The 52,133-nt window shown below is 47.2% G+C and overlaps 1 protein-coding gene and 2 long non-coding RNA genes across 5 annotated transcripts; 2 read left to right on the top strand and 1 right to left on the bottom strand.

The window, feature by feature from the left end:
* Window positions 1–6,012: 6,012 nt before the first annotated feature.
* LOC139597428 (uncharacterized) lies at window positions 6,013–16,771 on the top strand. The gene is made up of 3 exons (XR_011681599.1): window positions 6,013–6,254; window positions 13,419–13,463; window positions 14,852–16,771. It is a non-coding gene; the product is annotated as an uncharacterized lncRNA (long non-coding RNA).
* A 4,240-nt stretch (window positions 16,772–21,011) lies between these two features.
* On the bottom strand, window positions 21,012–36,492 carry CUNH8orf48 (chromosome unknown C8orf48 homolog). Of its 2 annotated transcripts, XM_071442775.1 has the most exons (7): window positions 36,413–36,485; window positions 35,678–35,755; window positions 35,103–35,340; window positions 34,447–34,590; window positions 26,649–26,866; window positions 24,019–24,171; window positions 21,012–21,475 (listed from the first exon to the last, which is right to left on the bottom strand). In XM_071442775.1, exons 3-7 carry the CDS (start codon window positions 35,329–35,331, stop codon window positions 21,371–21,373), a joined length of 849 nt encoding a protein of 282 aa, XP_071298876.1. In that variant the 5' UTR covers window positions 35,332–35,340; window positions 35,678–35,755; window positions 36,413–36,485; the 3' UTR covers window positions 21,012–21,370. The 2 variants fall into 2 exon arrangements, with proteins under 2 accessions (XP_071298876.1, XP_071298877.1); XM_071442776.1 differs by lacking the exon at window positions 35,678–35,755 and having other exon boundaries at window positions 36,413–36,492.
* LOC139597429 (uncharacterized) lies at window positions 36,442–43,870 on the top strand. 2 transcript variants are annotated; one of them, XR_011681601.1, is made up of 3 exons: window positions 36,445–36,543; window positions 37,001–37,110; window positions 41,414–43,870. It is a non-coding gene; the product is annotated as an uncharacterized lncRNA (long non-coding RNA). The 2 variants fall into 2 exon arrangements; XR_011681600.1 differs by having other exon boundaries at window positions 36,442–36,543; window positions 37,001–43,870.
* The last annotated feature ends 8,263 nt before the right edge of the window (window positions 43,871–52,133 follow it).

Genomic DNA, 52,133 nt, shown 5'->3' with positions numbered 1-52,133 from the left:
TCCAGAACATTCATCCTTTGATCCAAGCTTTTTCCAGGAGGGTTTTGATCCAGCAAAGAAAGGGAACTCAGCTTTCCAGTCAGCAGCACTGGGGATCTGTGTGCACAGAAGGACCTCGGGGGAAATCCAGATTTATCTCCCTGTTGTGAAGCTGAATTTCCTCCTCCTGCAGCAGCCAGGAGTAGAGGGAGCAGAAGTGTCTGCAAGGATGGATCCAAGGCTGTTTGTTGGATGGATCCAAGGCTGTTTGTTGGATGGATCCAAGGCTGTTTGTTGGATGGATCCAGGGCTGTTGGATGGATCCAAGGCTGTTGGATGGATCCGGGGCTGTTTGTTGGATGGATCCAAGGCTGTTTGTTGGATCGATCCAGGGCTGTTTGTTGGATGGATCCAGGGCTGTTTGTTGGATGGATCCAGGGCTGTTTGTTGGATGGATCCAAGGCTGTTTGTTGGATGGATCCAGGGCTGTTTGTTGGATGGATCCAAGGCTGTTTGTTGGATGGATCCAGGGCTGTTTGTTGGATGGATCCAGGGCTGTTGGATGGATCCAAGGCTGTTTGCTGGATGGACCCAGGGCTGTTGGATGGATCCAGGGCTGTTTGTTGGATCGATCCAGGGCTGTTTGTTGGATGGATCCAGGGCTGTTTGTTGGATGGACCCAAGGCTGTTTGTTGGAGGGATCCAGGGCTGTTGGATGGATCCAGGGCTGTTGGATGGATCCAGGGCTGTTTGTTGGATGGATCCAGGGCTGTTGGATGGATCCAGGGCTGTTTGTTGGATGGATCCAGGGCTGTTTGTTGGATGGATCCAGGGCTGTTTGTTGGATGGACCCAAGGCTGTTTGTTGGATGGATCCAGGGCTGTTTGTTGGATGGATCCAGGGCTGTTTGTGCAGCCCCAGCTCCTCACCCTGGGCTGCTCTGAAGCTGCTTATACACACCCAGAGCTAAAGGGATGCAGGAACTGTGCCCCAAAAGGGAATTTCCTCCTTGTATGTGCTGAGTTACAGCCACAGGCACTGCTGACATTCTGGGTGCTCCCACCCCCACAAGGCACCTTCCCAGGAATCCTTCAAGGCTTCCAGCCCCAGAGCACACCTGCAGCAAGGAATTCCATGGGGGAACTCTGTGCCCTGTACAGCAGCATTCCTGTCCATTCCTATCCTCTGTAATGCCTTTCAATTCCTCTCAATCATTCCTGTCCATTAATATCATCTTTCCTTTCATTTCCTTGCAATCATCAATACCTTTCAGTTCCTCTGGATTCCTCCTTACTCTCCCCAAATGGCAGATTAATTAGGAATTGCTGACTTCCTGCCCCATGTTTCTGTATTTTCACACCCCCTTTCTGCCTCCTCCCTGGAATAAAGGATTCAGGAGCTCTCAGTTTTCCTCAGGAGCCATTTCAGAGGTGAGGGAGCAGCCTGAGAATTCCAACAATGCCTCAGAAATCCCAGACCTTATTCCACATTTCATGATCAGGCTGAATGCAATTAAAATTAGTGAGACTGAGAGATCAGCAGTGCTGGCTAAGCCACTTTTACATTATGAGCTTTTAACTGTTTTTTTTTTTTTTTTATTAAGTCAATTTTATCTCTCCTAATAAAGCCAAACCTTCCACTAGGATGGAAGGGAACAACAACCCTGCTCAAACTTTCTGCATGATGAGCTTTCATTTCACTCTGTTTGCCTCTAAATTTTGCTCTTCCCCTGCAGTCAATATTTATAACTTCATCCAGTGAGGAGGAATTTGATGGTCTGGTGTTGATGGGAAACTTTGCTTTGAATAATTCTGGTTTTAGTGCCTCCCTGCTCTGTTGAGAATAGGAAAAGCCACATTCCTGACTCTGCTCCAAGAGGAGGTGGGGACCATCAAAGGTGAGGAACCTGCTCCAGTCTCTGCATGAGAAGAGCACCTTGACAGCAGCATGGACATGGAGAAAACAACATTTCCCTGGGTGTGCAAACCCAGGGCACCACAGGGAATATTTCTCTGTCTGCTTTGGGGTGCCCTGACTCCCTGCAGAACACTGACTTTGACCTTCATTCATGGAGAAAGTTTCCTAGACTTCAAGATAGACTGGAATCCACAAAAGTGTGGAATAGATTATAGAGAGCAGTGTAGATGTAGCACTTGGTGAGAAATCGAGGATTTGGGATTCTTAGTATGTTGTGGATGGAAGCAAGATGGAGGGCACAGGGTGTCATCCTGGGTTTCTTCTTCATGCTTCTTCTTCCTCCTTCTTCATGGGTTTGGGTGGCATTTTGTAATTGGGCAGAAAAGTCCGCATTGCAGCTCTTTGGGATCAGTTATTGGGTTAAAAGGGGAAATAATCCAGGTGTCAGTTCTTAATTGGAGAGTTTATTCTTAAAAGACCTTGTAACAAGAGATTGTTGGCCATTTTGTGCCTTCTAATGGAAAGCTGTTGAGCTCATGGTTGTGAGGCTGTTTCACTGATAAGAAATAACCAACACCTGAATCTGAACATGAACTACCTCCTCAAGTGCCTTCAGTCCAGACCCAGAGAAACCCCACAACTGGGAATCCTCTCCTGGGGTCACCCACCTGTACCCAGGGACACTTGCACTGTCCCAGGCTGCTCCAGCCTGGCCTTGGACATTCCAGGGATCCAGGGCAGCCACAGCTCCTCTGGGAATTCCATTCCAGGGCCTCCCCACCCTCAGAGACCAGAATTCCATCCTGAAGTCTTACTGAAATCAAGGTTTTCCTGTTTTTCTGGGAATTGTAAGTTTTTCTGGGGGCAGCAGAGCTGTGCCACATCAACACTGTCCCTGTCCCTGGCCAAGAGCTCCCTGAGAGCCACAATCTCCAGATTATTGATGCAATTCCTGACCTGTGGCAAGCCTTAAATAGAGGAGATTCAGGAAGTGGAAATCTGATAGTGTGAGGAATTTGAGTGGATTAGTCATAGAGGATTAAGAGCAAGCATTTGAAGAAAAGCTAAAATGTGGCATAAAAATATATTAGAATCTTTTCAGACATTCCTTATGGGCTTAGCTCATTGGCAAAGTGTTGGGGAGGGTGAAATGTAATAAAACCAGAGGAAAAACTCCCCTTGCACCAATGCAAACAGGGAGGAATTTGCATTCCCAGGTCTTTGCATATGTATTTGGGTGAATTTATATAAATATGCATTTAGACACAGATTATGTATAGATTTTCACTTGACATCAGACACTTCAGCAAGCAGCAGGGTATAAAAATATAAAAGGAAAGTTTCATGAAGTGCAGGAGACAGAAAACTTCAGTTGGTGAGGAAGAAAGAACTTGGGGATGAGATGTAAATAAGGGGTGACCAGGGCTGGGAGAGCCTTTGGCAGGTCCCATCCTGCCTGGCAATGCAGGGAGATTGTCACCAAATAACCCCAAACACCTGGAGCTGCTGTGCACAGGGATGGATCCTTGCTGGGCTGAAATCCAGGCCAAAGGAAGCTGCACACCAAGCTCAGTGCCCAGGTCCAACCCCAGATTCACCTGGGGAAATCTCCCTGTTTGAACAGCCAGGTGTGTGCTGAGGAGGGCAGGAGCCTCCCATGGAATGGGAAATATAAACTGTACACCCCCTGCTCTGAATTATTATAATTTTGAAATTAAGGGGCTCTCAGGCAAAGATATGGGAGTAGGAATAACAGTTCTTTATTAGGGAAATTAAAAAATACAAATCACAGAGAATCACAGAATCACAGAAGCACAGAATGATGAGGTTGGCAGAGACCTCTGAGATCATCGAGTCCAACCTGTGCCCTCACACCTCACCCAGACTGCAGCACCCAGTGCCATGTCCAGTCTTTTTCTAAACCCATCCAGAGATGGTGATTCCACCACCTCCCTGGGAAGAGCATTCCAGTGCTTTATTATTCTTTTGGTGAAAGATTTCTTCCTAATATTCAACCTATCCCTTCCCCGACATAGCCTGAGTACTAGCAATAGTACAAACCAAAAAATAAATAAAAAACCCTGCCAGAGTCAGACCATGCCCTGTCCCCTGTGTGTCAGGGGGTGGCACAGCCCCATCCCATGGGGGCTCAGCCCTCCTGCAGTGCCAGCTGTGGCTCTGCTGGAGCAGGGATCCTGCACAAGGGGGGAGTTTTCCTCTGCAGCTCCAGGGCTGCTGCAGATGGGCCTGGGCTCCCTCTGGCCATGCAGGGCAGCAGAAAGCGGCTCCTCTGGCAATGCACTGGGCAAAGGCTGCTGGGCTGTCCCAAAGCTCAGATTGGATCCAGGTAGGAATGCTTGGCTCCTGCCCTGGGCAATGCAGCATCTCCCCATGGGATGCTGGAATTGGATCAGCCCTGCAGGGACACTCAGTGGCCATGGACAGCAGAGATCTCCTGCAGGGAGGAGTGGCTGGGGGAGAGATAAAGAAAAAACTGCCCCAAGAACAGCAGAGAACTGCCCCAGCTCTGACAGATTAAACAGAGCTCACATCCCCATTTCCAAGCCAAGGCACTCCCATGTCCCTGTGCCAGGCCCAGGCCGGGGCTGTGCAGGAGCAAAGCTGCAGAGAGCTCCCTGCACTCTTTATTTGCCCTCCAAAGAACCAGCTGGGGCTGAATCCTCCCTCCAGCAGGAGCAGCTGCACTCCCTGGAGCCTCTGGAGCCATGGGAAGCAGGAGCCTGGGACAGCTTCTCCCTTTTCTGGGAGAGGAAAGCAGGGAATGGGAAGTTCTGCTCCAGCCAGGACTGCAGTGCCCACCGAGGGACTCAGCTTTGCCTTTGGGTGCTCTCTGATGTGAGGAATGTTTTCCTGGTGTGATATCCTCATTTATATCCTCATTTACATCCTCTCTAATCCAGAGGCTTCATTAAGAAGTTGCCAAGAATCAACATTTTGACTGTTCCAGCCTTTAAGTGCCAAGGCTGGATAATTTTCTGCAAGCTGGAGGAAGGAAAGTCCCTCTGTAGGCAGCTGCCACTTGTTCCATGGCTCCTTGAGCCGTTTTTGGCTGCAGCATTCACCCTCCCCTGGGTTCTTACCCTCCCTGGACACATCAGTGGCAATTCCCCTGGTTCCCAACTCCCTCCCCTGGGTGTCCTGCTCCAGGATGGATTTTCTGTGGGGCAGGATGGAGTTTCCTTTGGGCAGAAAGCTCCTGGCAGCAGAGGAAGGAGCCAGCCTACTTTGCACAGCTCATTTCTGTCTCAAAGTGTGGACATGAGGAAGGTGGAGAGGGTGGGATGTGACTTCAAGGCAGATGGAAATGCAGAAGAACAGTTGCTTAGCACCTATAAAAGTCAGGCCCACTCCTTCACAAGATCCGTGTGTATTTAGGGATCCACACTTGAATTCTGGCCTCTGAATAACCCAAACCCATGGCAGCTCTTTGGGAGTGTGTGCTGATGAAATAAACAATGGTATTAAAAGTCACACAGATCCTGGCAGCCAGCAGGGCTCAAATTTGGTGTTACCCGTGCTTGGGGGCTTTGCTGGCCATTAATGAGTGAGAAAGAGCAGGAAAAGGGGCTGGAGGAGCCCAGCTCCACAAGGATTCCTCAGCCCGTGGGGCAGCAGGGACCAGCAGCAGCTCCAGCCTTTGTCTGAGCAGGAGATGCAAATTAAAGACAGAGAGATGCAGGTTTGAGGCAGAGGTGGATATTCCACCTGGGCTGATGCATGTGGTGCTTGGGAATGGGTCCAGCATCCATTTCTCTGGGGCTGGATCAATGCAGCCAGAAACGGGCAAAGAAAAGGCTGAGAAACGCTCGACAGGATGGATGGATGTGCTCGAAAGCGCTCGGGAGCTGAAAACATTCCTTTCACATCGCTCCCTATTTCGTACTTGGTTAGGAAACCGCACCTGCTGAAAGGAGCGCGAAATTTACCCTGTTCCATGGCCAGAGAAGGGGAGAAAGGAGCCGAATTCCCGGCTGCTCCCCTGCCTTTGTCTCGGCTCTCTGTGCCGGTGGCCGTGGCTGGCTCGGCTCTCTGTCGGTGACCTGATTCCGCACCGCACGCTCCTCCCAGCTCGGTGAGGCTCCCATGTGATCCATTCTTCCCTCTAAATAAAGTTGACAAATTCGGCTGGGCTCAGATGGTGCTGCCGAGGGGGTGTGCGGCGCTCCAGCCTCGCTGCGGCTGCGGCAGCGCCGGCTCGGGGCCACCGCGGGTCCCGGGGCTCCCTGCCCTGGCTCGGGGCTCCCTGCCCGGCTCGGGGCTCCCTGCCCGGTCCCGGGGCTCCCTGCCCGGGCTGCAGCCGCGCACAGCCCCGCAGCCGGAGGACGTGGCCGGAGCAGGTGAGTGAGCGGCTGCCGCGGCTCCTTTGTGCTGGAGGGACGGAGGGACAGAGGGACGGACGGAGGGAGGGAGGGAGGGAAGGGGCCGCGGGGCGATGCCCAAACAGCCCCAGCCCCGTGCCCTGCCCGGAGGGATGCGGGGATTCCCGGAGCAGCGGCGATCGCCGGGCGCGGGCAGCGCCTGCGGCACAGCCCGGGGATGCTCCGCTGCATCCCGGCCCCGCAGCCCGCGGGGACACGGCACGGCCGGCACGGCATGGCACGGCTGGCATGGCATGGCACCGCATGGCATTGCACGGCACGGCTGGCATGGCATGGCACAGCACGGCTGGCACGGCACGGCTGGCACCGGCGGGCACGGCACGGCTGGCACGGCTCGGCTGGCACCGGCGGGCACGGCTGGCACGGCATGGCACAGCACGGCATGGCTGGCACCGGCGGGCACGGCACCGTGATCCCGCGTGCAAGGCTGGCACTGGGTTGGCACGGCACAGCCCCGGGCAGCGTGGGACCGGCTGAATGGCACGGCAAGGTACCGGGGCAGGCACGGCACTGGGCAGTGCAGTACCTGCCTGGCACGGCACTGAGATACCTGCGTGCAAGGCTGGCACGGCTCGGCACGGCCATACCCGGGCTGTGAGGCTGGCACGGCACGGTCCCAGTGACTGGCACGGTCCCTGGCAGGCTCCAGGGCTGCCCTGCCCACCCCGCTGCCCCCGGCCCAGCCCAGGCCGCTCGTGGTGCCCACCGGGCTCCTGCTCCTGCCCAGGTGTGCCAGGGGTGCCCCTCCTGCCCCAGGTGTGCCCCTCTGGGGTGGGTGCCCCTCCGCTCCCAGGGCTGTGCCGGGCCCCTCTGGGCACCCCTGCCCTGCTCTCCGTGCCGGGCTCCAGCCCTCCCTGAGCCTCCCATCCCTCCTCCCGCACCCGAGTGTGCCCCTGCGGGTGCCCGTGCCCTCCCAGCCCGGCAGCGCTGCCACCTCTCCCAGCATTCCCGAGCCCACATCGGGGCTTTTCCCGGCTGGAATGGGCTTGGCAGCCCAGAGGAGGGGCAGTGCTGGCAGCACGGGATGCTCCGGTCTCCATTCCCTCCTGCAGCTGGGACCATTCCCTGCTCACCAGCCCAGCTCCCCGGGCTGCAGCTGGGCACAGCTGGGAAGCAGCTCCCAAATCCCACAGAAACTGTCCCCAGTCTGTGCCATGGGAAAAGAAATGTGATTTTATTCCAGAAACGTACAGACAAAGTAGCTGCCTCTAAACTGACACTCATCACTCCCCCTCCCAGCCCCTGCTCCCTCCCACCCTTTAACTTCTTCTTTCCCTGCACAATTTAAAGGTGAAATTCCCTGAGCACTGAATTTATGGCAGTCCCAGACTGGGCCTGTTCATCAAGAGCAGGAGAGTTTTCTTTTGAAAGGAGATGGATGAAAACTGGAATGTTCAAACAATCTCTTGCTCTTTTGCAATATTTTTTAAAAGAAATCTATCCCTGCAGGAGTTTCAGTCAGATTTTAGATCCAAGAGAAAGGCTGCAGTGTCTCAGCTGTAATAGATTTCCTTGCTCCTGGTAGGGCAGGAGAAAATGGGAAAAGAGAGATTAAATAGGGAGGGGGATACAAACCCAGATCTAATTTATTCATCCCTTCACAATTAGGCCAGAATTAAATCCCTCCTTCACCTGCACACAAAATGAGAATTGAACAAAAAGGCCATTGGTTGGCCCTGGTTGTATTTTATGGGGGTTCTTAGGTTTGGGGTTTTCATTTGAGTTCAGCTCTAAACAGCTTTTAGTTTCCATTTCTCTTCTGACTCAACCATTAATCATCCACCTCTACCTGCACTACTTGTCCTGGCTCCAAAATCCTGGAACTTTGGGGCAAACTGAGCTTAAAAACAGCAAATGGGGAAAAAAACAATCACTGAGTGCAGGTTTGGGGACTGCTCACCCCAGGGTTTGTGTTTGCACAGAATAACTTCTAAATTATGGACCAAGGGGAAATTCCCAGGCTGCCTCTGTCATCAAAGGATGGAGCTGCCCCTGATTTGGGAGGGAAGAGCAGCATAAAAATGAGTCTGAAGCAAATCAGCAGTGAGTGAACCACAAAACATCATTTCAAAGGGACAAAGAATCCCCATTTTGCAGGGTGTGCTCTTGGGCTGCTGATGGAAGCTCCTGTGGCAGGAATGGCTGAGCAGGAAAATCCACCCTCCAAAAGCAGGAATTGTGCTGCTTGGAGAAAAACAACTACAGAGCTTTTAAAAGGAGTGAAGCCTCTTTGGAAGGGAACACCTGGAAGGATCATGCTCAGGGAGAAGCTGGATACAGCACTGTCCTCCAAGCTTAAAAGGGGAAAAAACAGACCCTTTCCTAGAGAAAAATTATTATTGTTGTTGTTATTATTATCATTATTAATGAAAATAATAAACCCCAGTGTCTCCTCCTCACATGTTTGTGCCAGCTCAGTCCTCACACCTCTGGGAGCATTTCATGGAGATTCAAAGCCACCCTAAAAATGGCATTTGAGCATTCCAGTGCTCAGGATAATAAACTTTCCTCACATTCCCTGGACAAGAAGGTTCAAATATCTGTCCAGGTGCTTTCCAGAGGCTGCTTTAGGGAGGGAATCCATCCAGTGTTCAGTCTGCCCATGGCTGAGGTGCAGTTTGCTCCTGGGAACAGGAACCATTCCAGAGGGATTTGGACTTTGCACAGAGCAAAGCTGAGATTTGCCAAAGCAGGCAGTGAGAAGGAGGCTGTGATCACACCCTCAAAGCTGCTGCTGTTTATCAAATCACACTTAGGCTAAATTAACACATTAAACTATCAGAGGTCACCAATAAAATCAGTGGGATGGAGATCAGCTTGAGAGAGAGCCTAAAGCCAGGCACACCTGTGGCTTTAATTAATCTCCACTTCAAGGATTACTGAACTAAAATTAAAACCAGAATTGGTCTCACATGGGTCCTCTGTCAAACAAATGCCAGGAAAGCAGCACCTTACATCCATGGCCCTGCTGAGCACAGCCATAAATTACATTTATGGCCCTGTTGAGCACAGCCCCTGCCCACAGCAGCTCCCAAAAATGGATCCCAAAAGTCTCCAGGGGTGGTTTTGCTCAGGATCCTCCAAGCAGAGGGAAGATGGGATCAGGTTCTGCTCTGAAATTTCCTGGTCTTGTTGTGCACAGAGTTCTCCAAGCCCAGGGAGAATCAGGATCCCACCAGACACTGATCCTTTTATAGGAGCACAACTCTGCCCTGGTTCGTGGATCTGGTCAGGGCTGGAATGAGAGATCCCAAAACTCCCAGCCTTTTCCTCTTCTTCAGGAATAACAAAGGCAGAACACCTGAACAGCAATGGAGAGCAGAAATTTCCTCTTCTCTGGGGTAAAAGCAGGGCTGGAGTTTTGTGCACTTAATTAAAAGGTTAATTTGCCTGCTCCAGCCTTTCCCTAAGGTGCCACTTCTGGCACTGGGGCAATCCCAAGGGAATTATGCAAATGTTGTTCCTAGGGGTGACCACATGGAAAAACCCAACCCAGACCATGGTTCCTATTAGGAGATTAACTCTACAGAAGAAAGAGGCACAAAGAGGTTTAGTGTGGGGACTTTGCAGGGAAATCTGTGGTGCTGAACACCCACAAACCTGGTGACCCTACAAATACAGTGCCTGGGAGCAGCACACACCCCAAAGGCCACAGAACCCCCAGGAATTAAACTCAGCAGCACTTTGGAGACTTGAAACCTGCAGATTTCCAAAAGAATGTAGTCATCCCAAATTAAATACATATATATTTATGGGCCTATTTTAAACACTCTCAAAGCCTGGCCTTCTGTTCCTATGAGTTTATAGAAGATGCAGCAAGGCTAAAACATCTCACTGTGCTTTTCCAAGCGTTTTCTGCCTTCTCCCATCCCTTCCTCCTCCTCGTCCCCCTCCCACTGCTCCCACTCCCTTTTATCTGAGCACAAGTGCTGGAGTTGATGTCTCCAGCTCAGGGGGAGGAGGAAAAAGGGCCCTTTCCACCCAGGTTGAAGCATGAGGGACACCTTTCATCCCAATGTTTTCACATCAAAAAGATGCAAATGCAGAGAGAGGAGCTGCGTTCTTCCCTAATGCAATTAAAATGGAAGAGGCAATTTGAAAGGCTGTGGGGACATTTACAAGAAAGCTGAAGGCAAAAGGGAAGAAAGCAAGCCTGAAACCATGTTAAAAAATCAATATATATTTAGAGTTACATAAATGAAGGGAGTAACTCAACAGTGGGAAGAGCACAGTGAGGGGAGGATGAGGAGATGAGACACAAAGACAGAACCCAAGGCTCTCCTGCTGTCAAAGAGATTTTTTCTCTCAGCTCCCAAGGAGGGTTTGTGGTTTCAGGGCACTCACCTTTCCTTTGGAAGCTGCTTTTGTGTTCCTCTGAGAGCAGGGCTGTTCCTTTTCCCCAGGTCTGATGTCCTGATCAGCCCCATCAGGAAGTGTGAGTTATCCTGGGCTCAGGGATGTGCCCTCAGCTGCAGCTGCTCACTGGGACTCCTGCCCTTCATCCCTCCAAGAAACCTGAAATTCCCAGACATTCACTGAACTCAGCCACTCAGACTGAAATCAAAACCAGGCTTCTCCAACTACATAAAAGCCTCAAACCATATCCAGTAAAACTTAAGTCTCCTCTTCCACACGTTATTTGGATTTTAAAATTTATTTCTTTTTAGGAACACAGTGCAAATTGTCATTTCTGTCTTGACTGCAAGACTGATAACATCATTATTGCCATGTCTGGCAAACAGAGGCAAGGTTTGCCCTGATGAAAGGGAGGACTCCCAGGGAAATCAAAAAGCTGTTGATGAACATTCTTATCTCTTTTGAGTAATTCAGTATTTGACAGATGCCAATAACCTGAATTCATCTGGAGACACTGCCTTTTTTTACTGTCATTTCCTTTGTTCCTCTCATACAAATCGCTTCCAACCCTCTCTTACTTTCCACCTTCAAAAACTGTAAAAAACCCTCAAAAATTTATTTCTCTCTGAGGTTCTCAAAGGTCAGACTTGGAGAACAAAGGGAAGACAATGCCTGTCCTAAGGATATTGCAAATCAAGGAGCAGATTTTGTCTTCCCCATCTTGTACTGAGTTGTACTTTACTTTATAACTTGCTAAAAAAGACAAGGGAACATGAGCCAGGGCAGGAAGGTCCATCCCAAGGCAAGGACGTGCAACATCAAGAGCCTGAGCTTGTGTAAGTCCCAGAGTAAAACAAGATTATTTCATTAAAAGCTTTCAAAATGAATTCAACTTTCAGATATTCTAATGTGCTTGCACAAGAAGTTGATTCTAACCAATTTCCAGATTGAAAAAAATCACATTATTTTTGTCAATATTTGAATCTTTCTAATATATTTTAATGGGAATTCAATGTGCCCAGCCCTGAGCTCCTGATTGCAATGTTTGCAGTGCTCAGGCCAAAGCCACTGAAGGCTTATGACTCACACAAAGCCAAGCAAACAATCTCAGCTTTATTTATTCTCTGCTGCTGGAATTCAGCTAAAGCCTGGAACAGGAAGAGGTTTGGGGGATTTTAATGGGAAATGCCTCCTCAGGATGTGCTGCCCCTTGTATTTGTGGGGTTCCCAGATGGAGGAAGGAATGATGAGTCTGACTCCATGTTCTTAGAAGGCTTAATTTATTATTTTATGATATTATATTATATTAAAGAATGCTATACTAAACTGTACTAAAGAATAGAGAAAGGATACAGACAGAAGGCCAGAAAATAATAATGAAAAACTCCTGACTCCTTCCAGGGTCCTGACACAGCCTGACCATGATTGGTCATTGAGTCAAAACAATTCACATGAAATTAATGAAGCAATCACCAGTTGGATAAACAATCTCCAAACACATTCCACATGTGAGCACAGCACAGGAGAAGCAAATGAGATAAGAATTGTTTTCCTTTTTCTCTGAGCCCTTTCAGCTTCCCAGGTGAAAATCCTGGGCCAAGAGATTTTTCAGAGGATGTGACTGCCCATGGTGCCAGTGGGATTCCAGAGGATGGGATAGGATGGGATGGGAGCTGATCCTCCCAAAGCCTGATCCTCACCGAGTTCCTCTGCTCTGGAGAGAGCCCAGCCCCTCTGCTTCCCTGCCTGTGCAGGAGCAGCTGCCCCACCTGTGCCACCATCCCTGCCATGGCCACGGGAGGAGCCTCTCCCTGCAGCTCCCTGGGCGCTGCTCCTGCCTGTGCCCACACCAGCCCAGGCCTCCAGCCATGGATGGCACTGCCGGGGTGTCTCAGCCTTTGCTCTGCACTTTGGGTCCCCAATCCATCCCTGAGCAGCAGCAAGGAGCATTCCTGGCCCTCAGGCAGCAGAGGTGCCACTGCTGTGACCCACAGGGGCAGAGGTGGCATTGCTGTCACCCACAGGGGCAGAGGTGGCACTGCTGTGTCACCCACGGGAGCAGAGGTGGCACTGCTGTGTCACCCACAGGGGCAGAGGTGGCATTGCTGTGTCACCCACAGGGGCAGTGGTGGCACTGCTGTGACCCACAGGGGCAGTGGTGGCACTGCTGTGTCACCCACAGGGGCAGAGGTGGCACTGCTGTGTCACCCACAGGGGCAGAGGTGGCATTGCTGTGTCACCCACAGGGGCAGAGGTGGCACTGCTGTCACCCACAGGGGCAGAGGTGGCACTGCTGTGACCCACGGGAGCAGAGGTGGCACTGCTGTGACCCACGGGAGCAGAGGTGGCAATGCTGTGACCCATGGGAGCAGAGGTGGCACTGCTGTGACCCACAGGAGCAGAGGTGGCATGCTGTGACCCACAGGGGCAGAGGTGGCACTGATGGCACTGCTGTGACCCACAGGGGCAGTGGTGGCATTGCTGTGACCCCAGCTTAGGTCCCTGTCACTCTGAGGTGACAGCACAGGCAGCAGCAGAGCCCTCAGGGGCTGTTTCCCAGGGATTTGCCCCAAACCACCTTTTCCTTCCCCAGATGCAGCCAAGCCCAAGCAGAGCTTGGCAGCTCTGAGGTTGAGAAGCTTTGCTGGTTTGGTTTGGGATTTCACCTCCTGCACGGGCAGGGCAGGGACAAACCCACCCTGCCCCTCGTGGAGCAGCACAGAGGCAGCTCCATGGTGATTTTGTGTTTTGTTCTCTCCTCCCCAGGATCCCGAGAGCTGTGGGCACAGATGAGATGAGACCCAGGCCAAGGCAAGTGTGACAGAATCAGATTTCCCCTGGTGCTAAGACATTCCCCCCTCTGGACTTCCCTGGCCAGGTGGGCACTTGGCTGCTCCATCAATCAGAGGCCATTTCTCAGCTCCTCAAGTGCTTTTATTGCAGTTCCTTTCTTCAGGCTGCTTGAGAGAGATGTTGAACACACGGGGAGCACTGAAATGTTCTCTTGTCACCCTCCTGATGCATGGCTTACCAGCAGTGTCCCTTGCAGACATTCATCAAAGATGGGCCACTGGGTCCCTCCTGTGAAATGAGCTTTCCATCAGCTCTCCCTCAGCAAAATCTGAGTTTCGAACTCCCTTGAAAATCCCCATTTCTGGCTCTGTGAACATATTGTTCCAAACTGGCAGGAACTGTTATTTACATCTTTTAGCACCAACAGAATGCTGAGCTATATAAACAGTGGTTATTACTAATCAGAATGTGCTGTTAATTAGGAAAAGAGACCCTCAGTTCTCTGTGAGCCTGAGTGGGATGAACTTTATTTCTATAAAGAGGATGAACTGCATCCTATCAAACACAGCATCTCCAAACAATGATGCTCCAAGATCTCTGAAACCTAATTTTGGCCTCCAAGCATTTGGGAGGAGGGTGGGGGTGGTTTGGAGCAAGCTGTTGTTTGAAATAAATAGCCCTGAACGTCCTTACAGCTCCTCAGGGGAAAATATCCCGAGGCAAATCCTCCTGTCCCGATTGGAAGCAGGAATCCAGAGCAGAGCAGCCTTGTTCCTCAGGTTTAACTCCAAAATGGGATTTGGATCAGGGAGGGAATGGGGAGGGCAGAGCAGCTTTGGGCTTCAGAACGGCTCAGATGAGTGAATTTTTTAGGATTTGTCACACTCAGCTCATATCAAAGGCAAATGACTTAAAAGTCTCTGAAATTCCAGCAGAACTGTGGAAGGGTGGGGGGGTTAAATTCAATTTACAGCTCAGTGCCTGTAGGGGAGCTCACCTCTCCACTAATCAGGGTGGTTTTTCACCCAGGACCTTTCTCCAGATCCCAGATTTGCAATCAGTGAGGAAACCTCCTCAATCCCACTATAACTAAAACTCCAGAGGATTTAACCCCAAATTCCAGCCCAGTCCAAGAGCAGATACAGAGAAGAGGGGAAATGAAACCCCTTCATTAATGTGAGAACTCCCATTTGCAGCTGATTTTGTTGCTGTGGGTAATGTACAAAACAGGCCTTTGATTTCCCTCTCTTCTGGGAATATTTTGGCAAAGAAAAAAAATCTTCCACTGAAACAATTCCTCTGATAGAAAGTTACACTTGTTGCAGCACTTGGTTTGCTTTCAGCCCCAGGACAAGCTCTGCCACCACTGGAAAACTGATTGGATTTTCTCCAATTATCTCTTGCAGAAAGCAAGGAATCCCAAACTGGCAGCTGGCTGAGCCTTCCCTGCCCCTTGATGAGGAAAGCAGCACATTCCTGACCCAAATCAGGGATAAAGCTGGGATATAAAGCTGGGCTAAAGCTGGCCTGTGCTGGAGGCTTTGTGCCCAGGCTGCAGCTCCTGCTCTCCACTGCTGAGCCTCCCCCATGCCTGCAGCACCCAAAGGTGGCTCCTGGATGTGACAGGGCACTCCTAGATCTGCTTCTCCAGCATCCTGAGAACACTCCTGAGTCCCAATGAGGCCCAAGTTGAGGGAGGCTCCTGGAGCTGCCCTTTTGGCCTCAGCAGAGTATGAGAACTTTGCTGCTGTGAACTCCACCGGGGACACGGAGAGCGAGCAGCTGCAGGGCTCCCTCTCGTCCACCATCGCCCTCATCGTCGTGCTGGTCATCATCTTCTCCCTGGTCATGACATCCCTCATCACCTACTGCTTCCACAAGTGGAAACTCAGAGGGAGAAGACTGCAGAAAGCACAAGAGGAGTATCAGAGAGACCAAGAAAAGAGCATTTGCCAAAGCACGCCTGGACTTGTTTCATAAAAAGAGAAAACCGGGATCCGCCATGAAGGACTCTTGAATTACCTGAAAATGAAAATCACGAGAGAACTGCAAATTTGGAATTTCCAAGCAAATACATCCTTGTTTTATCTCATTTCTAAGAGTTGTTAGCAGTTTGGAGATTTCCTACAGCTTTATTATACATATATATATATATATATATTTATACATTTAGTCTCATTTGTGCAAAGTAAAACCAATGCAATGATGTATTTTTAATCTCTTCTGTCATTTTAATCCTCACTGGGCAAACTGGCAGTGCCTGTGAGGGTGGGCAGGCCCTGGCACAGGTGCCCAGAGCAGCTGGGGCTGCCCCTGGATCCCTGGCAGTGCCCAAGGCCAGGCTGGAGCACCCTGGGACAGTGGGAGGTGTCCCTGCCATGGCAGGACTGGAATGGGATGGGTTTTTAGCTCCATTCCAACCTTAACCATGATTTTCTGTAAATTTTTTCACAATTTCCAGTATTTCCAGTATTTCAAATATTCCAAATGTCACCCTGTTGCTCTCACTGCTCTGGGGTGCCCCAGGAGCTCAGCTGCTCCAGCCCAGGGGGGCTGAGCTGTGCTGGTCCCAGCAGGGCTGGAGGTGCTGCAGTGAGAGCTCCCAGCTGGGGCTGCCAGGCTGCTCCCCCAGAGCTGCTCCTGGGCCCAGAGGGACATTTCAGGGCTTCCTTCACACCAGGGCTGTGCTGAGAGCTGCTCCTGGCATTCCCACCAGTGGATGAAGGACATCAGTGTTAATGGAACTCAAATTCCTAAGGGAAGAGACAGCCTAAACCCCTTTTTTTAATTAGCCATCAAATCCTTTTTAAACCACCCATACCACGGAGTGTTTCTATTTCCATAGCTGTCCTGTGATGTCACAGAGAAATGACAGATTTCTTGTGAGTAGCACATCTAAGTAATCTTTTCTAACCAAGTGATGGATGTAATATTAATAAGTGTCATTGTTTTATAAAGTAGAAACCATGTGAAGTTGCCACCAGCCCCCTGCTCCAGTCTCCAGCTTGCTTGCAATTACCAGTACTGCTGTATGTATTTTTAAACAAGCTATAATACTGTGATGATGCTGTAAACTTACCTCTGTAGGAAAAAATGTTCTATTTCAAAATGTCAGGATGAAGGATGTAAATGTTCTGAAAGTGCTATCAACAACAACAACAACAAAAAAAGAATTTTCACAGAATATTCTAAAGGATTCTGTTACATGCTACAAATCTATTTTACAAGGGTATTTATGGATCATACAGCCTAGTCTGTGAGAACAGGACTATTTTATTACAGAATAAATAAATGAATAAATAAGCAGTGAATATCCATGCCCAGAAGCTGGAAAATGTTTGGGTTTTTTTTAAGTACCTTGATCAATTCTTTAGGTAATCTGGAAAATGGAGGATCCTGACAGAAGGAATCCACTCCCCCTCATCTCCCATCCACATCCTGGTGTTGTCAGTGCTGCCAAAGATCTTCAAAATCAGTTGTGGAGGGAAAAAAAAAGGACAAAGAGTTGCATGAAACCAATGCAAATGTGGTGTTGATAAGATTAATATCAGTGGACAGGATTAATATCAATGGATAGGATTAATATCTGTGGATAGGATTGATATCTGTGGATAGGATTGATATCTGTGGATAGGATTGATATCTGTGGATAGGATTGATATCAGTGGATAGGACTGATATCTGTGGATAGGATTGATATCAGTGGATAGGATTGATATCTGTGGATAGGATTGATATCAGTGGATAGGATTGATATCTGTGGATAGGATTGATATCTGTGGATAGGATTGATATCTGTGGATAGGATTGATATCTGTGGATAGGACTGATATCTGTGGATAGGATTGATATCAGTGGATAGGATTGATATCTGTGGATAGGATTGATATCTGTGGATAGGATTAATATCTGTGGATAGGATGGATATCTGTGGATAGGATTGATATCTGTGGATAGGATGGATATCTGTGGATAGGATTGATATGTGTTTTGCCATCATTTAAAGGCAGAGCAGGCAGGAAAGCAGCCCTGGGGCAGGCAGGGCTGATCTGCACACACCCAGTGGCTCCCTCAGGGGCACAATCAAAAGTCACTCTCTGAAAATCACATCCAGTGGTAATAAAATCACAGCTTGAGGAATGCAAGGAGATTGGAAAATGCTTGAAGAATGCAGAGCTGGGAGCACTGCAGCCCTGGCTGGAGGATATGTGGATGGTTTGAACTGCTCTCAGCTCAGGATTTACTGAGAGCTGGGGCAGCCCCAGCTCCCAGGGGAGCCCTTGTCCTTGGTGCCAGCAGCTGGAAATTTCTGTCAAGTTCCCAATAGGAATAAGTGAGTTCAGCTCCTTTTCTTGGAACCTCATCAAACTGGCTGTGGTAAAAAACAGAATTAAAAAACCACCCAAGTCTCACCACACCCCAACCCTGTGAGGGAAATTTCTGAGGAGGCACTGAGGGTCCCCAGGGGAGCCTGGAGCATTGCAGATATTCCTGTAACTTCAGAGAAATGTTCAGGATTAAGGGAAGGAGGCCACAAAGGTGCTCTGAGGGCTGGAGCCCCTCTGCCCTGGGGAACAGCTGAGCTTTGGGGTGTTCAGCTGCAGAAGGGAAGGCCCCAGGAACGTTCCTGTACCTGAAGGGGGTCACAGGAAAGGTGGGGCACAGCTCTGAGCAGGCCCTGGGCCCTCAGGACAGGGGAGGATGGTTTTTCCTGCAGGAGGGCTGCTTTACACCAGATACAAGAAGGTTTTTCCATTGAGGGTGGGCAGGCCCTGTAATAAAATTCCCAGAGAAGCTGTGGCTGCCTCTGGATTCCTGAAAGTGTCCAGGTCTGATCAGCCTGGAATAGTGGGAGGTGTAAGGTGGCCTTTGGAAGGTCTCTTCCAACTCAAACTCTTCTCTGATCCTACACCGGACCAGTGGGGCCACAAAGGGTTTCCTCAGTAGCTGGAAATCCAAATTCAAATATCCCAGAACTGTGGAATGGTTTGGTTTGGAAAGGACCTTAAAGCTCATCCAGTGCCACCCCTGCCATGGGCACGGGCACCTTCCACCAGAACAGGTCCTTTGGGAATGCTCAGCTTTGTTGCCAGCTCATACCCAGGGAGTGAATGCCACTAAAACTTCATCCCCACCCAGAGCTGGGCATTCTCACTCAGCCTGCTGGGACTGAGCTGGAAGATTTTCTAGAGGTACAAATTCCCAGAGCAGGAGAGATGGCTGGAAAGGAGACAAGGAATGAGGGAGCCTGGAGTGCAGGGTGGTTTTTAGAAAGCTAGAGCAAATGAAAGGGGAAGTTACAGTGCTGCAGTCCGTGGGAAATTGATTTTAATGATAATGTGAGGAATGCAAGCTTCTCCAAAGGGTCAGTTACACAATCCAACACCCCAGAAGTGGATATCAGCACACACAGAGCATGAAACAACTGAGATGGGAGAAACCTTCTCTGTGAGCACAGAGCAATGAACCCCACCACATCAGCAATCATCCAGAAGATTAAATCATCCAGCTCTGGGTGCCATGAAAGCCACAAAGGCAAAGCTGCAGAGCACTTTGAAGAGGCAGATTGATTTGTTTCACAGCTGCTTTGCCCAAGCAATCCCTCCTGAGCCACCCTGCTCCTTTTATGCCCCAGCAAGCACAAACCAGGCCACAGATGAGCCAATATTCCTTGACCAGAGTTTTGAGGTTTCTTTGGATCAAAAGAAAAATCTCCTGCTGGAGGGAGGAGCTCCTGGAAGGGGAAAAAGGAAGATCCATCACCCACCCTCATTCCCACATCCTCCCTGGCAGAGTTCTGGATCTCCAGCCTCAAAAAGTGCAGGATTAGAAAATAAATTATTTAGGAGATCAGATCATTCATTCCATTGCATATCTCTAAGAGCTGCTAAAGAAAACACTCAGATCTCAGAGTCATTGCTGATAAAAGAATGAAACAACTGTAGTGAGCAGCAGGAAAATGCATCCAACAGCCATCAGCAAAATCTGCTTTGATTTTCCTGAGGAGTTACCTGAGTTCTGTTTGTAACATTTATGCAAACAAACAAGAGCTGTGCAGGCACTGTGTGTGAGCAGGCTGCTGTTCCACAGACAAATACTGTCAGACTCATAACCCAAATAACTCAAAGCTCAGCATTCCCAGAAAGGCTGACAGCAGCTGCAAAGAAATTTCAGTAGCTCTAGAAAGCTTCTGTGTTCTGAGAACAGAAATATCAACATGTGCATGGAAGTCACTCTTTGTGGGTCTGCAAGGGCTGAAAATCTGTGCTATAAAATGACATTTTCAAAGGATTCAGTTCCTGATCACCTCCTGTACACCTGACAGCCCTTCCAAGGCTCCACCTGAAATTCTGGGAGCCTCTCCCAGTGTCTGCAGAGACTTCCAGAGGCTCAGAGAACCAGGGAGTGCAGAGCAAAACAAGGAACAGAGGGGGGGCATCCAGGAAGAGATTGGAAGGCAGGAGATTGAAGGGGTTTAAACATTTCCAAGGATCCCAGAGCAACAGGAAGGAACAAGCAGAGTTCATTCATTATCCAGGTGCCCTGCAGGGCCAATTGAAAAGGGGATGCTTTTGGGGGAGTATTTTTGATGGACTATTACAGCTGTTTGCAAGGACAGGCAGCACTGAGGAACTCAGGGCTGGGCTGGGCTCCCACCTGGGCTTGACCTACTCAGGATCCATCCCAGGGAAATCACTCTGAGCAGGTTTTTAAGCAGCAGAAGGCAGAACTTTGCTAACACTTCTGTTTATATCCCAGCATTTCCCTCCAGGTTTTCCATGGTTTGTGGGAAGTGAGAACAAGAGGCTAAACAGCCCTCAAGGACTCTGATCAACAATCAGAGCACGGGGAGGGAAAGAACCCCATGAAGTACAAATCCCAGGTCAGCAGTGAGGGCTCTTGTCCCAAAATGGGGGAAGAAAATCCAGCAGGGGGATTAAACTCCCTCTGCTTTGGCACAAAAACACAGTGTGGGTTCACAGATAGGGATATCCCTCCAGGATTTCCACAGGGAATGCAGAGAAATCAGGAAATGGGAGGCTGAGGAGAGTCAGGCCATGGCTGGAGCAGGGGGCTGAGCCCCTGCTTTGGTCCCAAAGGGCTGCACAGGTGCCCACAGAGCAGCACCAGGCTTTGGGGGCCACACTGAGGATGATTTCACTGTCTAACCCAAAGATTCCCAGCACAATTCCATTGTATTTGGATGTGTACTGAACCCCAGATCCAGTCTTTGAATAACAGTGATTTCATCATCTTGAAAAATTACAAATTCCAAAGTATTTTCTTGCAATTCTTCTCCCAGTTTTCATCTCTTGCTTGTTTTTCTCTATCTTATATAGATTCCATGATTAATTTATTATCATTTCTCATCCCATTGGCATCCCCAGTCCTGCTGATTGATTTCTGTTACAACCTCATTAATTCCCTTCTATAAATACTTCATTTCATTTTACTGCTTTTTATAGTTAACTTTGCTTTTTGTCTTCCACCTGGGGCTCTCACTTTCAATTTACCATCAGGCAGTGGGCAAAGCCTGAGCTGAGTTGCAGCAATTCCACCTCCCTGCCCTGGCAAACAGAATCATTTATTTTCCTTATGGATGGAAGCAGCTGGGAGCTGCTCTGCAATCCCACAGCAATCCCACAAAAACAATACTTCTGCCTTGCCAGATTAATCATGGAAACTGTTGGCTTCTGGAATTTGAGAAACCTATGGAGATGGATTACAATATACTGCAACATTTGCATTGAGGAAAGGTTGACTCACACCCCAGCCAGGCAGATCTGGTTCCACCTGCAGGAATATTAAAGCAGCAGCCAATCCATCACTGCCAGAGCAGCTCAGATCCAAAACCATTGGAATTCTGGAGCTGAGTGCCCACAGGAAGCTCTCCCAGTTCTTCACCCACTGCAGTTATGGTTCATTCAGTCTTTGCACTCCTGACCCTTCAGCCTTTGCCACAAATCCCTGGGATCCTCTGAGGGTTTGGGAAAGCTTCTGAGGGCTTCTCCTAGAAGTGTGAGCATGTCCTGAAACAGAAAGCAAACATGGGATTATTCAGGATTGTATCCCTGCCATTTCTCATGGCCTGGAGCACACACCCAGCCCCTCAAGCCTAGCCAGGTGAGCAGCACTCATCCCCACAGTTTGGTGGGTTTGAAAGGATTCTGTTTAAAAACTCTGGCCCAAAAAGCAGCATTCTTCCCTAAGGAGGGACAGGGAAAAGCAGCTGGCCTTGCAGGGAAGCAGGGGGGAAAAGTGGGAAAAAGTGAAGCCTCACCTGAGGCTGAAGCTCTCAAATCTTAGGTAGGGAGTGAGGAAGGGCCAAAATTCTGGAGAGTGGAATTACATTAGGGAAGAAAGGAATGTGTGGTACAGCACAAATTCCCAGCCTCAAATTCCCCCTCAACAGCACGGGAAGGGAGCTGGGAGCTGCAGGAAGGCTCTCCCATGGGAGCTGGGAGCTGCAGGAAGGCTCTCCCATGGGAGCTGGGAGCTGCAGGAAGGCTCTCCCATGGAAGAGGAGCTGCAGGAAGGCTCTCCCATGGAAGAGGAGCTGCAGGAAGGCTCTCCCATGGAAGAGGAGCTGCAGGAAGGCTCTCCCATGGAAGAGGAGCTGCAGGAAGGCTCTCCCATGGAAGAGGAGCTGCAGGAAGGCTCTCCCATGGGAAGGGAGCTGCAGGAAGGCTCTCCCATGGGAAGAGGAGCTGGGAGCTGCAGGAAGGCTCTCCCATGGAAGAGGAGCTGCAGGAAGGCTCTCCCATGGGAGCTGGGAGCTGCAGGAAGGCTCTCCCATGGAAGGGGAGCTGCAGGAAGGCTCTCCCATGGAAGAGGAGATGCAGGAAGGCTCTCCCATGGGAGCTGGGAGCTGCAGGAAGGCTCTCCCATGGGAGCTGGGAGCTGCAGGAAGGCTCTGCCATGGGAAGGGAGCTGGGAGCTGCAGGAAGGCTCTCCCATGGGAAGGGAGCTGCAGGAAGGCTCTCCCATGGGAAGGGAGCTGGGAGCTGCAGGAAGGCTCTCCCATGGGAGCTGGGAGCTGCAGGAAGGCTCTCCCATGGGAGCTGGGAGCTGCAGGAAGGCTCTCCCATGGAAGGGGAGCTGCAGGAAGGCTCTCCCATGGGAAGGGAGCTGGGAGCTGCAGGAAGGCTCTCCCATGGGAAGGGAGCTGCAGGAAGGCTCTCCCATGGGAAGGGAGCTGCAGGAAGGCTCTCCCATGGAAGGGGAGCTGCAGGAAGGCTCTCCCATGGGAAGGGAGCTGCAGGAAGGCTCTCCATGGGAAGGGAGCTGCAGGAAGGCTCTCCCATGGGAGCTGGGAGCTGCAGGAAGGCTCTCCCATGGGAGCTGGGAGCTGCAGGAAGGCTCTCCCATGGGAAGGGAGCTGGGAGCTGCAGGAAGGCTCTCCCATGGAAGGGAGCTGCAGGAAGGCTCTCCCATGGAAGAGGAGCTGCAGGAAGGCTCTCCCATGGAAGAGGAGCTGCAGGAAGGCTCTCCCATGGAAGAGGAGCTGCAGGAAGGCTCTCCCATGGAAGAGGAGCTGCAGGAAGGCTCCTCCCTTCAGGCTGCCCCCTTGCAAGGAGGGAGCTGGGAGCTCTTCCTTCAGGAGGATCTGTGGTGGTGTTCACAGGGGTCTGAGGATGAGGGAAGAGATGAGGATCTGACTCCATGTTTCAGAAGGCTGATTTATTATTTTATGATATATATTATATTAAAACTGTACTAATAGAATAGAAGAAAGGATTTCATCAGAAGGCTGGCTAAGAATAGAAAAGGAAAGAATGATAACAAAGGCTTGTGTCTGACTGAGACAGTCTGAGCCAGCTGACTGTGATTGGCCATTAATTAGAAACAACCACACGAGCCCAATCCCAGATGCCCCTGTTGTATTCCACAGCAGCAGATAACCATTGGTTACATTTTGTTCCTGAGGCCTCTCAGCTTCTCAGGAGAAAAAATCCTAAGGAAAGGATTTTTCAGAAAATATCATGGCTACAAGGATCCTCCTGAAGAACAGCCACAGGAGGCCCAGGGAATTCTGCACATTTCACTGCTCTCCCAGCTGCTCCAGAGGCACTCCCTACCAACAAAGCTTCCACCTCTGGGACATTGGCACAGAGACAGGAATTCCAAGAAGAAATCTCAGAGTATCCCAGACAAAATCCCAGTATTCCAGAAAAACCTCAGCCTCCATCACACACTGCAGTGTCCCACTCCAAGATTCCCAAAGGATGAGCAAGGAAGCCCAGCAGGGGCAGTTATCTCCTATCTCATCATTTAATTTGCCATTTCAGCTTGGGCAGCCCAGCAGAAAACAAACTGGGGAGACACAATCAAAAGAGAGCCAAACCCATTCCATGACAGCCTGGGAATGACCTTCAGCTTCCACAAATCAGCAGCTCAAATGCCTTGAGGAGAATGTTGGTTCCAAGCATTTTATTAATGAAAATGACCCAAATTCTATTTTGGTTTGCACTGATCTCACTGCCATAAATCAGGGAGAATCTGAATTACAGATTCTTTCATTACAGCACCTAGAAAGTGTAGCATGAATTTTTTTTCAACAATATTTGCTTACCCTGGAGTAAAACTGTTCTTCCACTTTCTCCTGGATTAAAGCACCTTCCAGCAGAGTCTTTTTTTGCCTGAGAAAGGCAACCTTGGCCAGCTCTGCTTCCTTCTGCTGGCAGTCAGGACAGGTTGAAACCTCATGGATTTCAGCTTCTGTCACCTGGAAGAGGAAACTTTGATGTCATGAGCAATGTCAAGCCTGGCAACTTGGAGAACAATCCAAAAAATACACTCAAGACAAAAATTGGCTTTTTAGGCAGTGGTAAAATAATTCAGAGTCACAATTCCATCATCTATAACTGTTCCTATGCTGGCTGTGTGCAAGGCCTTAAGCAGCAACCAGAGGGGCTATGATTATAAATTATATTGATACATTTTATAAATAAATTAAGAGGCAAATAAACTCTGGAGCCATTAGTTCAAAGATGCAGCTCTGAGCCAGAATCCAACCCAGACTCTGTGCTTCTGTGTGTAAGATATTCAGTGCTGCTCAGTGATTCCTGGGTCAGTTCATCCACCATGAAATCTTAAGCTTCTTTAACAGCATTACACAAATCCCAGGGTTTGTGCTTTTATGAAATATCAATGGTTTTATCTGATCTAATTGACTCAGATTCCATCTGGCTCTATAAACACATTCAATTGCTACAAAGACAGGGGAATGAACCCAAGAAGTCCCATCCCAGGCCTCTCTGTCCCCTCTTCCCTGACTCCTGTGGATAAAAATGTTGTTGTGTGGAGCTACAGACAGAACCAAGCAGAAGAGCAGATGAAGTCACTTTTCTCAGGGAATGTATTCCCACCATGGAAGACAAAGAAAGAGGAAATTTAAAATTCCACTAAATTTGTAAGGTGGGTTAACATTAACAGAAATTTAAAAAGCAGATGGCTGAAATGTCAAAATTGTTTTAAAAGACAGGAAGCCTGAAATAATTATCACACCAGAACTGACTTTAAAGTGTTATTTTTAGATGCAAGGCTGAGGGGAGGAGCCACATCCCATCCTGTGGTGGGAAAAGACCACTGGTGACAAAAAAAAGAGATTTGAATAGGGTAAAGATGAGCCAGAGGCTTCTTAACCAGGGACTGAGGTCAGCAAGATTTTATTGGAATTGCTTTTATCAATATTATTTAATATCTGAGAAAGCTGGGAGCACAGGGAGATTTTGTCTTTGGAATTTTTCTAATCCTGGAGTCACAAAGACTTCATAACAAATAATATGCAAAATAATTTGATAAATAATTGGGGCAAGCACAATCAGAGAAAAAGGCTTTTTCCATCAGCTGATGCAGGGCTTCTTGTAAAATAAATGATGACCTCAGCCTTGCTCAAACACACAAATCAGGACTTTATCAGCAACAATAGTTTATGGTGATTATTTGCTACCATCTACAGCAGCAGATGTATTGTGATGGTGTTTGCAGGGGTCTGAGGATGAGGATCTGACTCCATGTTTCAGAAGGCTGATTTATTATTTTATGATATATATTATATTAAAACTATACTAAAAGAACAGAAGAAAGGATTTCATCAGAAGGCTGGCTAAGAATAGAAAAGGAATGGAATGATAACAAAGGCTTGTGACTGACTGAGACAGTCTGAGCCAGCTGGGCTGTGATTGGCCATTAATGAGAAACAACCACATGGGCCCAATCCCAGATGCACCTGTTGCATTCCACAGCAGCAGATAACCATTGGTTACATTTTGTTCCTGAGGCCTCTCAGCTTCTCAGGAGAAAAAATCCTAAGGAAAGGATTTTTCAGAAAATATCATGGCTACAGTCAGCAAGATTTTATTGGAATTGCTTTTATCAATATTATCTAATACCTAAGAAAGCTGGGAGCACAGGTAGGTTTTCTTTTTGCAATTCTTCTAATCCTGAAGTCACAAAGACTTCACAACAAATAATAGGTAGAATAATTTGATAAATAATTGGGGCAAGCACAATCAGAGAAAAAGGCTTTTTCCTTCAGCCGGTTCTGGCCCTCTTGTAAAATAAATTATGACCTCAGCCTTGCTCAATCACATAAATTAGGATTTTATCAGCAGATACTATTTTATGGTGATTATTTGCTACCATCTACAGTGATGTATTGTGACCGTGTTCACAGGGGTCTGAGGATGAGGGAAGAGATGAGGATCTGACTCCATGTTTCAGAAGGTTTGATTTATTATTTTATTATATATATTATATTAAAACTGTACTAATAGAATAGAAGAAAGGATTTCATCAGAAGGCTGGCTAAGAATAGAAAAGGAATGGAATGATAACAAAGGTTTGTGTCTCAGAGTCTGAGCCAGCTGACTGTGATTGGCCATTAATTAGAAACAACCCCATGAGCCCAATCCCAGATGCCCCTGTTGCATTCCACAGCAGCAGATAACCATTGGTTACATTTTGTTCCTGAGGCCTCTCAGCTTCTCAGGAGGAAAAATCAGGATTTTTCATAAAATGTGTCAGTGACAATGTCTAAGAAATGAGAAGATTAAATCTTAGGTTGTCAACCCAAAACCTCTTGCAGAGGCCTGAGCCTGGCATCAGTAAGGCCTGCCTGCCTTGATCCTGTTATTATGGCTTTTTTTTGCAGTTGTTCTCCAAAATTTAGGGGAAATCTCCCTTTGTCTCCCCCAGTACCTGTTTCACAGCCTCCCTGGTGTTTTCCAGCAGGATCCTGTTCATCAGCTGGGCAGGAACAGCACAGGACTCTGCGGTCTCCGTTTGCCTTGCTGGGCCTCCCCAGTGCCGCCTGCTGCCCTTCTGTGCCTGCTGCTGCTGCTGCTGCATGCTGCTGATCCTCCTGCTGCAGAAATGGCTGAGAGCACCCAGCTCCCCCTGGGACAGCCCAGCAGCTCCTGCAATCAACAGGACAGGACATCAGTGCCTGGGGCAGGGAGAGAGGAACGGCTGCTCCTCATCTGTGCGACCTCGCGCTGGCCAAGGAGAGCCAGGCCAAGGAGCGGCCCTGCCTGCAGCAACACAGCACAGCAAACACAAATGGGATGGAGTGCAGGAACCTGCACAAGAAATGGCTCCAAAATCAGAGTTTAAACACACTGGCATGGAGTGCAGGAACCTGCACGAGAAACGGCTCCAAAATCAGAGTTCAAACACACTGGCATGGAGTGCAGGAACCTGCACGAGAAACGGCTCCAAAATCAGAGTTCAAACACACTGGCATGGAGTGCAGGAACCTGAACATTAAATGGCTCCAAAATCAGAGTTCAAACACACTGGGATGGAGTGCAGGAACCTGAACATTAAATGGCTCCAAAATCAGAGTTCAAACACAAATGGGATGGAGTGCAGGAACCTGCACGAGAAACGGCTCTAAAATCAGAGTTTAAACACAAATAGGAATGGCAGTGCAGGAACCTGAACATTAAATGGCTCTAAAATCAGAGTTTAAACACACTGAGATGGAGTGCAGGAACCTGAACATTAAATGGCTCCAAAATCAGAGTTTAAACACAAATGGGATGGAGTGCAGGAACCTGCACAAGAAACGGCTCCAAAATCAGAGTTTAAACACAATGGGATGGAGTGCAGGAACCTGAACATTAAATGGCTCTAAAATCAGAGTTTAAACACACTGGGATGGAGTGCAGGAACCTGAACATTAAATGGCTCTAAAATCAGAGTTTAAACACACTGGGATGGAGTGCAGGAACCTGAACATTAAATGGCTCCAAAATCAGAGTTTAAACACAAATGGGATGGAGTGCAGGAACCTGAACATTAAATGGCTCCAAAATCAGAGTTTAAACACAAATGGGATGGAGTGCAGGAACCTGCACAAGAAACGGCTCCAAAATCAGAGTTTAAACACAATGGGATGGAGTGCAGGAACCTGAACATTAAATGGCTCCAAAATCAGAGTTTAAACACAATGGGATGGAGTGCAGGAACCTGCACAAGAAATGGCTCCAAAATCAGAGTTTAAACACAAATGGGATGGAGTGCAGGAACCTGCAAAAGAAATTACTCTAAAATCAGAGTTTAAACACAAATGGGATGGAGTGCAGGAACCTGAACATTAAATGGCTCTAAAATCAGAGTTTAAACACAAATGGGATGGAGTGCAGGAACCTGAACATTAAATGGCTCCAAAATCAGAGTTTAAACACACTGGCATGGAGTGCAGGAACCTGAACATTAAATGGCTCCAAAATCAGAGTTTAAACACACTGGGATGGAGTGCAGGAACCTGAACATTAAATGGCTCCAAAATCAGAGTTCAAACACAAATGGGATGGAGTGCAGGAACCTGAACATTAAATGGCTCCAAAATCAGAATTTAAACACAAATAGGAATGGCAGTGCAGGAACCTGCACAAGAAATGGCTCCAAAATCAGAATTTAAACACAAATGGGGACGGGAGATGTAGCAACTTGCACAATAATAGGCTCAAAAACAGACTCCAAAATCAGAATTTAAACACAAATGGGATGGCAGTGCAGGAACCTGCAAAATAAATGGCTCTAAAATCAGAATTTAAACACAAATGTGCATGGGAGCTATGTGAACTTGTACAATAAATGGCTCTAAAATCAGAATTTAAACACAAATGGGATGGCAGCTGCAGGAACCTGCACAAGAAATGGCTCAAAAATCAGAATTTAAACATAAATCTGGATGGGAGCTGTAGGAACCTGCACAATAAATGGCTCTAAAATCAGAATTTACCCAAATGGGGATGGGAGCTGCAGGAACCTGAACAATAATTGGTTCTAAAACAGGCTCCAAAATCAGAATTTAAACACAATGTGGATGGCAGCTGTAAGAACTTGCACAATAAATGGCTCTAAAATCAGAATTTAAACACAAATGTGGATAGGAGCTGTAGGAATTTGCACAATAAATGGCTCTAAAATCAGAATTTAAACACAAATTGGGATGGGAGCTGTAGGAACTTGCACAATAATTGACTCTAAAATCAGAATTCTTAACACAAATGTGCATGGGAGCTGTAGGAACTTGCACAATAAATGGCTCCAAAATCAGAATTTAAACACAAATGGGGATGGGATCCGTAGGAACCTGCACAATAATTGGCTCTAAAACTGGCTCCAAAATCAGAATTTAAACACAAATGGGGATGGGAACTGTAGGAACTTGCATAATAAAAGGCCCTAAAACAGGCTCCAAAATCAGAATTTTAAACACAATGTGGATGGCAGCTGTAAGAACTTGCACAATAAATGGCTCTAAAATCAGAATTTAAACACAAATGGGGATGGGAGCTGTAGGAACTTGCACAATAAATGGCTCTAAAACAGCTCCAAAATCAGAATTTAAACAAAAATGGGGATGGGAGCTGTAGGAACTTGCACAATAATTGGCTCTAAAAAAGCCTCCAAAGATGTGAGGAACCAAAAAGACAAAAGCTTAATGGCACAGGATAAATAGATTAGCAAAGCAAGCAGTTAAATACTATGACATGAAATAAACTGGCTGTCAATAATACAGATTTAGCACCTCACTACCTGCAACTGCAACTTGCTAACCCAAATTAATTAATATATCAAGAGAGATCTCATCAATAACTCTAAGGAGCAATTTGTAAGAAGAATTAGAGGCAGTGTCCACTGAAGCCACTCTGGAAACACCTCCAATAAATTCCACAACTACAGAAAGGCAATTTTTTGGAGGAAATGCAATTAGCAAACACTTCTTATCTGAAGCTTCAACAATCATTTCCTAAATTCTTGATAAGATCTTATTTCAAAACCATCATTCCCTCTTTCATCTTCCCTTATCCTTCCCAGTGGCAGTAAAAATAAATAAAGCAGAGATCAGACTTCAGCTGGGCGGGTTCGGATGGATTTCCAGTTTCATTCAGGGCTTTTGGGGAGATTTTCCAGAGCTTAGGGCACAATCAGTGCAGTATTTCATGGACAGCACCTCGGGCTGGGGCTCTCCAGGTTTCCATGGGCAGATTTCCCCCAAAGTCAGGCAGGTGGTGACTCCAAAGTGTGGCCAGTTGAACCCCAAGGATTCACCCCCAAATTCCAGCTGGGAGCCTGGGTTTATCATTTGAACAAGCCCTCCACATTCTGTCTTTTCAGGATTAAATTCAATTTCCACACAGGCACTTGGATTCCAGTCCCACAAGAGAAATCCTCAAAACACTGAACCACTGGAATATAAAACTTCCCCCAAACTCCATGGGATTTATTTAGTCCTGAGTGCACAGGACACAGTTGTGGAATTCTGCAAAAAAACTGAGCATTCCTCAGAAATCCAGTGTTTCTAAAGGATGAGGGAATCCATAATTAAAACTAAAAGCAGGAATTTTGTGGCTTCACTGACAGCATGGAAAATGTATTTATGTTCAGAATTGAGCATCACAGAGCAATTTACTCCTCCTAAAGAAGATGATGTATCAAAATGATTAAAAGGAAAGACAATTTATAGACACATAAATAAGGATTAGCAACACCTTCAAATGAAATTTAATTTTAAAAAATTCTGAGGGAGCATCATAAATATCTGAGTGGAAACCTCCACTTCAGTCATCAGGTGATTTTCCTTACAAGAATTGTGTAAAAAAGTGGAAATCATGTGCCACTACTGGGTTTAATCACACTAATAAAATATTCCTGGCAGGTTCATTTATGTTGAATATAGAATGAATAAAAAGATTAAAAAGTTACAATTGTGAGGGGGGAAAAAACCCAGAACAAAAGCATTTGAGTACTCAAAGGGAGAAGTAAAACACATCAGGTCCACTGAGCGTTTAGTGACAGTTTAATACCAGCCTGAATAACTCACTTAAGGTTCTTCTGACATTCACAAGTGCAATTTTATTAAGAATTGGTTTCTAATAATGCATAAATCCTGTGCTGCCACACACCCACCCATCTGCACCTCCAGACTTCAGAAGAAACACTGGCAAAGGGAACAGTAATTTTTAAACCTCACTGCACGACTCAGTGCTGGAGTTATTCCTTCATATTAAGTCATGCTTAACAGGAAGTTCAGAAAGAATATAAATTAGGGATCAAGGACTAGAATTTTTCTCAAAGAAACCCAAAAAATGATGAGGAAAGTTTGTCTTTGAACTGAAGTATTCGCACATTCAGACTGCCCCTCCCAGGTGTGGGAGATTCACCTGCCCAGGGGATCTCAGCCCCTGCTTTGGGGTTGGGTTTATTCCATGTCTCTCACACATTCCCTGTTTTCCAAGTGTGATCCAGACCTGCTGCAATGCTCCTGCTCCAGCTGGGCTGGCAGATCCAAGGGCAGGGCACAGAATCCCTGCCAGTGCCAATGACTGCTCCACAAGGACATTTCCCTGATGTTTGTTACTCCAAACCCAGTGATCCCTCTCTTCACTGCAGAAGGGTGACAGAGCAGGTGACAAGAGCAGCCCAAGTGACAGCAGCACAGCAGCAACCCCAGCCCCACCTCACCCAGCAGCAAGGTCACAAAATGTGCAATGTTTAGGCAGCAAAGCCCCAGGAAGCTGCTGTGATTCCAGCAGCCCAGGAGAGACCAGCCATTCCTCATGTCTGCACCCCAAACCCTGCTGAGGGGGTGCAACTCAGTGACCTGTGTGAGTTTTGTAGGCTTTTTCAGTGACCTATGCTGGTTTTAACTCCAGCCTTAAGTGTGACATTTGAAATCCACCAGGAGGGAGTAAAAGAAGAAAATATTTATGAGTTTTCTTTTCCTTTGATGTCTAACTTTGACTTAATAGGAAAACTGGCAGGCATTTTGTTGTTATTCCCTACCAATACTCTATTTTAAAGAAGGTAAAAAGAGATAACTGTGGAAGGCAATAACCAATAACTGCTCTTCAGTAAGGTTTTACTTCTGCAGCTCCAGATTGCATCTTCATAATGACCTAGATTGATTTTCCAGTTCAGATGAACATGCTGACAGCCTGACCAGCAAAGAACACGAGAAAGACCCCAGCAGGTAACACAGGGCAGAGGAACAGGCTGAAATGTCAGGCTGTTCATCACAAATAGGAACTGAAAGTGAGTAAAACTCCTCCAGCACAGTGAATCATCCCAGGGTCACACAGCAACCTGGGCTGCAAGGACCTCAAAGCCCATCCAGTGCCACACTGGGACACATCCCCCTGTCCCAGCTGCTCCCAGCCCCAGTGTCCAGCCTGGCCTTGGGCACTTCAGGGATCCAGGGGCAGCCCCAGCTGCTCTGGGCACCTGTGCCAGGGCCTCCTGACCCTCCAGGGAACGATTACAGGAACAGTCAGAAAAACAACCAGGCAAAGCATTTGATGGAGACACTTTACAAAAGTGAGAGGCAGCTTGTGAGCACAGCACCAGCCAGGGGGCTAAAGAGCCCCACCTGAATTCTCAGATACAGCCAAGCTGAAGAGTTGCCTTTTCCTGAGTACATTTTAAAGATGACTAACATGGAGCAATCTCTGTGGAACTGAGGATTTACACTCGTGTTGTGATGCATTTGCCTAACAACAGCTCATGCTTCCACACTGGGGTGCAGGGACAAAGAACTCTGATGAAAATTTCTCACTTCTCCTGAGGCCAGTGTGTTTTCCTTCTTTCAGCTCACAAAGAAAACCATGAAAAATAAAAATGACATTCCAGAGTATTCCTACAGGCAAACCAGAACCTTTTGCTCCCCCCCATCACATTTAACCCTATTAGCAGTAAGATGAGAAAGAAAGTCTTGAGGCAATAAAACAAACCCCAATTCAGAGTACCCTGTGTGCTCAGTGATTCACTGAGCTGAGTGTTCTGAGGGGACTCACTGTGCAGCAATCCACTTCCAGGTGAGCTCATCTACTGCACTAAAAAACATCTCCAAGCTGCTAAAACAATACAAGAGTTGGAGATTACCAAGTGCTGAAGGATGAAGTTCAAGAGAAGCATTTACAGATATCAGAAGATATCTGCTGTGTTAATTTTATGGTAATATTCTGCAATAAAAAAATGCAATGCCTGGCTAATTATGATTGATTTGGGGATAGCATGGCTGGGTACTGTGTTTGCATCAAAGAAAAGCATAAACCATATTTTGTGCTCTTCATATGGAACACTGGAAGCACCAATGTACCCGAGGCTGCCACAGGGACAAGTGACAGCAGCAGCAAGGACAAGCCAGCTCTGCATCCTTCACCTCAAGGTCATGGCACAGGATTTGCTGCTCCAGCCCTAGTGAGCACTCTGACCCTCCCTGCCATCAGCAGCCACCAGCCAAAGGCACAGCATTCCCTGGTGCAGAACTGCAGGGATCTGCAAGGGCTTCCATGAATAAAATCCTCTGAGCACAACTTTCAAGGGAAAACATCCTCAACCTTCAGCTGTGGCTCATCCTTCCTTCAGTGCCTCTGAACCCACCAGGTCCCATTCTGTGTCTCCAGGAATCAGTCACAGGACTTTGATGTATTTTGGGAAGATTCTCCTGGAGGAAGAGGCCAGGAAGAGCTGCTCCCACTCCCCTGAGTGCAGAGCAGAGGAGTGCAGGAGATGAGTCAGGAGCCCCCAGCACTGCCACTGTGGGGAAGGAGCTCTGCCTCTCAGACCAGCCTGGCAGTGACCTGAGCTGCTGCTTCCTTAGGACAGGGGGGTGTTCTGAGGATGCTGTGCACAAATCCCACACCATGAAGGGCCCAGGCAGGAGGATCACTGTCCCACAGTGACCTACAAAACTCCAAGTGTGCTCACCTCCCATCAACATGTAGATTGAGGAAGGTTCCCCGGCTGCTCCCATTATTTTTTGCTCAGTTACAGCTTTCTTGCTCTTTTTTCTTAATTAAAAATAGCATCTCTGACCCACTTTTTGACAGACTTTAGCAGGGCTTGCATCCCACCATCTGCTCTCACAGTTCCTTGCATAACTGGTACATGGAAATGGATCCTTCCTTCCTCCTTTCCCTTCTCCTCCTCCTCATCCCTGCACTCCATCATTATTTGGGTAAAGCTGCTCCATTGTTCCTGCCAAAATTGGTGCCCTACTGCCTCCCTCAGCTTGGGAAAGGAACTAAAAAAGGGCAAACAAATAATTCAATTATCAATCCTGTTGATTAACAAGGGGGAAAACCCGTTTCACACAATAAATTCTGAGGTCCTGTTTATTTTGGAGGGGAAAATGCCCAAATTTCCTAGTACTTCTACAGCTGGAGAGAAAAAACCTGAATTAAATTAAACAATTAAATGCCAAACATGGGGACATTTTTGAATGTACTTTTCCAGGTTTTGTGGTAATGCATCACCAGGATAATGTCACTACATGGGGGCAGCATCAAAGCCATGTGTGATATGGGACACAAACTGCTCTCCAAGAAAGCATAAAAGAGAAACTTTGCACTTAATTACTTGGCTAATTAAGCCAGGCTAATTAGTTGGCTTAATTTAATAGCCTGTGTATAAAATTTAAGTCAAGTTTACATGTCCTTCCAAAAGAAACAATTACAGGCTCTGCTGAAGTTACCCAACTCACCAGCAGGAGTTCTGAGGACAGATTTGTCCGGCCTAATCCCAGTGTCTTTATTTTTCAGATCAATCCATTTTCCCATGGCATCAATCCATTTCCCTATGGCAGCTCTTTCCACAGCTGCAGGATCCACTGCTTCAAACTCCTCCTCTGCAAAGAAAAAAGGCAACTTTGAACACACATTGTGAGGAAAGCAAAGTGGGAGGCAAATAATCCTCCACTTGAATGTGCCAGTTCTCCCTGCTAGGGAGGAGAAACCCTGAGCCACAGCAAAACACAGATGAGGCCACAGATTTCAGCTTCTGCTTTATCCCTCTTCTGCTGCAGCTTTAAGGTCCTACCCAGCCCTCTTCAGTATTTCAAATCATGGAACTATCCCATGGAAAAACTGTTTTATGGCCCAGCTACTTTTCATACATGGTAAAAAGTAGCTTGGAGAATTGTTTTTTAAGGTGCCAACAGAATTTCAGCATCACAAGATTACTAAGGAAGGATTTCCATGGCCAAGTCCTTCCCATGGAGCTGTCTGAAGCATGGATCTGGTGGGCACCTTGCACAGCAAGGACACTTGTTTTCACATGTTTATTTTTACTGATTCAAGTCCCCCCTGCACTGACTGAGGCTGTGGAAGGCAGGCCTCAAGCAGGGAGAGCTCTGCATACCTGCAGCACTTTGCCCTGCCAGTGATGCTGAGCTTTCCAAAGCCTCTGACACAGCTGCCCCCTCCAAATCCTCTGTGCAACACCAGGATCCAGGTGCTTCACTCTCCTCCTCCTCGCTGAAGGACTCAAAGGTGTCTCCTGAATAGTCCAAGGCAGAGCTGCTGTGACCCTGGCTCAACCCCAGCCCCTTCCCATGGCTCCTGGAGCTCTCTGCTGGGGCAGCTGCCATGGGACAGCACTGCAAACAAAACCAAAAACAAAATCAGGTTCAAAGGATTGCTCACAGCAACATGGGAGGAACACTGGGATGCTACAGGCACATCCCACCAGATTTAACCACCACAACAGGTGGGTAAAATCACAACTCAGTCGTGATCAAGCCAAAGCAGGGATTAGAGCAGCACACGTTCAGATCCACAGGGTAAATGTACAGAACCAACTACCACTGAACACGAGCTGTGAAATCTGAGCACTGTTCTTTTCAAATCTGTAGTGGATTACAGTAATGCTTGGATAAAATTCTTCATTAAAAAAAATTCTAATTTCCCCCTTTCTAGTGTCTAAAAGGAACTTACAGGAAAGAAAAGGTAGGACTATTTACAGGTAGGTAAACCTGTTTAACAGCAGGTAGTGTCAAAACAAGGGGGAATGAGCTGAAATGGAAAGAGAGTATGGTTAGATGAGATAGTGGGAAAAAACCTTCCACCATCCCAGGCTGCTCCCAGCCCCAGTGTCCATCCCAGCCTTGGGCACCGCCAGGGATGCAGGGACAGCCCCAGCTGCTCTGGGCACCTGTGCCAGGGCCTGCCCACCCTGCCAGGGAACAATTCCCAATTCCCAATATCTCATCCATCCCTGCCCTCTGGCAGTGGGAGCCATTCCCTGTGTGCTGTCCCTCCACCCCTTGTCCCCAGTCCCTCTCTGGAGCCCCTTTAGGCCCTGGAAGGGCTCTGAGCTCTCCCTGGAGCCTTCTCTGCCGCACTCCCAGCTCTCTCTGGAGCCCCTTTAGGCCCTGGAAGGGCTCTGAGCTCTCCCTGGAGCCTTCTCTGCAGCACTCCCAGCTCTCTCTGGAGCCCCTTTAGGCCCTGGAAGGGCTCTGAGCTCTCCCTGGAGCCTTCTCTGCAGCACTCCCAGCTCTCCCAGCCCGGCTCCAGCCCTGGAGCGGCTCCGCAGCTCCCCCGGCCAGGGCCGTGCCCGCCCCTCACGGGCTCCGGGAGCTGCTCTGCCCTTCCCTCACTGCTCTCAGCCCTCAGGGACGGGCTCTAAGAGCGGCTTTTCCCCCCTCTGGCCCTCAGAACCTCGCTCCTTACCCCGGCCCGGCTCCCCCGGGAGGGAAGGGGCGGCCCCGGGCGCTGAGGGCGGAGCGGAGCGGGGAGCGGAGCCCGGGCCGGCCGCGGCTGAGGCGGAAAATCCGGCCCTGAAATCCTGCCGGGTTTGTGGGGTCGGTGTTGGATGGTGCCGGGTTTGTGGGGTCGGTGTTGGATGGTGCCGGGTTTGTGGGGTCCGTGTTGAATGGTGCCGGGTTTGTGGGGCTGGGGTTGTGCTGCACGTCCCGTCCCGGCTGAGCCCCACAGCGAGTCTGGGTCTGGAGAGAGCTCTGAGGAGCTGGAGCGAGTGCGAAGGGTGAGGGAGCGGGGCTGGGGGAGCTGAGCTGGGTGTGTTTGATCCCCCCCGGGTGTGTTTGATCCCCCCTGGCTGTGTTTGATCCCCCCGGCTGTGTTTATTCCCCCCCGGGTGTGTTTGATCCCCACAGGATCCCACATTGCACAAACACCGAGAAAGGGCTGCCCGGAGCTGTGACAGAAAAGCCCCGCACGGTCAGCTCCAGCTCTGCCACAAGGACACAAAAGCTAAGAGAAACACTAGGGGATTTTTTAAATTACTTTTTTTACCTTTAGGACAGTGTATTACACCCAAGAACATGAAGGCAGATGGCCTTGGATGTGACACTTCATGGAAATAAGATGCAAAAAGTATTCCAGGGCATGAAATCTTTCTGTATTTTCAGGTACAATTGCCATAGGTTATATAATGATAAAAGCAACTCTTCTCTATTCTGGGATCTTGCTTTAAAATTGCTATTTCAGGTTAGCTAATACCACTTCCTGTTTTGTTTTTTTTTGAGGTGGTTTTTTTTGGTTTTTGGTTGATGGTTTGTTTTTTGTTTTTTTTGTGTTGGGGTTTTTTTTTTTTTTAATTGGGATTTTTTGGGGTTTTTTTTGGTTCTTCTTGTAGTTTGGTTTTTGGTTTTTTTCACTGAAGTCTTTTTTGGCAAGAAAACCTGATTCTCCAGTCCTGGGGTGCAGTGTTATCTGTCACTGGGGTCTCGTCCTCATGCTGAGTTTGGACTGCCTGGCCAAAGGACAAGAGATTTTTGTCTTCTCTCACATTTGAAGTGCAGCAAAAGTGATCTTGTGTCTCTTGGAACAGAGAACTCTGTGCTGATCTCTACATTTCATATAAAGAAGGATTGGGCAGCATGAGATGGATGCAGGAGAGTAATAAATGCATTGATGCAGTGGTGGAATCAACAGCTCTGCCTGCCCATTGTGAAGTTGGAACATTCACTTGTTTGCTGAGTGAGCTGCTTGGGGCTGGCCCTTTTCTTGTCGTTTGCTGCAAGAAATTAAAATACTTTATGTGGGATAAACATTTCTTGTACCCTTTGTGCCCATCCAAACCAGAGCAGTGATCAGAGGGGTGTGTGAGTGGAAGGGCAGTGCAGGAGCCAGCTCAATGCCAGCAGCTCGTGGAGACAGGAACCTGGAATTCTGGGATTATGGAATTCTGGAATTCTGTACCAGCCAGACCTGCCTTGTGTCCTAAACCTGTCCAGCCCAGAGGTTCACCTTGCACTGGCTGCTCTGAGGTGTTTCCCTTCTCAGGAAGATAACGTGGCAGCCAGGCTGAGAGAGGTCAGGATCTGGAAGGATCTAGAAAATAAAGTGAGAGATTTCATGCCCTGGGTTAAAAACCACAGGGAAACAGGGCTGGGAGAAACATTTCCTTTTCTTTAAAAATCTAATCAACATGCACAGAGAATAACACAGGATAACTGAGAATAACCCAGATCCCCACAGCTCCCACTAAATGCTTTGATTATTTATCATTGCCCATTTTTTATGGAAACAGTTGACATTAGATTATTAGTGACCTGGGTGGTATTTGATTTTTTTCCCCCTGGAGGTTAAAGACTTTGTAGTTTCCTGTTCTAGGTCCTTTTTAAAATTCATTTTAGAGCATGAAAAATATATTGTTCCGTCAAGTTTATTTCTCTGACATTTATTCAGTGCAGAGTGTGATCCTAATATTAAAGGTTTTTGATTTGAAGCCCAGGATACAGACAAGGCTTTTCAGTGGTCTTCCCTAAAACAGGACATTTCAGCACTGCCTGGGAAGTTATGATGTTGGAACAGCATAATTATTTGAAGGAGTATTTGTTTTTCAAGGATTTGTGGGTGATATTAGATGGCTCAGCCCAGTTGTGTCACAAGGTATTAAGGTTTCTGCCTGCTGAAGTCATGGAGCTGGGCCTATATAGAGCCATAAATAAAATTGTGGGGGAGCCAGTGACAGACTTTGACTCCAGCTCAACTCTTTATTACTTGTTATATTAAATTTAAACACAATTGTTGAATTCCTTGCTCTGGGCAAATGCTTTTTGATGTCTCCTTCTATTAAAGTTGTACTATCCCTTTTAGCCTGTGAAACTCACTCTTGCCAGGTGTGTTTCTCCAATAATTAATGATGCCAGCAGAATGAATTGGGCTGTCAGCACGAGGTTGGGTATCCAGTTGGGAATGATGGGGTGAGGCCAGTGGAATTAAGCACATTTGGATTGTGGGGAAAGTTCCTGGGGCTCAATAATGAGATGCTCATGGGCATTACTCTGTAGGAAAGGGCAGTTTCAAGCTGGAACATTTTTTTTTTTAACTCTGGAAATATGAAGGACAAATGCAAGAACTCTTAGGAAATTTGCAAGCATTTGTTGACAATTTAAGATACAGTCAAGGTTCTCCTCTTTATCAGCACAGAAAGTACTGCCAAGGAGCCCCCAGACACCATAAATCATCCAGGAGAGTGCAGAGGCTGAGAAGATGACAAAGGGAAGGCTCTGGGGCAGGCAGCAGGCTGAGAAGTCATTGTTTAGGGGCTGCTGTATTTCAAGTGGTCATTTCAGCTGCCATTAACTCCCATCCCTAATTAGCAAATGGATTGATCTTTGCTGGAGACTGGCAGGTGTCCCTGGCAGATCAGAGCTCTGCATACCAATGAGATGGTGAACGTGGCAGCTGAGTTCCAGACAGGGGAAAAAAAGAAAATCCATATTGTGGGCAGCTGTTGTTAATTGTGCTTTGGGGTTGGTGTTGGAAATGACACTCCAGTCAGCAAGGCCATCCCTGCCCTCCTGGTTTTCCTTGTGCTTTTAGCTGGAGAAATATCCTTCCTCCCCCTGTCCTAAGGAGGTGGGAAACAGCAAATTTCATCTTCCTCCTTCGTGCCTGCAAACTGCAGATTTCCTCCTGAGTCCTTCCTTCTTACAGAATTTCAATAACCCAGTGGGAAAACATCTGAAAATGCAATAAAGTTCCATGAGGCAGCATTATCAAATCTCCATTCACAGGGATGGATATCCATGTGTATAGAAACATCCAGCTCCTCAGTGGACACTGAATTTCTAATTCCCATCTTCCCCAACAGCCTCAAACCTTTTGTGTGTGAATAACTCAGTGCTGCTTCACACCAGCAGCCTGGAAAAGCCCAGGTCCTGCTGCAGCCAGGGACACCCAGAGGGGTTGGTTTCTAGCTCAGTTTGGTTGTTTGTCTGCAGGTTTGCATCAGTTCTTTTTCCAGAATTATTGTACAGAGTTATTGGAGGGGATTTAAATAGCTGGATGTTGGAGAGCAGTGGTTTTTCCTTGCTTTTCCAAGGAATGTTACAGCCTGAACATGACATGAATTCATGGGAAAGAGGAGAATCAGAAACCTGTCTAGTGAAGGCTGGAGATTCCTTCATTTTCTTCTCTCCTTTTATTATTTTTGCCTCATGATTTCCCTGTGGCCCATCCTGCTGAATTCCCAGTGCATTGCAGTGGGAAGAGCTTCCAAGGGGATCAGCAAAGGCATCCCCTGCTCCTGGCAGATCAATCCTGCACTTATTAATCAGTTTGCTTTGGTAATAGTTGACTCTTTTGGGAATCTGTCAGGACTGCCTTCAAACCAAGGAGTTACTTGGCCAGTTCAGCAAATGCTTTAATTTAGAAATTAGCAGCTTTTTATACTGACTCTGTGTTTAGCCTAAAACCACAGAATTTATTCATTCCAATTTCTTGAAGCACTGAAGTGCCCTACACCTGCTGTGGGTCCTATCAGCAAGGGATTTTCTGTTTTCCTTTCCAGTCCTTTGCTGGTGGAATATTATTTCTACTGGAGAACCTGGACTGATTTTGTAGTTCAGAGAACTTTTAGAATCTCTCCTGAGCTTAAGCTCATTTCTGAGCAGCCTCATGGTCCTGGAGGCAGGAACATCAATGTTGCTCTGAGCATTTCCCCTGTGGGAAGGAGGGGACTTGTTTTGAGTGATTATATTTTTTGGGAAAGAACTTCTCTCTTAATTTTCTGTGGTTGTTTGATAACTCAGAAAATAAACATTCATCTGAAGTTTGGCAACCAGTTTGTGCCACTTTTGTGTGTAGATATTTGAGGACTTCAGTGTCCTGCTCTGAGCCCCTATAATCTTAAATAGTGATTTTATTTGTGGACCAGGCAAATTCCCTGCTGCTTTCTGGAACATTCCTCAGGTCTCTGTGCTGAGTAATGCTGCAGCTACTGAGTAAACCTGTCCTTCCCTCTGGTTATAAACATAACAACTGTAAAACTGGTAACTCTCAACTCCCATTAATAGAATGACCCTCAGGTGTCAGTTCTGGTCCCAAATTATTTCAGGCTTTTAAGAGTTCCTATTAGACTTGGGAGCATGCAGATGCCTAAAATGGCCTTAAAACCCAATTAAGGGTACAAATGGGAAGACAATTTGTACTGACTCATATAATTTTGAAGAACATTTAAAACACTGATTACTGTCCAAAGACAGGGAAAATAAGGGTGAGTGCTGGGAAATCAAAGGCATAAAGAGAAAATGGCTCCTGTAAGGTGGGAGTGGCAGCCTGGATTCTCATTGGGGCACTTCTTGCTGTGACAGATGCATGTTATTCATTATTAACCTTTGTTAATTGCTTGTATCATTGGGAGTGAATCACCTTTCTCATCCTCAATATGGGACCCTCACAAGTCCTGTGCTTTCCCCCCAGGTTTCCTGAGCTCACTGGTGGGTATTTGTGAAATGCCTGTGCTCCATGTGAGAGGCTGAGGCACCAGAGCAGGAGAAGCTTGATGGGAGGAAGCTGGCAGGGAGCTTGGCAGGCAGGTCACACATGCCATGCCCAGGAGATTCCCAGGTGTGGGGATGAAGGGGATTTCAGGGTGCAGAGCCTCCCAAATGTTACAGATACATATTAAAATATTGGCTTTTTGCAAGTATTAAAATGGATTTTATATGTGTGGTGTTAAAGTAACTTTGTTATAAAGTTTTTATTTCTGTTGTTTATTAAGCTCAGTGAAATAGCTGATATAAGTATGCCTGTGTTAAAATGCTGCTTGGATGGGATCACATCCAATAAACACAGCATGAGGACCCTGCTACAGATATTCCAGTTATCAGCACCCAGTGTCTGAAGGTTTGTGGACCAAGGCCCAAAACCAGGAGATGATAAGAGTGGACTAAAACCACAAGCAAGGAATCTGCATGCCCTAAAAGGTGGAACTGAGGAGGAGCCATGCTAAACAATTCTTGGAACATGTAAACTACTTTGGGGAAAGAGTTTACCATGCATAATTGTTGATGAATATGTAGCAGGCTGATGCAATAGAAATGGGATATAAAGGTGTTCCTAAACTAGGAACTCAGGTGTGCTCTTGGCTGATCCCATAATTACCTCTGCTCTGTGGTCCTTGTCTCCCATGGTCTTTCATTAAACTTTTGACATTTTCCCAGGACAGTGAACGTGTTTTTCACACAACCCTGTCAGAGGCAGCCCAGGTGTCCTTGTGGGAACCACAGAGATCCCTCCTGTGTGTCTGAGATGCTGGAGCCCAGCTGTGCTCCTGGTCCTTCCATCTGATCTCTCACTGATCTCTGTTGGGAGGGAATCAAGGCCAGGGTTTGTGTCTGAGACCTTCAGCTGAAGGCTCCTGCTCTGCTCAGGGCTGTGCAGGGGAGCAGAGGCTGATTCCCTCTGACTCCACCCTGAGCCAGATTTCCTGAGCTCTGCCTTCCTCTCTGAGAGCTGCCAGCCCACATCCACCAGTGCCACTGAGCCTTCCTGAGCTGTTTATTGAATTTCTAGAAGCATCAGAAAAGCACTAAAGCGACAGGCTCAGCTCAGCCCTGGTGTGTGCTCTGGAGTAAATCACCTGTGCCATGCCAGGAGATCAAGGCTCCAGCAGAAAAGGAACTTGATGATCTGATTCTAATTAGTTTCTTGATTTAATGGCAGTAATTTTACTTTCATGGTGGTTGCCATTGCCCCAGCTAGCAGGGATAATAGACTTGGTTTCCTCAAAGGCTCATTTCTGATGCAGCCTCTGTTGAATCTTAAGCAATAACAACCAGAAGCCCACAGTTACCTCAAAATTATGGGATTTCAGTGGTTAAAAATGTCATGTTCTCTCACCTGAGGAGTTGACTGGGAATTGCCAATATAAGAAAATGAACAGTCATAAAATTAAAATATAGCTTGAGTTGACTCCAATTCCTTCTAAGATGATCTTTTTGTTTCCTTGCTGATTTAAACACCTGCAAGTTAAAGTCCTCTTGAAACCAGAAATGGGCAAATAAAATTTTTAAGGAAATTAAACAGCATGGGATGGGATGTGTTACAGTAGAAAACCAGAATGACTCCACAGTAGATAATGAAAAACAAGGGAAACAAATGGACTGATCTTAATGACCTAATGGGTGAAATTTCATTAAAGTAACATTCAGTTTTGGTTCAGTTAACCAAACTGTAATTTTTGTCAAAAATTGCACCTGAGCTGCAGAGCTATCAAAACTTGTAGCTTTAATTATTTTATTTTCCTGTTTAACTTGTAAAAATTTCACTCTCCACAGCTGGATTAGGATTGGATGAGGGATCCTCACTTTTCCCCCTCTGTGATTTGTACAATCCACTGACGGATTCAGCTGGGGAAAGCTGTCTGAAGGTTTTGCCTGGTCTGAGCTCCTTGCCAAGCTTTACTCCCTTCATGAAGGGTAATTCTACATCCCCTGCCTTTGTCCTGCATTAAATGGAATTTCCCATTATTATCTCTTGCACCTATTTACCTTTCTAAATTCTTCAAACTGAGGAGTGCTTACAGCTCTGAGGCCTTGAGCTCTCCAATTCCTCATCCACAGAACACCTGCTGACTCCTGTGATAACTCAAAAGCCTCTGCTGGATTGTTCCTGAATTTTGAAAAGCAAAATACAGTCACAGTCCTCTCCTAGTTATGAATAATAATAATCCAGACTCTGATCCACTGCACACTTATTTATGTGTAAAGGTGTAGCCATATGTGTAGTGCCTCGGGAACAGTTTATTAAAGAAAAGCCAAATTGATTCTATGTTGCATTTTCTGTGATGTTCATTAAATGTTTGAAGTAAAATACTTGTAAAGAATGTATGAAGATGCATTTTGAATGAAAATACATAAATGGAGAAAACACACACTGGAATGTGCTGATTGTTTTCATTAAAACTTGAAGTGTGAAGATGTATTTCTGTTCTGCCAGGGATTTGTGCTCAAATGTTCTGGAAGATTCACAGCTCCTGAACGTGTTCCCATCCTGCAGAGCCCCAGACACACAGGATTTGTGAAGAGCTCTTCTGTTTGCAGAGCTCTGTGACGAGCAGCCTGAGTGTCTCCAACAAGGGATTGCCCTGAAGGACAGACCAGAGCACAACAAAGAGCAAATCCCAGGCAGAGCAGAGAGTGAAATACCAAAACCAGGGCTCAGCCCCCAGGGGGACAGAGCAGGATGGGTCAGTGAAGCTGTGGCACCATTAGCAGGGAACAGAAGCAGTTCTAGTGCTCCAATGCATTCTGCCCCAATAAGAAATAATCAAATCAAATCAAATTGCTTGTCCTTACAGCAGGGCCTGTCACTGTGGGCCCTGGCAGCAGCAGGGAGCATCACACACCAGGCTGCTGTCTGAAAACTCAGGAGTTTGATCTCAGCTGGGAGAATCACAGCAGCTGCAGGAGTTTTATTATAACTTAAAAGCCAGGCTGTTGTTCCAGCTTTATTCTCTCCCCTTCCCAAATAAAGGAAATCTTGACAAAATCTCCTTGTCTGGCTGGGCCAGCTGAGGGCAGCTCCATGGGGTGGGTGCTGGCTGTGCCAGTCCTGTGGGGGCTCTGGGAGATGCTGCTGTTCACCAGGATTGCTTGGGGGGTCACACCTGTGTCCCAGCCACAGAACCATCCTGGCTGGAAAAACCCTCCAGGCTCATCCCATCCACTGAAATTCCAGTCCTGTCCCACTGCTGCTCCAAGGCTGGCTCATGGGGGATTGTGGTGGTGTGAGGGTCCTCAGGACAAAGTGAGAGATGAGAATTTGACTCCGTGTTCTCAGAAGGCTTTTATATTATTATTTATATCATATCATATCATATCAATCATATCATATATCATATATTATAATAATGTGTTCTAATAATATATGATATATAATTAATAATATATATAATAATATATATAATATATGATATATAATTTATATTATATTATATTATATTATATTACATTACATTACATTACATTACATTATATTATGCTATACTAAAACGATACTAAAGAAAGAGAAAGGCTACATTAGAGGGTTTAACAAGAATGAATAATAAAAACCCATGACTGACTCAGTGTCTGACACAGCTGGACTGTGATTGGTCATTATTTAAAAACAATTCACATGTTTGGACAAACAATCTCCAGACCACATTCCAGAGCAGCAAAACATGGAGAAGCTGAGGCTTCTCATCTTCCCAGAAGAAGAAATCCTGGTGAAGGGATTTTTCAGAAAATATCACAGTGACAGGGGCTGGCACAGCTGCTGCCAGCCTGGGCTGCTTTGGAGACAAAAGCAGAATTTCCTGGCTCTCCTCAGTGAACTCCAGCACCAATTCCACCTTTCCTTCTTGGTTCAAACCAGGTCTTTTCGTCCCTGTGAACACTTCCTACTCCGTGTACACATGGAAATCATGCAAGAATTTAGATTCTTCATTTCTTTGAGTGCTGGGATCCTCTCCCAAAATGGCCTGGAAGCTTTCTCCTTGTGCAGTTCCAGCTGCTGCTTTGGAGGGGATGTCTCCATCTGGCTGGGTTTTCCTGCTTTCCCCTGGGCATTCCCAGCTTTGTTGAGTTTTCCACAGGCACAGCTGCTAGTGCTGGCATTTGGGATCTTTTCAGCCACATCTAAAACACTTCCCCCTAATTCCTCCCTGGCCTAGGTCACCTTATCACTTCTGCTATCACACCCAGCCTCTTGTTACAATGATGTATTCAGTGTTACTGAGTCAAAAAAAAACCCATTTTAGTATCTTTTATTTAGAAAGGAAAATAAAATTATGGAGTCACAGCAAGTGTTGCTTGTGGACAGGGCTTCCAATGGCTTCAGGTGCCTCTTCATTATTCATTTTGCATGTTTATTACTGCAGACAAAGAATTACAGGTGTCTTGAGGGCCATCTGTGTTCAACTTCTGGGTACAAGACACTGTCCTAATGGCAAAAAAGTAATTTAAAAATTACCCACATGGCTTTTCTGTTCTTAAGGCAGAGCTGAGTTGGAGCATGTGATGTTTTAAACAGAAGCTCTTGAAACACTCCCTGGCCAGCCCTTTCACCAATATTTTGGCAACAATTTCTGATTTTTAATCTAAGTCTTGTGTAACAGGCATGGCCTGGTGTGGGAGCCTGGCAGGGAAATCTTCAGGTGCTCCCATTTGGAATCTGCTTTGCTGTCCCTGACCCCAGGCAAGGACAGAGCTGCTGAGCTGGGCTGGACACTGGTCCCCAAGCCTGTGCAGGGTCAGTAAAATGTTCATTATTGTGGTTTGATCAGCCCAGGGGGACACTGAGGCAGAGCTGGTGGAGGAGCAGAGATGTCAGGCTGTCCTGGGCTAAAGCAGGAGCTGATTTAGGAGCATAAGGAGATCAGTGTCCCGTGCAAGGTCAGGAATAGCAGCACATCCTCAGTGCCCTGGTTTGCACAGCTATGGATTGGGTGGGGAGATGAAAGCAATTTGCCCATTTGCCCATTCCAAGGAAAGTCAGTAACAAAATATTATTTCTACTGTTCCTCACTCTGTCCTCTGCTGACAGGACAGCTCTCCATCATTTATCATTTTTCCATGGGTAGAAATTCCATGTTTGAAAAGCAGAATGGGATCTGATCTGTCTTTTAGAGCCTGCTAAAATAAACCCCCAGATCTAAACCAGCCCACATTTTGTCAAATTCAAATTTTAATGCTGAGGCTTGAACCCACATTTATTTATTAACTACAACACATTAACAACAGTTTAATTAGAAGCAGCCCTTCTAAAGCCAGTGCATTTCTGCTGTGAAGGAAATCAAGGATATCAGAGTGCTTCTAAAGCCTTCAGCATCTGCTTCCCACCAAGAGAGGTGAATTCTGTAGCATAAAACCCATTGCTGTGCTTGTCCCTGAGTTCATCTCTGCCTGTCTCCAGCTGGATGCTCAGAGCAGTTGCTGGGTAATTTACTCAGTCAAATGTGCATTTAAGGCTTCAATTGCTTCCTGGAGGTAGAGCCCCCTCATTCTGGATTTCACAGAAAAACAGTAGAGAACTGAAGATGTAAAATGGAGTGCTTAAAAATGGGCTTTGCAGTGCTGGTTAACTGTGTCCACATCTCTGCAATCCTTCAAATTTACAGAACCAGGGTGGAGTTAATGAATGTAATGATGTTTTCTGTCATCCTTCCCAAGAAACTTTGTCTTCCAGGAGCAGCTGAAGCACCAGCAATGCTGTGAGCTGTGTGAAACTGAGTTTCTGGATTATTTTATGGGTGTATCATCATGCAGCCAGGGTTCTGCTCAGCCACCCAGAACCATTCAGCAAGATCAGCCTCAGCATTTGGTTCCTCTCTCTTGACTGGTGAAAGGAGAAAAGCTGCCCTGGCTGCCTGGGGTGGATGAGGGCTGTGCAGGGATGAAATGCCCCAGAGCATTGTTATCACACTGAAATACTGGGAGCTGTGCTGGTGCCAGGAATTCATTTCATTTATTTACCAGCACCCCTGAAGAATGTGAGGCTATTTGTTGTGTTAGCTGTGCTTGTCACAAAGAAACAATTCTGTGCTGACTGTGATAAAGCTGAAGCCATTGTTCTAAAAGATGGGCTGGATCTGAATTTCAGAGGGGGAGAATTTTAATTTCTCAGACGCTGAGAGACAAAAAAGGTTGTGGTTAAGTTTTCCAGCACATTTTGCTTTCCTTGGTTGAGATTTTTCATCCTGATGAGATAAGCTTCCTTTTTAAGCAAAATTTCTCTCTTTCCCAACATATCCACTTGGGAGGTTTCAGCCCCTGGGCTGCTTGATAATGAGATTGCAGATGTTTGCTTTTTTAAACAGATTACTGAGGTGGCTGAATGTGATATTGAGATTTAACAGTTGTTATTAGGACTCATCTTCCTGCAGGTCTGGGATGGGAATTTCAGTTTAATCACTGCAACTCAGAGTTATGAAGTTCAGCTAAAAGAACTATTTGCAATTATGTGGCTAAAGCCTCATGAGAGAGCTAAAACTCACCTCAGACTGAGATTCAGTAAACAAATTTCCAGCCCTTCCCTTCCCTTGCAGGATCTCCTCTGCAGGAGCTCAGGTGTTGAACACTCTCAGAGGGGTGATGGGGCCAGGCTGGACAGGGCTTGGAGCACCCTGGGGTGGTGGAAATGTCCTTGTGGAGACAGCCAGGAAATGCAGAGCATTTAGCTCTGGAATGCTTTCAGGAGCCCTCAGCAAGGGATTTTAAATTATCTGACTTTAAAATATGACTTGGTTAAACTTCCTGGATGGTTATCCCTGCTCACCTGAGTGGGGAGGACATTCAGAAAACACCTTCTTTGATGGGAGCTTGTTGTGTGGCACTAAAAGGTTATTTAGTTGTTGTTTTGCACTGGCTGATTGGGGATTTGCACTGAGTAGTCTTTATATTGCACTGATAGTTTGTTTTATCACATGGTTTGTTCTTCCCCTCTCTTATCACAAGGTTTTTCCCTCACACACCCCTCTCCCCAGCACCCCTTCCAGAAGCTGTGGCAGATTTCCCCCATTTTCCTCTCTGCTCACTGGGATGTGTTTTGCCCTTTCCTTTGGGGATCTGAAGGAAGCTCTGCCTGTCAGAGCAGAACCCACCTGAGCACTCAGTGGCCGCCCCACATCTGGAATTAACCTCTGGAGATCACACTGAGCACCTCCCTCCCTCCCCCCAGTAAAACCCAGGCCATTTTCTCCACAGAGCAGTGAAGAGTGAGCAGCACTCAGCTGACCTGTGGAAAATGGGACATAAAATGGGAGGGGAGGAGTGCAGAGCACTGGGTGTCCCTCAGGCTCCAGCTCTCAATTCCATCAGGATTTGGGTTTGGGTGGCCTCTGGAGCCCTGCCATGTTTGCAGCCCTGCATGCCCCCCCTGCCTCTGGTGCTGAAATCTCTGCTGTTCTCAGCTGCCCCCACCTGGAACAGCCTGAATTCCAGCACAAAGGAACATCCTCTGGGTTTCTCTTGCTCTTCAAACCCCAGAGCACAACTGAAACTTCAATCACTGAGGCCAAGACCTTGGGGAGCTTCAAATAAGGATTAGACAATTATCTGAATAAGAATGGGTGAGATAAAAAGATAAAGGCTGTCAAGTTCCCTGCATCTGCTTCTAAATGCCTCACCAGGATCCAAGGAAAGCAGAAATCCCACAAGCACTGGCACCAGTGCTCTCCTGCAGCAGTGGCTTTGGGGTATCTCTGGGTTGCTAAGAGATGTTTTATACAGCCCTCATGTTTCAGGTTTTGCACTCTCTGCCACCCAGGCTCCTTTGTTGTGGGAAGAGATGATGCCTGAAATAGCTCAAACCCTTGGAATGTTCCCTGTGCAGCAAGAAGGGTGTTGCCAATCATATGAGGCTTAGCTGAGCTCCAGATAGGTCGATTTTGCTCATATATTTAAATTTCTGCCTAATATTTGTAGCAATTATTCCCTAATGCCTGATGGGAAGGGAGCAGGACCCCAGCAGTCCTGGGACTGCACAAATGCTACAAAATCTGGGGGAGAAGTTTTGGTTTTAGGTTTGTCTTCCCCCAGGTGCCTGAAAGTGAAATATCCTTGTGAGGGGGGCAAAGGGCTGCAGATCTCTGAGGGCTGCTGATGGTCAAAGCTTGGCTTGGTGTCTGAGCTCAGCTCCTGCAGTGTCTCTGCCCTTGTTCTGCCTCCAGGGACAGCCAGAGCTGGGATACCCAAGTGCAGCTGGAGTTCATGGAGGCTTCATGGTTCTCCTGCCTCCACAGTTCCCATCCCTCAGCCCAGCTGCTGTCCCAGCTCTGTCCCCCTGGGCTGTGCCAGCCTGGCTCCTGGCTGGGACCAAGCTGGGATGTGTCCCAGCATCTGCTGGGATGTTTCCCAAACACATCTGTCTGTCTTCCCCTCAGTGACAGCCCTGAACCACATTTGTGCCTTCCTGGGCATTCCCAGTGCCAGCAGCACATCCACTGAGGTGTCTTAGGGCACAGGATGTTATTGGGGTGTGTGTTCTGTCCCATCTGTCAGAGCTGGGGCAGTTCTCTGCTGTTCTTGGGGCAGTTTTTTCTTGATCTCTCCCCCAGCCACTCCTCCCTGCAGGAGATCTCTGCTGTCCATGGCCACTGAGTGTCCCTGCAGGGCTGATCCAATTCCAGCATCCCATGGGGAGATGCTGCATTGCCCAGGGCAGGAGCCAAGCATTCCTACCTGGATCCAATCTGAGCTTTGGGACAGCCCAGCAGCCTTTGCCCAGTGCATTGCCAGAGGAGCAGCTTCTGCTGCCCTGCATGGCCAGAGGGAGCCCAGGCCCATCTGCAGCAGCCCTGGAGCTGCAGAGGAAAACTCCCCCCTTGTGCAGGATCCCTGCTCCAGCAGAGCCACAGCTGGCACTGCAGGAGGGCTGAGCCCCCATGGGATGGGGCTGGGCCACCCCCTGACCCACAGGGGACAGGGCATGGGCTGACTCTGGCAGGGGGGGTTTTGTGCTATTCCACTTGTATTCTAATTTTCCTACTAAAGAACTGTTATTCCTACTCCCATATCTTTGCCTGAGAGCCCCTTAATTTCAAAATTAGAATTATAGTATATAATATTATAATTATAAATTATATATATAATGTGGTGGTGTTTGAGGGTCCCCAGGATGAGGGAAGAGATGAGAATCTTGACTCCATGTTTCAGAAGGCTGATTAATTATTTTATGATATATATTATATTATATTATGTTATGTTATGTTATATTATATTATATTATATTATATTATATTATATTATATTATAGACTAAAACTATATTAAAAGAAAGAGAAAGGAGACATAAGAAGGCTAGAAAAGAATAAATAATAAAATCTCATAACAGACCAGAGCCCTGACACAGCTGGACTGTGGTTGGTCATTAAGTAAAAACAATCCACATGAGACCAATCCCAGATGCACCTGTTGCATTCCACAGCAGCAGATAACCATTGGTTGCATTTTGTTTCTGAGGCCTCTCAGCTTCTCAGGAGAAAAATCCTAGCAAAGGCATTTTTCAGAAAATATGTCAGTGACCATGTAATTATATAATATTTATATTATATATACAATTATTTAATATTTATATTATATATATATATATATAATTATTTGGAAGGAGGGGGTTTGCATTCTCCATTTCAGGGGAGGCTCCTGCCTTCCTTCGCAGACACCTGGATTTTCAAACCCAGACAGTGAGTCAGATCCTCCTGAGACAAAAAGAGGCTCCTTCTTCCCAACATGGGGATCCTTTCCCAAGAAATGGGGAACACATTTCCCTGAGGTTGTGTCACCCCAGGATTTGTGGCACACAGGAACAGTTTGGGTCTCTCCAGCAGAAAGAAGTGAAGCACACACAAAATCAGGTGAGAACAAAGTTGTTCCCTCTGGTTTGTGAAATGACACTCACTGAGGGGCTAAACCCACAGAAATAACATCTAACAATATCCAGTTATTTTAGATAAATCTCTAGCTGAATTACCTACAGACAGCCTCTCACTCACTCTTCCCCTCATTTCATACATCATTGACCAATATTCCCATGCAGCCATCTCCTATTAGAAAGGAAAGATTTTCTCCTAGGCGAGGGGAAAAGAAATGAAAATATTATTTGCTTGCACAGATCATGTGGAGCAGGGAAATCAGGTGGGATTGTTTATTCAGCAGAAGAAGCAGGAGCACTAATGACAAAGAAAAAATCATTTATAACCCAGGAGACAGAAACACTTTCCCTACATGTGGAATCTTGCTTTTATTTGTAGTGGTTGTGGCACTGATGTAAATGTGATTTCCTGTTCTGTTGTTATCACCCAGGCAAATTTCAGGGTTGCTGGATGGGCATCTTTGCTCCTGAATTCTTTTGTGATTGCAACTTGAGTAGTTGTGTTTGACTTCTCTCTGAATAATTGGTGGCAATAATCATCTAATTGATCAGGGCATCCTGCCTTTCCCAGCTCCTCTGACAGGGATTTCTGGCTCCTTTAAGCCTTCCCAGCCCCCTGTCCATTATTGGAGTTAAACACACTCCATGCCACACTGGCGTCCTCAGCAGCTCAGGGACGTTCCCAGTGCAGTGTCTGGGTAACTGAACTCATTTCCAGCAGCTCCTGTGGCAGCCAGGGCTCAGCACCAGGGGATTCCAGCCCCAGGGAGGTGTCAGGAGGTGCTGAG

This window comes from Agelaius tricolor, unplaced genomic scaffold (assembly GCF_023055355.1).
Source record: "Agelaius tricolor isolate 1412-34295 unplaced genomic scaffold, bAgeTri1.0.p SCAF_17, whole genome shotgun sequence".
Lineage (NCBI taxonomy): Eukaryota > Metazoa > Chordata > Aves > Passeriformes > Icteridae > Agelaius > Agelaius tricolor.
This window is presented reverse-complemented; position numbering and strand designations above follow the sequence as displayed.

Coding starts and splice junctions, on each gene's coding strand:
- CUNH8orf48 (XM_071442776.1), bottom strand. CDS start 35,331: ATGGCAGCTGCCCCAGCAGAGAGCTCCAGGAGCCATGGGAAGGGGCTG. Junction 26,867..34,446: donor TGTCCTCAGAACTCCTGCTG/GTGAGTTGGGTA, acceptor TGTTGATTGCAG/GAGCTGCTGGGCTGTCCCAG. Junction 21,476..24,018: donor AAGAACAGTTTTACTCCAGG/GTAAGCAAATAT, acceptor TTTCTGTTTCAG/GACATGCTCACACTTCTAGG.